General features: G+C 44.3%; 1 protein-coding gene across 4 annotated transcripts; it reads right to left on the bottom strand.

The window, feature by feature from the left end:
* Positions 1-33234: 33234 nt before the first annotated feature.
* FCRL5 (Fc receptor like 5) lies at positions 33235-69725 on the bottom strand. 4 transcript variants are annotated; one of them, XR_008383221.1, is made up of 18 exons: positions 69572-69725; positions 66662-66682; positions 65185-65433; positions 64040-64291; positions 61618-61896; positions 59066-59344; positions 54537-54815; positions 52583-52861; positions 50627-50905; positions 42724-43002; positions 38489-38767; positions 37944-38060; positions 37232-37259; positions 35972-36060; positions 35722-35790; positions 34046-34142; positions 33553-33932; positions 33360-33475 (listed from the first exon to the last, which is right to left on the bottom strand). XR_008383221.1 is itself a non-coding variant. In XM_053607353.1 (17 exons), exons 1-17 carry the CDS (start codon positions 69690-69692, stop codon positions 33377-33379), a joined length of 3030 nt encoding a protein of 1009 aa, XP_053463328.1. In that variant the 5' UTR covers positions 69693-69725; the 3' UTR covers positions 33235-33376. The 4 variants fall into 4 exon arrangements, 3 of the variants coding, with proteins under 3 accessions (XP_053463328.1, XP_053463329.1, XP_053463330.1); XM_053607353.1 differs by lacking the exon at positions 34046-34142 and having other exon boundaries at positions 33235-33475; positions 33553-33584; XM_053607354.1 differs by lacking the exon at positions 34046-34142 and having other exon boundaries at positions 33235-33475; positions 33553-33581.
* Positions 69726-72089: the final 2364 nt, after the last annotated feature.

The raw sequence follows: 72089 nt of genomic DNA, 5'->3' as shown, positions 1-72089 counted from the left end.
TCATGTCTTTTATCTATTGTGAACTAGTTTTTGTATATGATGTGAGAGCAGAGTCCAACTTCATTGTTTTGCGTGAGATTATGCAGTTGTTTCAGCACTGTTGGTTGAAAAGATTATTTACTTCCTGTTATATGACTTTGGCACCTTGTTTAAATTATTTTATTATAGGTATATGAATCAGCTTGTCAACTTCTGCAAAGAAATCAGCTGAGATTCTGACAGAAATTGCATTAAATCTGTTTATCAGTTTGGGGAGTATGGCCCTCATAACAATGTTGAGTCTTCCAATACCTAATATGGGATGTTTCCCCATTATTTAGATCTTCCTTAATCTTTCCAAAAATATTTTGTACTTTTCAGAATATAAGTTTTATATTTCTTTTGTTAAATTTATTCCTAAATATTATATTCTTTTTTATGCTATTGTGAATAAAATTTAGTTGCTTAATCTCATATTTGGATTGCTCATTGCAAGTATAGAAACAATTGATTTTTCTGTATTGGTATAGTATTTTATGATCTTTTGTGAACTAACCAATTAGTTCTAATACACACACACACACACACACACACACACACACACACACACACACATATATATATATATATATTTTTTTTTTTTTCAGTTTTTGGCCTGGGCTGGGTTTGAACCTGCCACCTCCGGCATATGGGGCTGGCGCCCTACTCCTTTGAGTCACAAGTGCCGCCCCTGTTCTAATATTTTTTAATGGATTCATTAGGCTTTACTAGACAGAAAATTTTGTTATTTGAAAACAGAGATAGTTTTACTTCTTCCTTTGCAATCTGGAGGACCTATTTTCCTTGCCTAATTATTCTGACTAGAACGTTTAGCACAATGCTGAAAAGAAGCAATGAAAGTGGACATTCCTAAGTTTTCCTGACCTTAGGAGGAAATCGTCCAGTCTTTCACCATTAAGTGTGATGCTAGCTATACACTTTTCTGAGTCACTCTTTATCAGGGGGATTTGATACGTTGCATTGTTTGGTTTTTGGATGTTAAATCAACATTGTATTCCTGGAATAAATTCCTCTTGGTCATGGTGTTTAACTACTTTGTATTTTTCTGAATTCAGTTTGCTTATATTGGTCTGTCCTTTACTGATGATGTCTTCTGGTTTTGTCATCAGGGTAATAATCATCTTGAAAAGTAAGTTGGGAAGTATTCTTTGTAAAGAATTGGTACTAATTCTTTGTTCAGTAGAATTCAGCAATGAAGCCATCTGGTCCTGGATTTTTCTTTGTGGTTAGGTTTTTGATTATTTATTCACTTTCGCCCCTTTTTATAGAGCTATTCAGATTGCTTATTTCTTTTTTGTCAGTTTTCATAGTTTGTGTCTTCTTAGAACTTTGCTCATTTCATCTATGTTGTCTAACTTGTTGGTGTTCACTTTTTTATAGTATCCCTTTTTAACCTTTCTTATTTCTGTAAGGTTGGTGGTAACGTCCCCTCTTTCTTTCTGATTCTAGTAATTTTAAGTTTTCTCTCTTCTCAAACCAGCTAGCTAATGGTTGGTCAATTTTGTTGATCTTTTCAAAGAATCAATTTTTGGCTTCATTGATTTTTATCTATTGTTTTTTTATTTTCTTTCACTAATTTCCACCTTAATTCTTAGTATTTCCTTCCTTTTATTTACTTTAGTCGTGTATTAGATTCATGGAGTGTTTTACTTTTAACATGGGTATGGGGACAATCTAGTCTGTCGTTTTCCTTAAAGCTATTACAACTAAGACCACGCCTCTCTGTTAGCATCTTTCCCACACACTTTCTGTTAGGCTACCCTGTTAGTGACACTGGTGGGTTTAGAGAGGACTGTGATAGATACCTGCTGAGAGCTGGGTCTCTATGACATTCTCTAAGTTTGTTGCAAACGCTTGCATCTCAGGGCAAGGCCCTGGGTGTGTGTGCATGTGTGTATGTGTGTGTGCGCACGTGTGTGCGTGTATGTGTGTTTATTTTCATTTCTGCAAAGTGCAAACACCTTGGTAACCAGTATCACTGGTGTTGCTATCTCTAGAAGTAGAGCCCAAAGAAGATAGAATAGTGGCAAACACTGCTCATTGCAGACCCTTCATTCTTGGGTGAGAATGAACAGCTCTGCAAAAGTTACAAAGTTTGTTTTACTGGAACAAAGGGCAGAGCTGGGTATCTTGGCTATTGGGGGCTGAGATTTGGTTTCACTTGAAATCAAGCCATTCTTCACTCTTGAGATGCTCATTCCATGCAGGTTAGCTCCCATTACGGAATGTTGGGATTACAGTGAATATTTGGGAATTTTCTTAACAGATGCCTGGCCATGTCTTCATATTTCTTGCTGCATGCAGCTGAAGGGTGAGAAAGACCTGGCAGCTTGGATAAACTGACGGCACCATCCTTCTGATACTTTTTCGGAGGTGAGGGGTGGATGGATCCCTGGCATGAATTCCCTGATTTCCAGTCGTGTTCCACAATATTATGCTGTTCTGCTTAAGACCCATTTCAGACCCTAAGGCCCAAAGGTGAGGGGCTGGCTTGGACTGAGCTGAATAGGAAGGGGAACTCACATATTTATCCTCACAGATGAGATGCAGCTCATGGCTCTGGGGTAAGTAGTTTCTGATGAGGACGCCAGTGGAGGCAGCTTTGGTCAGGCCTTTAGACAACGAAGATGTCCCTGGCAGGGGTGAAACAGTTGCACCTCTTGACTCGAGTCAAATCTGGCTGGGGTGTCAGGTGGTGAAGTGGACCTGATAGTTTTTGCTCCCCAAGATCTGAGTAGCTCTCATGGGCTGAAGGGCACAAGGGAAATATTAATATTTACTGCAATGGTTTGTATTTGTATATAAGCCTTTCAGGGAAGCATTTCAAAGGTAATTAGCATTCTAATGAATCAGTACAGCAAGAGGTTGTGTAAAATGCAGAATGAGTGAATCAAATTACTGGGGTTATATTCTTTCAGTGTATTGGCTCATCAAAACAATCTGTTGATAGTTTAAAATTAATTGATTTTTAAACCAGAATTTAAAAAGGACTCAAATGATGGCCCATCGTGTGTATTGTAAATAGACTTAAGTCCATAACCAGTGGACCAAAACATGGGAATGCACATTAGTTCTATCAAAACCCAAATCACCAATTTAGTTCCAGCAGAATAACACTACCCACCACATTAAGTTTACATTAACTTGAATTTTATTGCTTTGTTTCTATTTTTATACTTTTCAATTTTATCATTTTGAGATAAGCATAAAGTATATAGATTTTGTATTTGTGTACCCCTGAGTAATTTTATAATAAAAAAATTAAGTCAAAATTGCTGTCGACAGTGTGTAGGGTTTCAATTTTCAAAGGGACCTCACACAGGTGGCATCTGTCCTGCACGTCATGACACCCAGTGGTCTGAGGCAAGCTGCAGCTTCACCGTGCAGTTCTGCCTCACAGGTCCGAGTTTGATGACAAATAGGCACCCCCTAAGTAATGTCTGCATTCTTCTCTTCAGGTCCTGAAATGAGGGACCTCCAGTCCCTCAACTCCTCCATGTTTGTCTGTTCCACACTGTGGCTCTTTAGCTATTTGAGGGAACGATATGGAGGTGGGATTAAAACTTGTATACTGGGGACTGAACATGGGAACAAATGGTTGCTTTTAGAGTGAGAAAGTTTTGGGGGAAGGTGCTTCTAATAATTAGTGTGGTTCAACAGTGTCCACAGTGTAGCTATGGAATTTCCCTTTTTTTTTTTTTGTAGCGCTAACATTTCTTGACATTGTGCCCTGTGGATCATATGCTTTCTTCCACCAGCAGCGTTTAAACAGTAGCTGTGACCATAGTTATGGATACTATTGGAGGGTCTTCTGCATTTGGTGGGAGGTTGGATTAAAAGTCTTCCCAGCACCACTGCAGCCCTGTGACTTTATTGGCTCAGGGCTGTATACAAGCTCAGTGGCTTCATGTGGGTGGGAGGAAGAAGAAGAGGCTGCCCCAGATCAGGAGTTTCGTGCCCTTGATGCCAAGCTGTTGGGCTTGGACCTGCTCCATTTCAGCTCCTCCTGAAAAGTGTCCGTTTAGGTCCCCATCTTCACTGTCACTATGTCACTTGAGTTCTTGGTAGGGCCAATTGAATGAAACATCAATATTGCCCCCCTGCCCCTAAGGTGTCCTAGAAGTCACTTTCCTTACCAGGGGACAGAGAAACTTAATTTCTGGACTAATTATAGCCCAGGCTGCAGGAGGCATCTGTATGTCTTGTGGGGTCTTTTGCCAAATGAATGAGAAGATAATCATAATCTTTGTCCCGGTGGCTGAGTTGGCATGGCCCTCACCTGGGTGCAGAGCCATGTGTTAATAACTATGTTATTACCTATGTGTTAATAACTGAAAAATAAGACCCTTTATTTACGCAAGGAATCTTGATTATATGAAGTTGCAGAGCACAGCTGAGTAATTGCTTTAATTTTATATCTAGTATATAAGCTATTAAGCCAGTTAAAAATATGTATAAGAACTTCTCTAAAGAAGACAGGTGCATGGCCTACAGACATATGAAAACATGCTCATCATCTTTAATGATTAGAGAAATGCAAATCAAAACGACCTTGAGATACCATCTAACTCCAGTAGGATTAGCCCATATCACAAAATCCCAAGACCAGAGTTGTTGGCGTGGATGTGGAGAAAAGGGAACACTTCTACACTGCTGGTGAGAATGCAAATTAATACATTCCTTTTGGAAAGATGTTTGGAGAACATGTAGAGATCTAAAAATAGATCTGCCATTCAATCCTATAATTCCTCTACTAGGTATATACCCAGAAGAACAAAAATCACATTATAACAAAGATATTTGTACCAGAATGTTTATTGCAGCCCAATTCATAATTGCTAAGTCATGGAAAAAGCCCAAGTGCCCATCGATCCACTAATGGATTAATAAATTGTGGTATATGTACACCAGGAATATTATGGAGCCTTAAAGAAAGATGGAGACTTTACCTCTTTCATGTTTACATGATGGAGCTGGAACATATTCTTCTTAGTAAAGTATCTCAAGAATGGAAGAAAAAGTATCCAATGTACTCAGCCCTACTATGAAACTAATTTATGGCTTTCACATGAAAGCTATAACCCAGTTATAACCTAAGAATATGGGGAAGGGGGAGAGAGAGGGGAGGGAGGGGGGAGGTTGGGCAGAGGGAGGGTGATTGGTGGGATTATACCTGCGGTGCATCTTACAAGGGTACATGTGAAACTTAGTAAATGTAGAATATAATTGTCTTAATACAATAACTAAGAAAATGCCAGGAAGGCTATGTTAACCAGTGTGATGAAAATGTGTCAAACTTTATAAAACCAGTGTATGGTGCCCCATGATTGCATTAATGTACACAGCTATGATTTAATATTAATAAAAAAAAGAAAGGAAAAAATATGTATAAGATTAACCCACAACACTAGGGACATGACCTCTCAAATTAACTAGATGGGAGGATATAACCCCTAAGAGCTAAATAATCACCTGGGAGAGGAATATTGAAGATTGTCCTCAGAGACTACTCTGACTTCCTGGCTGTCACCTCTGCTTTCCATATGGGGCGTGACTCTTCTCTGCTCCCCTGGGTTGATGGTACCTTCTTGGGAAGCAGTGGGTTTCCCCTGCCCTGGAAGTAATCAAGCAGAAGCTGTGGGAACCCTCAGCAAAAAGATAAGATAGTTTTTGACTTACAGATACTAAGTACGTATTATACCCAGACCCTACAGCATGTGATAAACTCCTGTCATGTCTGTTCTCCTCTCTCCTCCTCTCTTCTCTCTTTTTTTCTCAGGAGGTGTGTCTTGGAAATCTGTGGTCCAACAGGGTTTCCAGGTAATTCTGATGCAGCCTAGAGTTTAAGAATCACCATTCCAGAGAAAAGAGCAGGTGTGCTTCAAATTAAGGACAGATGGGGGAAGAATGGTACCTTCGTCACTGGAAAGAACCGAAGGAGTCTGTACTTACAGTGTCACAGTATGCACTGCTGAGGAAGCAGGAGTCAGAGCTGCAGCTTTACAGAGCAGCGGATGTGAACAGCAAGTGCAAACAACAGGGCGAACAGCAGGTGTGACGCCCACAGACCCCTCACAAGATGAAGCCCAACAACCACAGGAGAAATCCACAGAGGTCAAGAAGAGGGGTGGTGACAGTGTGAGTTGTTTCAAACAAATATAATAAGATTAGGAAGGTCATGGGGTTAAAATATTTGCAGTTCATTACAAGTATTACCATGACCAAGGTCCTGTTGAGAAAAAAGAGATTTATGGGCTTCTGAGAGAAGAAGAATCTGTACTTTTAAAAAAAAAAAAAAGGCAACATTGAAAACAAAGCAAACTGCCATGGTTCCTGCAGACCTGGAGAATGGGAGCAGAACCAAAGAGTTCTTATTAAATGAAGAAGTCAGCCTAATAAATTAAGAGGGCTGTGAGGCCTCAGAGGTCCAGGCTGTCCAAAATCTGGAAGAAATCAGACACAAATGGTTTCTGTACAGCCCTTCTCAGCAATGCATTGAGGCCTTTCCTTGGAATCAGATTTCTGGCCACATGATCTCCATTCTGCATGGATGGGACCTGTGCATTGCAGGAAGGGCTGGGTGGCTTGGTCATCCTCTCCATGTTTATTTCCTGCTTGCAAATGACCAGATTGCACTGCAATCTCCAGTGGAGACAGTGTGTGACCCTCTTGGACTTGGCAAGGGTTTTCTTGGAATCAAGTGACACTGTCACCTTTTCTCCATAAAGTATTTAGACTTCTTCAGGGATTCTGAGTTTGGGGCCCATGTGCGGCATGGCAGAGCAATTGAGCACAATTCTCAGCATTCCATCTGGGGGCAGGGATGGTGCCTATGGAGACGCAGGGGTGTCTGATGTCCCAAAAAGATTGGAGGGGGTTTGTATGGCCTGGGATGAGGTACAGGTTGTGGGTCCCAACTGTGACCACAGAACTACTCTGAGAACAGAGGGTGTAGACAGATGCCCAGCTCTTCCACTTCCTACCAGAGTGAGCTTGGACAAGTTTCTGAGCTTTGTTCCCCTTCTTTCAAGAATGGGAGGATGATTACTGTATTGAGCAGCACAGTGCAGGGGGGTGTCTAGCTAAGGCCAAGGGACTTTGGCAAAGGTGAGCTAGATTTCCTTACCTGTGGGTAAGATGGACCAGACCCACAGTGGTCTGTGTGGTTATCCTGGAACTTCACAAGAGGGAGCTTGTGCTGTAAAATGTTAGATGACATGCGTTAGGTAGACTTTTTGGATTTACAAAATTTAGGAAGCCAACAACAACTAATCATGTGGCAATTCCTTGCCTCAGCATCTCCCCAACCCCTGGCTCAAAAGGACATTTATGAATATCCAGAGCTGTTTGGTGCCTCCACCATGCTGCAAACAACTTTTTAAGGAGGGCTTGTAACTTGAATGGCAAAGATTGTGAGGTAATGGGAGTAGATTCTGGCACAGGCTGCTGAGGAGGGATGATGATGACCTGTAGAATTCTGTAATCAGTGGATTTAACTATTTGTGAATGACCTAAATTTCTATAGCATATAGCCATTCATAAATTTGCAAATACAAAATTTGAATCATGTGTTCTGTGAGGTTGGCGTGTGTCCTAAGTTGCTTAGTTAATGAGTGAGCCTTGCAGACTGCCCAGCCATCCTGAAGCACAGCTTAGAGGTTCTCTACTGATCTTCACAAGTGTGTGTGGTGTGCACTTGTGTGTGTCTGTGCCTGTATGAAAAATGGCTTTCAAATTGGAGAAACACTTGGGTGGTGTCAGGGTCCCACCCTGAGAGACCTGTGGAAATTGGCGGCAATTTACTGAAGAAATATAGAGTTAGAAGTGACAGTAAAGAAAGACATGAGACATAGAGTAGAATAGAATTAAAAGTGGGAGCTCAGGGATCCATTGCCCATGTGTGGGATTCTGGCAATGGCACAGAGTGTTTGCTCCACACTGCTTTTATTGGAGTCTATTTGCCCAGAGAGTAAGATGAGGGAGGGAACAAAGAAGCCAGCAGTATCTCGGATTGATTGTATCAGCACCTATTGTTATTGTTAACCTTAAGGGTAGCCTTCAGAAATCTGAAATCTGAGCCTTGTATTTGAAGAGCCTCTTGCTTGAGATCACACACACAGATTTCTAGGGAGGTGTTAAACTACACTATTTCTCTGTGGAGTAAAACACCACCAGTGTTAATCTCCTCTGAGGAATCAGTGGGAGGGAGGCATGTTCCTCTCATCACCACCACAGAGGATTTTCCTCTGCAATAAGGGATATAAGCTCTTCTGTCCATATCTCAGGGTTCAAGCTATTCCCTTGGTCTCTGCCCCAGGCCAAAGCAAATCTCCACAATGGGCATCTGCTTTGCCTGTTTAATGAGCAAGAAACACCCTAGAAGATGTATCTTTTCCTAGGACAGCAGTTCTCAACCTGTAGGTCATGACCCCTTTGTACCAATGAAAATACATCCTATCAGATATTTACATTATGATTCATAACAATAGCAAAATTACAGTTATGAAGTAGCAACAAAAATAATTTTATGGTTGGGGGTCACCACAACATGAGGAACTGTATTAAAGGGTCATGGCATTAGGAAGATTGAGAACCACTGTCCTGGGACATTGTCATAGCTTCTTCTATGACCATTATTCTCCTCAGAGTGCTCACAGACCCAGCAGGGTGTTTGTAAGCTGTATCCTCAACAGGATAGAATTTCAGAAAAGGCAAGAAGCTTGCTAGCAATGGCTAGGTTAAATGTAAATCAGTTGAGTTTTCTTTGTTCCAACTCACTCAGCTTACTTTTTAGTCTTCCTCTTTTTCTGGGAACTTTCCTTGGCCAAGAATAGGATCTTCAGTCCCCATTCTCCCAGCAGGTGGAAGACAGCAAGTTTGCTGTCTTCCAGCTTGAGGATATTCCCAGGAAACAGCTGGCTGTAAGTGGGAGTGTGATTCTAGGGACAGGAGGAAGCCTGCCCCAAAGCTTCCCTTTATGTGAGTTTGGGGGTTTTCAAAGATGTCCAGACAGCTCCTAGAAAATACCTAAAGTTTCCTGGATGGTCCTTGTCCCCTGGAGTGAGTGAGCCTTTGTCTGCTCAGATTTTGAGTGTGCACCATCAAGCGGTAGCCAGAGCATGCAGAGGCTCCCTGCGCTTCCAGCATGGGTCTCTTTGTGCAGTGGGCTGTGGTCTACCAAGTGGTTATGACTGGGTGCTGGGGGCACCCCATGCTGTGGTGCTGTATCTGTGATTTGTGTTGACACTTTTGTGACCTTTCTTGTGATGAGATCTTAAGCCAACATGCTGATGCTATGGATGAAAATAACAAGACTTGGGCTGTGTTAAAGAAACTGCTGTTTGCCTCTGCTTTAAGGAAACCCTAATGTTTTATGATCACTTCCCCTTTCCACCCTTTCCAACCTCAGGGCTGGAAAAACAAGTGAAAAAAATGAAAGGACGTTGTCTCATCTACTGTTCTCACCACTTCACTCAGCTGGGAGGAGAGCACACAGGGCCTCCATGGAGGGCATCAGACACAAGTGGCCTCTGGCCAAGGACTTAGTTGTCATTTACCCCCTCTGGGTTTCCTTCAGTGAAACTGGTTATGTGGGGTTCTTATATCCCACTCTTTCTGTTCTTTTTTAAAAACTTATCTTGGACTAATAAGAGGCTACATACAATTAGGTTACATTGTTCGCGTTTGCAAGGTGAAGTCTGAGTTGTAGTTGTCTTACAAGCTTGTCATCAAAGGCTGCAGAGAGCCACCTCCCCTCTGCCTCAGACCTGCCTCCTGTGAACTGCCGAGCCTCGGCAAATGTGATGGATGGAGGAATAGGTGGGAATGGCAGGTGGCCACTGTCACCAGAGAGGGTGTGTGTACCCCAGCCTTGAGCACTTTCTCAGGGTCCTTGGACTGCCTTCAATCTGCGCCAGTGATCACTCAGCTTTTGGAATCTGATAAACTGTCACAGGAAAGATGTGACGTCTTGCTTCCTGAGCTACTGTAGACATGCCCCAAGATGTTGTAAAATTAGCACCCATCTATGCGACTTAACCATTGAGAACCTTAGTCCAGTGGGAAAGGGAAGGCATTAATTTCCTAAAGCTGCCATCTCAGAGTACCAAAAATTGAGTGGCTTAAAATAACAGAAATTTATTGCCTCATGGTTCTGGTAGCCGTAAGTTTAAAATCAAGATATCAGCAGAGTTGCTCCTTCTGTGGGCTGTGAGGCCCTCAGTCCCAGGCCTCCCCCAGCATTTGGTGGTTTTCTGGCAGTTTTTATCTTGTAAATGCATCACTCCACTCTTGGCCTTCATCTCCACAAGGCTTTCTCCTGGTGTTCTGTCTCTCTTTTTTAATTTTCTTTCTTTTTTTTTTGAGATAGAGTCTCACTATGTCACCCTCACTAGAGTGCGGTGGCATAGCAGCTCACAGCAACCTCAAACCCTTGGGCTTAAGCGACTCTCTTGCCTCAGCCTCCCAAGTAGTTGGGACTACAGGTGCCCACCACAATACCCAGCTATTTTTTGGTTATAGTTGTCATTAGTGTCACTGTTGTTTGGCAGGCCCTGGGCTGGGTTCAAACCCAGCTCTGGGGTATGTGGCTGGCGCGCTAGCTGCTGAGCTATAGGCGCTGAGCCTGGAGTTCTGTCTTTTTACATTGTCCTCTTTCTATCTACATCTGTGTCCAAATTTTCCTTTTTTTTTAGGACACCCACCATATCGGATTAGGGCCCACCCTAATGACCTCATCTTAACTTAATCGCCTCTATAAAGACTTTATTTCCAAACAAGGTCATATCCTGAGATACTGGGAGCTAGGACTTCACCATAGAATTTTAGGGGACACACTTCAACTCACAACAGGGGAGAAGGGAGGGAACCAGGTGAGGAACTCCCTTCCTTTTTCCTCCCTGTGGGATGCTCTGAGGGGAAATTTTCTTCTGGAGAAGTCCCAAGACTGAGCAAATGTAGCTGCCATACCCTTGAGGTGTCTCCTCACACTTGCTGTGACTCCCTGGCCGTGTAACTGGTGCCAATCATGTTGCTCCCACATCTTTCCCTGCCTCACTTCTCTCACCTCACTTCCTGGTCAGCAGATAGAGTGGTGGCACATGACCCTTGCCTCAGGCTCTGCTTTCTAGATGCTCTGAACTATGGAAGTAGAGCCAGGGCCTCCATTCACAGGAGCCAGCTGGGCAGTGGGAGTTGATGGGTCGGCTGAGGTCTGAGAGGAATGACAGCAGAGCTCTTGAAGGAGTGTGTCAGGACAAGCAGGGAGACTCAGGGAGCAAGTAGGCTGCAGAGCCCCACAGTGAGGGGAAGGTAGGGTTCACAGAGGAGGCAGGAGGGTCAGAGGGTAAGGGGGAGGGGAGCAAAGAAGGACAAGGGAGATGGAGAAGAATCGGGGGCAGGAGAACTTCAAGTCAGAGGAAAGAGAAGAAGCAAGAAAACCCAAGGACGGAGATAAAAGAGGACTATAAGCCAGAAACAGGTTTAGCAGACGCGGTGTTCATGATTAACACTGAACTGAAAATGTGCCAGTCATGGCTTTATGTGAGCCATGAGGTTTTTATTTTACCTTAAAATATTTAAGGAGAAGAGGCAGTACTTTCACTTAGGCCACCCTAGAGTTATAACTATTCATTTTCTCTGCATAATTTTTCAAAATATATGACTTTATTTAACTTGCTGATCTTAACATTAACCATGAAAAATAAACTGGGGTAATACATATATTTTTTGAGATAGAGTCTCACTATGTTGCCCTCAGTAGAGTGCTACAGCATCACAGCTCACAGCAACCTCAAACTCTTGGGCTTAAGCGATTCTCTTGCCTCAGCCAACCTCCTCACCTCCCACTACAGGTGCCTGCCACAACACCCGGCTATTTTTTGGTTGCAGTTGTCATTGTTGTTTGGCAGGCCTGGGCTGAATTCAAACCCACCAGCTCTGGTGCATGTGGCTGGCGCCCTAGCCTCTGAGCTACAGGTGCCGAGCCAATTGGGATAATTTTTAAAGAAATAGACACCTGGGTATTATAAATACTTAGGACTGGCCTTAAATATTATAAATACTTAAACTGGCCTCTGAGCAGAAGCTGTCCACACAAATTATCTGTGCATGAGTTCCCAGCTCATCCTGTGGCCAGTGCGGTTTGGTGTCAGACTCCTGCAGCCCAGTTTCCTTTATAGATATTAGCAGTCTGTGACCCAAAGGATCTTCAGTGAGCCAGTTCCCATCTTTTCAGATTAGTGCTCTCACTTGCTATGGGTGGTGTGTGGCAGGTGGGAGGATTGGTGCATAGAAGTTGAGGACAGAGAGAAAGAGCTCTGGGGCTCTTTTTGGTGTGGTCAAGGCAAGAGCTGATTGCAAAGAGCCAGGAGGTCTAATTGTCCCCCCCACCCCCCAAAATACCTCTGCTCCCCTTTCTACATGGCTGAATTCCTGGCACCCAGGAGAGGCAACTCATGGTGGTGATGGTGGTGGGCTGGCACAGGACAGCATGGTGGTCTGCATTGCACCACCCCACTTTGCTCCTGGGGTTTTGCAGCAAGTGTTCTATGGCTGGGTGGCCAGAAAAATAGGACCTGCCTCTGACTGAGCCTTTGCAGAGTGTATGGTCCTTTATTTGGAAAGGAAAAGACCTTATTTTCATCACCCTCAGTGTCATCTGTCATTCAGTAAAGGAGATGGACTGGACCCCTTAATAGCACCATAGTGACAAATATAATGACATACAGTGATATCCATAGCTAAGGGTCAAGGAGGTCGTTCCCTCAAGGATGGGAAGCATTTTATACATTCACACTCATAAAACACTCCATGCCAGCCTGCTGTGTGCCAGCTAGTATTGAGGGGACTATTAGAGGGCAGTGCAGATACAGTCCTGTGAAGCACCTTGGCATGGGTCAGATGTGGACAAAGATACACCTGTGTACTATGTATGAGGTCATGCAGTGACAAGTTCTACAAAGACACTAAGAGCAGGGTTAAGGGACACAAGAGTGAGGGCCCGTGTGTGACTGGGGCAGGGGACGCATGGCTGCAGGCAAGATGGTACAGGCTCTCTCTGGAAGGAGCCTCTGAGCAGAAGCTGAAATGCTTCAGGGATGAGCCTGCAGAGCTCTGGGGGAGGAATGTTCTGGCAGGGGGCGCAGCAAGGGCACAGGCTCCCAAGCAGGAATAAACTTGACTGAAAAACAGCTCCCTCCACACCATTTTAAGTTTACATTATTTTTAGTTCATGGTCTATGAGTTTTGACAAATAATCACCACCACAGTCAAGACAGAACATTCCATCACCCCCAAGACGACTTCTGTGTCCCTCGGTTCTGAATCTCTTCTCCTGCCTGAGTCTCTGGCAGCCACGGGTGTGTTTACTGTCCCTGTGGTTCTGCCTCGCAAGGCTGCCATGAAGTAGAACCCCACAGCTTTCAGTCTTTCAGGGTGATACATTTGAGATTTATCCATGTTGCTTGTGTATCAGGAGTTCTTTCTTTTTTATTTCTGAATAGAATTCCATTGTATGGAATTTGTCTGTTTTGTTATCCATTTCCCTGGTCAGGGATACCTGGCTGGTTTCCAGTTTGGGGCAACTATAAACAAAACTGCTAAAAGAAAATACATTTGTAGGTTTTCATGTAAATCTCCATTTTCTTTCTTTTTTTTTTTTTATTGTTGGGGATTCATTGAGGGTACAATAAGCCAGGTTACACTGATTGCAATTGTTAGGTAAAGTCCCTCTTGCAATCATGTCTTGCCCCCATAAAGTGTGACACACACCAAGGCCCCATCCCCCTCCCTCCGTCCCTCTTTCTGCTTCCCCCCCCAACCTTAATTGTCATTAATTGTCCTCATATCAAAATTTAAATCTCCATTTTCATTTCACTTGAGTAAAATACCCAGGGCAGAACTGCTGGGTTGTGCAGTAAGTGTATGTCCGACTCTGTAGGGAACTGCCAAACTGAGAAACATGTCTAAGAAGTTTATTACAGTTTTACCCTTCACAATAATTGTTTCCCACTCCAGGCAAACATGCTCGGCTCCCCTGGGCTCAGCAGCTTGCCTGAGGTCACAAAGCTGGCGTGGTTAGGGCTGGAGAACTTGGAGCTCCAGCACCCACATGTGATGCAGGTGCTTCTTGCTCCTTCAGTTCTGTCTTTGCTCTTAGGGATACTTCCTTTGCTTTCTCACAGTTGCTGCCCTTGTAACGCAGGCTGGCCCAGGCCTACCTTCTCTGTGCACCTCTTCATCAAGACGTTTTCTCTGTGGTGATGCCATCTAGGGCTGCCGGTGCCTGGGCTCTGTGACTGTGTGCAGAATGACAGCTGCAGGTGCTGGCAAAACCATTGGCTTCAAGCTGCTGTCTGCCTTTGGCTCAGCTCCCTGTTAAGGCCCAAAGAGATAGAAGGGGCTGGTCTCCCAGCTGGTCTGCTCCAGGCCTGGCACCTGTCAGGGCCCCCAGTGCCACTTCATGGATAATAGCAAGAACTGTGGCTGCACTTAAGTTCAATGCCCCAAAGCACTGCTCTGATGCTACTAAGTAGACACACCACACACACACACACACACGGCGTAAAGGATACATGCCCGTGTTTACAAAGCCAAACAGCAAAGACATAGTATGGTACCTCTGATGCTACAGTTTCACACCTATCATTAATAATTTCTCTTTTTTTTAGTTACCTGGTCGGCACAAAAATTAAAATAACAAGATAATATATGTAAATTCTTCATTTCTCAACTGTAGATAGAGTCTGTTAACTATTGGTAGAAAAGATAAAAAATTCAGGGTATTATATGGCTTTCTTTCTTCCTGTCCCCTTTAATTCCTGGGTTTGATTAGTAATATTACTAGGTTTCCCTAGTGCTTAGATTCATGCTCAGAAAGAAAGCACTTAAATCTCAATTTCTTGAAGTATCATCATCAGACAAAACTACCCTGTTTCCCCGAAAATAAGACAGTGTTTTATTTTAAGGTGTGCTCCCAAAGATGTGCTAGGTCTTATTTTCAGGGGACGTCTTATCTTTCCTATAAGTAGGTCTTATTTTCGGAGGATGTCTTATTTTCGGGAAAATGGGGTACCAATTTTCTACTCTACAAAACAAGGAAATTAGTGCACATAGATTTTGCTCTCCAGCTCCAGCTTTAAAATCTGTCAGCCATAGCCTCACCACACGCGATTGGCATCCACCCAGACCTCTGTAAGAGCTGCACTGGGACCTGCGATTGGCACCCGCCCGGACCTCCATAAGAGCTGTGCCCACCCGGACCCCAGTAAGAGATGCACCGGGCCCCACTACCCTGCCTGCTGAGCCTCCCCACGCCCTGACCAGGAACTCCAGGACCTGCGCAACTCTGCATCTACCCTCCTGTACCCGCCCTGCCTCCACACTGGCCTGTTCATCTGGCCAGGGACTCTGGGTAGCCGCGTGCCCTCTGGAGCACTCCCTGCCTCTGTGTGGAGCCCTTCTCCTGGCCAGAGAATGTTGGAGCTTGGGCCCTCTGTGCCAAAGTCACTGGGCACCAGGCACTTCCAGAACTGTGTGCACCATCCCCCACCCTGTAGCTGGAACCAGGGGTGTCACACTCTGGAGCTGCTCCCACAGCCAGAACTCCATGGCTGGGGCAGCCCCAGAAGGGCTACATAGGGTCACTCTCTACAAAGATCCAGCAAAAATAGAGTCATTCCCCCCGTGTCTAATCTCAGAGAGACACCACCCAACTCTGAGGACAGCCAGAGGCAACAATGAAAAACAATCATGAGTCAAAATCAAGGGAAAATCTCTGGCAATATGAATAATCAGAGTAGATCAACTCCCCCAAGGAATGGGGCAGACACAGCACAACATCCCATGCACAAACAAATAGCTGAAATGTCAGAAATTGAATTCAGAATCTGGATAGCAAATAAGATCGAATTAGAATTCCAAGCAGTAACCCAAAAGATGTCTCAAGAATTCAACGAATTCAAAGACCAAATGACCAATGATTTCCACACATTGAGTCAAGAAGTTGCAGCCATCAAATATCTGAGAAACACAGTAGAATCTCTCAGTAACAGAATGGAGCAAGCAGAAGAAAGGATTTCTGACATCGAAGACAAAGCTTTCAAACACTCCCAAACTCTCAAAGAGGAAGATAAATGCAGGGCAAAAACAGATCACTCTCTCAAAGAGCTCTGGGATAATTAAAAAAAAAAACCAATATTTGTCTTATAGGGATCCCCGAAAGTGATGAAATGGCTTCACAAGGCACAGAGTCTCTTCTCCATGAGATTATGAAAGAGAACTTTCCAGACATGCTAAGAGATTCTGAAATTCAGATAGCAGTTTCAGAACTCCAGCACGACTCAACCCGAATAAGACATCCCCCAGACACATCATAATCAATTTCACTAAAGTTAATATGAAGGAGAAAATTCTGAAAGCAGCCAGACGAAAGAAAACCATCACCTACAAGGGCAAGAATATTAGAAAAACCAAAGATCTCTCTACTGAAACCTTTCAAGCTAGAAGAGGGCAATGACCATCCGGTCATTGACTTTTAATCTCCTAAAACAAAATAACTTTCAACCCAGGATCCTGTACCCAGCTAAACTGAGTTTCATTTATGACAGAGAAATTAAATACTTTAATGACATTCAATGTTGAAGAAATTTGCCACAACTAAACCAGCTCTCCAGGATATTCTCAGACCTATCCTCCATAAAGACCAGCATAATCCTCCATGACAAAAGTAAACCCACCCAGAAAACTTTGATCAAATTCCAACTTCCACAGTTGCAAAAGGATTAAAAATGTCCACTGGACTCTCGAAAGACTTACCAATATTCTCAGTTAATGTAAATGGTTTAAATTGTCCTCTAAAGAGGCACAGGTTGGCTGACTGGATACAAAAACTCAAGCCAGTTATCTGCTGCATACAAAAATCTCATCTTACATTAAAAGACAAATATAGACTCAAGGTGAAGGGATGGTCATCTATACCCCAGGCAAATGGACAGCAGAAAAAAGCAGGCATTGCAATGCTATTCTCAGATGCAATAGGCTTTTAACCAACCAAAATGAGGAAGGATAAGGATGGGCACTTCATATTTGTTAAAGGTAATACTCAATATGATGAGATTTTAATTATTAATATTTATGCACCCAACTAGAATGCACCTGAATTTATAAGAGAAACTCTAACAGACATGAGCAACTTGATTTCCTCCAGTTCCATAGTAGTTGGAGATTTTAACACCCCTTTAGCAGTGCTGGATAGATCCTCCAAAAAGAAGCTAAGCAAAGAAATCTTAGATTTAAACTTAACCATTCAACATCTGGACTTAACAAACGTCTACAGAACATTTCATCCCAACAAAACTGAATACACATTCTTCTCATCAGCCAGTGGAACATACTCCAAAATCGACCACATCCTAGGCCACAAATCTAACCTCAGCAAATTAAAAAAAAATAGAAATTATTCCTTGCATCTTCTCAGACCATCATGGAATAAAAGTTGAACTCAATAACAACAGGAATCTGCATACCCATACAAAAACATGGAAGCTAAACAGCCTTATGCTGAAGTATAGATGGGTTATAGACAAGATTAAGAAGGAAATCACCAAATTTTTGGAAAAAAAAAAAAAAACAATGAAGACACGAATTATCAGAACCTCTGGGATACTGCAAAGGCGTTCCTAAGAGGGAAATTTATAGCACTGCAAGCCTTCCTCAAGAAAACGGAAAGAAAGGAAGTTAATAACTTTAATGGGACATTTCAAGTAACTGGAGAAGGAAGAACATTCCAACCCCAAACCCAGCAGAAGAAAAGAAATAACCAAAATCAGAGCAGAATTAAATGAAATTGAAAACAAAAGAATTACACAACAGATCAATAAATCCAAAAGTTGTTTTTTTGAAAAGTCTATAAAATAGATAAACCTTTGGCCAACCTAACCATGCAGAAAGAGTAAAATCCCTAATTTCATCAATCAGAAATGGTAAAGATGAAATAACAACAGACCCTTCAGAAATTCAAAAATCCTTAACGAATACTACAAGAAACTTCATTCTCAGAAATATGAAAATCTGAAAGAAATCGACCAATACTTGGAAGTACGCCTCCTACCAAAACTTAGCCAGAATGAAGTGGAAATGTTGAACAGGCCTATATCAAGTTCTGAAATAGCATCAACTATACAAAATCTCCCTAAAAAGAAAAGCCCAGGACCAGATGGCTTTACGTCAGAATTCTACCAAACCTTTAAAGAAGAACTAGTACCTATATTACTAAACCTCTTCCAAAATATAGAAAAAGAAGGAATACTACTCAACACATTCTACGAAGCAAATATCACCTTGATCCCTAAACCAGGGATAGACCCAATAAGAAAAGAAAATTATAGACCAATATCACTAATGACTATTGATGCAAAAATACTCAATAAGATGCTAACAAACACATAAAAAAAACTTATACACCATGACCAAGTGGGATTTATACCAGGGTCTCAAGGCTGGTTCAATATACATAAATCTATAAATGTAATTCAGCACATAAACAAATTAAAAAATAAAGAACATATAATTTTTTCAATTGATGCAGAAAAAGTTTTTGATAATATCCAGCATCACTTCATGATCAGAACACTTAAGAAAATTAGTATAGAAGGGACATTTCTTAAACTAATAGAGGCCATCTACAGCAAACCCACAGCCAATATTGTATTAAATGGAGTTAAATTGAAATCATTTCCACTTAGATCAGGAATCAGGCAAGGTTGCCCATTGTCTCCATTGCTCTTTAACATTGTAATGGAAGTTTTAGCCATTGCAATTAGGGAAGAAAAGGTGATCAAGGGTATCCACATAGGGTCAGAAGAGATCAAATTTTCACTCTTCGCAGATGACATGATCGTATATCTGGAAAACACTAGGGATTCTACTACAAAACTTTTAGAAGTGATCAAGGAATATAGCAATGTTTCAGGCTACAAAATCAACACCCATAAAACAATAACCAAGCTGAACAAACAGTCAAGGACTCTATTCCTTTCACAGTAGTGCCAAAGAAGATGAAATATTTGGGAGTATACCTAACGAAGGATGTGTAAAATCTCTATAAAGAGAACTATGAAACTTTAAGAAAAGGAATAGCTGAAGATGTTAACAAATGGAAAAACATACCATGCTCATGGCTGGGAAGAATCAACATTGTTAAAATGTCTATACTACCCAAAGCAATATATAATTTTAATACAATTCCTATCAAAGCTCCATTGTCATATTTTAAAGATCTTGATAAAATAATACTTTGTTTTATATGGAATCAGAAAAAACCTTGAATAGCCCAAACATTACTCAACAATAAAAACAAAGCAGGAGGAATCATGCTACCAGACCTGAGACTGTACTATAAATCAATAGTGATCAAAACACCATGGTACTGGCACAAAAACAGAGAAGTAGATGTCTGGAACAGAAGAGAGAACCAAGAGATGAATCCAGCTACTCACCATTATTTGTTCTTTGACAAGGCAATTAAAATCATTCAGTGGGGAAAAATTCCCTATTTAACAAATGGTGCTGGGTGAACTGGCTGGCGATCTGTAAAAGTCTGGAACTGGACCCACACCATTCACTATTAACTAAGATAGACTCTCACTGGATTAAATATTTAAACTTAAGACATGAAACTATAACAATACTTGAAGAAAGTGCAGGGAAAACTCTTGAAGGAATTGGCCTGGGTGAATATTTTATGAGGAGGACTCCCCATGCAATTGAAGCACTATCAAAAATACATTACTGGGACCTGATCAAACTAAAAAGCTTCTGCACAGCCAAGAACATAATAAGTAAAGCAAGCAGACAGCCCTCAGAGTGGGAGAAAATATTTACAGATTATACCTCCGATAAAAGTTTAATAACCAGAATCCACAGAGAACTTAAACATATTAGCAAGAAAAGAACAAGTGATCCCATCTCAGGGTGGGCAAAGGACTTCAAGAGAAACTTCTCTAAAGAAGATAGACGCACGATCTACAGACACATGAAAAAAAACCTCATCATCCTTAATCATCAGAGAAATGCAAATCAAAATTACTTTGAGGTATCACCTAACCCCAGTAAGAGTAGCCCACATAACAAAATCCCAAAACCAGAGATGTTGGCGTGGATGTGGGGAAAAGGGCACACTTCTACACTGCTGGTGGGAATGCACACTAATACGTTCCTTTTGGAAGGATGTTTGGAGAATACTGAGAGATCTAAAAATAGACCTGCCATTCGATCCTATAATTCCTTTACTAGGTTGATACCCAGAAGACCAAAAATCACAATATAACAAAGACATCTGTACCAGAATGTTTATTGCAGCCCAATTCATAATTGCTAAGTCATGGAAGAAGCACAAGTGCCCATCAACCCACGAATGGACTAGCAAATTGTGGTACATGTACACCATGGAATACTATGCAGTCTTAAAGAAAGACGGAGACTTTACCTCTTTCATGTTTACATGGATGGAGCTGGAACGTATTCTTAGCAAAGTAAGTATCTCAAGAATGGAAGAAAAAGTATCCAATGTACTCAGCCCTACTATGAAGCTAATTTATAGCTTTCATGCGAAGGCTATAACCCAACTATAGCACAAGAATATGGGGAAAGGGCCAAGGGAGGGGAAGGGAGAGGGGAGGTTAGTGTGGAGGGATAGTAATGGGTGGGGCCACACCTACGGTGCATCTTAGAATGGGAACAGGCGAAACCTACTGAATGCAGAATACATGTTTACACACAATAACTAAGAAAATGCCATGAAGGCTACATTGAACAGTTTAATGAGAATATTTCAGATTGTATATGAAACCAGCACATCGTACCCCTTGATTGCACAAATGTACACAGCTATGATTTAACAATAAAAAAATTAATGTAATGATAAAAAAATTAACCGAGCTTTCAAGAACAATCTCCACTAAAATGAGGTATGTGATGTTTATACTATGTATTGTTAATTTCTTAAAGTTTTATTAAGATACTTTCATTTATGTACATATATGAGAGATTAACTTGGAAATTTCTGTTCTTTCAATATCTTTAATTTTGGTATAAAGACTTCATATAATAAACACATAGATCAAGAAACACACACACAAAAATAAAAAAATAAAATCTGTCAGCTGTAAAATCACTTTTATATTGAATATGTTTATAGTATTACTGAGAGTTTGGGGTCACCAGATGAGGGGGTCTTGGCATGAGGAATGAAGAGGCTTGACACAAAGTCTGTGTTGGGGGACTAAGAAACTCTGGGAGGAGCCCTCCCGAGTAAACCTCGGGTCCGTATTTATTATCATAAAATGGGAAGAAGTAGACAAAAGCTGTTTGCCTGACATTAGCACTGATTGGGGAGGACACGGAGAAGGTCAGATAGAATGTCTCCATCTTTGCTTTTGCAAAACCACAGACCTTGAGCACAACCTCTGCCTCCAGCATCAAGAGACCTCTGAAATCTAGAGAACCTTTACCGTAATTGTTATTGCCACACCTCACATAGACATTTTCTTTTGGAGGCCAGTTTTCTGATCTCCTGCACATGTACAACTCACGTGCCATTCTCTAGGTGTCTTAAGCAGGACTCGAGTCTTATCCTAAAGATCACGGCTCAATTTCCCCTACATATTACTGCAGTTAAATGCTCTATGCTTGGGGTTCATTCAGAAAACTGAAAACCCTTCAAGGCATTATGGTTCTGTAAACACAATCTACTATAGAACCAAATGCTGTGATTAGGCCCCCAGAAAAGGAAATGAGATAGTGTGTAATTCAACCTTGGGACTCAAAGGAGAATGTTCTATGAGTGAAGGTCTCTGTTCTCTACCCCAGCGATTATCTAAAATTACCCATGCTTCAGCGTGCATCAAATTTGAATCATGACTTTGTTAGGCTGTCTTGCTTTTCCCAGGGTTTCTAATTGTCTTCCATTTGTTGTAGTTGTTATCGAAGGATCATGTAGCTTCATCATTTAAATCTTTCTACACCCTGCTTAGGATCCTTATTTTGAGTTCTTATTCTTAAAGTTTCTGTAGTGGAAGTGACTTGCTTTCTGAACGCAATCTTCACAAAGTCCTCTGACTTTCTTTGGACAGCTTGGAATTTTTTTGTTACATACCTGAGTCCCACATTCTTATGGGCCTTGTATGACTTTCTTTCTTTTTTTTTTTTTAATTTTTATTTGTATTACCAAAGTATAGATTTCCTGGAGCATGTGCTCCATCAGTACAACATAGCTGTTAGAAGCTGGCCTCCTGAGTTGGAAACCCGGCTTCACTTAGTTACTCTGTGGTTTCCAGCAGCTGTGTGACCTCAGCCCATGCATCTTCATCTGTAGAATGGGCATAACACAGCCCCCCTCATGGGTTATTTTAGGATGGGATGGGGTAATATAAGTAGTACAGTCAGGTCGGTGACCAAGAAATGATAAAACTTAATGTTCTGGTGGATTTGGGGTGGATGAGGTGTAGATCGCTGAGCTCATCTGACTATTTTGAATTGGCAGCCAAAACCTATTTCTGAAGTAGTCTCAAGAGCCTTCCCCTCCACTGTACATTCCCTCAATGATCTCACAGCATATTTTATGTCAATGACTGTCACATAGGTCTCCAGACCTCTCTCCTAAACCATCTCCTTGATGTTCCAACTTGTGTGTCCAATGCACATCTCAAATGTAACTTGCTCAAAACTAAACTCCTGATTGTCTCCCCCGAATTTGCTCCACTTACACAGTTTTCCACCTGAGGATGGGGCTGCCACCCTTCCAGACACCCAGGCCAAGTATTTTTGAGTCAAGTTGGTTCTTTTCTTTCTCTCATACTCCACATCTAACCCATCAGGAAATTCTGGGTATTCAAAATACACCATGTGTCCCACCACTCCTGAACCCCCTTCACCTCCACCCTCATCTGAACCATCATTGCACAGTGGCCTAACTGGCTCCCTACCTCCACGTTGCTCCCTGTCATCTAGCCTCAACCTTGTCAGCCGTGGTCCTGCCTCATGGCTTATGTCTTCCCATTCCTGGAGCATTCTTCCCTCTGACACCTGCTGGCCATCCAAGGGTCCTGGGACCTTTCATGACAATGCTCGGGTCACCTTCTTCCTGAGGACTTCCCCTGGTATCCTGATCCCCTTATTCAGCTCTATTTCTTCTTCTTTTTCATCGCACATGCCACCTTCTAAAACAAATTATGACACATGTTACTCATTTATCATGTTTATTTTCCAATATCTGTTTCCCCTGCCAGAATGTCAGCTTCTGGTGCAGGTATATTTTTTAAAAAATTGCTTTGTTTATCAACATATTCTGAGTGCCAAATATAGTGCCTGGCTCAGCTATAGGCCCTGAATACATATCTGGTGAAGGATTAGTGAAAGGTGATGAGGTGAACAGAGTTTCTCCCACAAGGATTTGCTCTGCCACCCACCTATTTGAAGGCCACATCTGAAGGAGGTAATTTGGTTGAGAAGTACAGAGACTCTCCTTAAAGGGTGCGAATTATGGGGAGGCAGCTTTCAGAGTTAGGAGGAACATGCACTGGACCAGCTGGTCTTAAGGGTTTCTTCAAGCCATGTGAGGTGCTGAGCTCCCCAGCCCTGGAGGTAACCCAGTGTAGGCTGGGTGATGTCTCAGCAGGAGTTCTGTGGAAGGATTCAAAGATGAGAAAAATACAGAGTGGATAACCTTCAAGGCCTTCTCTAATGACGAGACTTTGTTAATTAGATAACTGACCTCTCTCTGACCACTCCCATACCCCAAACCTGAGTCACAGACCTGGAGTCCCTGGCACTGCTGGGTGGGGTGGCTCAGAGCGATTCCCACACCCCTGTGAGAGCATGGTTATGGCCATAGCACCTCTTCTCCTTCCTCTCCCTGCCCCAGAACTTATTCTGTTTTTGGCAACTTGAGATAACAGTGACCTTGACTGAAAGAGGGGAGCTTGGGCAGATGGAAAGAAGGGGAGAGAGGGGTGGCTGCCTCTTAGCTTTACTCTGTCATCTCTTTTCTCAACTCTTCTCCTGGCTCACTGACATGACCACAGGCCAGCTCCAGACCAGACCTGTCTGCTGGGTTTGCTCTGCTTATCCATTGGGAGACACAGGTGGATGTGGCATCCTGAGATGTGGAGCAATCAGGAGAAATGGGGAAGTGCATGATGGAGAGATGGAAAGGGAGGCTGACACTGGCCATGACAGAAGCAAAACGAGCCACCCCCAGCCTGAGCACTCTCACCGACTTCTCTTCTCATCTGAAACCTTAATCTCTGAAGCTACCTGATGCCATGAAAGCTAGAGCCCCAGGACCTGCTGGGTCCCACCCAAGGAATTAGTATTTACTCAAAGAGTAATATGTTCTTTTGTCGATAAGAGACCCAGATGAGTGTCTCTAGGAAAATTACCCCTTTGCTTATATTTCTTAAAGAAATGATCAAATAACACCTGAATCAGACAGGTCAGTCTCTAAATGCTGAATGTGTATTCCCACGCCTCCCTTTCTAATTATCACATTCCCCTCATGTTGAAAAGATGCCAGATTATTTTCCATCATTTTCTTTAGAAGTTCTTTTGGCAATTTAGCAGATGTTTTGCTGTGGTGGTAGGGGAGGGACCTACGAGGCAAACAAACTGCTGTGGGCTTTGTAATGAACACAGGTGCCTCACCACCTGCTTCCGTGTACATCTTGCAGTGTTTACACAGCTCTTACCTCCTTCCAGGTAATCCAACCAAGCAGCTGTTATTAATATTCCTGTTTTACAGCCAAGATAACCAGAGCTCAGGGAGGTGAACTAGTGTGTGTTGGAGACCTGCACAGGGTCAGGCCTTCTGACTCCAAGCCCTACCTGCTCTTCTCCTTTTTCCGGATACCCCTGCCCAAATAGGGCTCTGAGACCCCAACACCCACCAAGTACATTTGGTGAAGTGACTAAGAGCATGGGTCACGGGGCTGGACAGTCCTTGCTCATGTGTGGTGCTGGATTATGCTAATTTACTTCAGCTTCAGCTTTCTCATCTGTAAATAGAGACAGTAATAGGTACTTGTGGCATAGACTACACTTGAACATATTAAGTAAGATGATTTATGCAAAACTTTTAAGCATGGTGTTTAATGCTTGTTAATTCTTGAATAAATAGTAGCTATGCTTATGAGCTAGGTCTCTTTTAAAAAAGGGGTAGTATCTATCAGAGGGGATTCGAGGAAGACAAAGACAACAAGGTTGGCTAGTTGAGATAAAATTAGACAAGGAGACCCTCTTGTCAATCAGACAGGTCAGCCATATGTCAAAGAGAAAGATGAACTTGGAGGAGGATCAAAGGACAAATCAAAGAGAGAAAGCAAACATAATCTTGGAATGGTTGGCATTTTTTAACCACAAAAATGAGGGAAGCTGAATCCCCAACAATGAAAAATAAATAAATGAGGGAAGCTGAGGCCCTCTCCTTTTTGTGGAGACCCACAAACTAACATTTTAGAGTTCTGAACCAACTAAGAAGCATGCCAAAAATTTTAATGGGACCATAGACTACCTTTCCAATTGTGATGGTTAAGTTTATACGTCAACTTGGCTGGGCCATGGCATACCCAGACATTTGGCCAAATATTATTCTGGGTGTTTCTGTGAGGGTGTTATCTGGAGGAGATGAATATTTGAATCAATAGACTGAATAAAGCAGATTGCCTTCCTGGGGGTGGGGGTAGGGGTGGGGTGTCACATCCAGTCAGTTGAAGGCCTGAATAGAACAAAAGGGCTAACTCCCCCTCAGGTAACAGGGAATCCTTCCTTGCTTGGGCTGAAACATGGAGCAACTTTTATAGGAGATGAAATTCAAAGTTTAAAAGCACCTTTACCATTATGTTGTTATGCCCAGTTCCAATAGATCTGTGTTACCCCAAAACCCTACAATGGTATTGGGATAAAGTATAAAATCATCTAGAAATACAGTCTCATCATAATAATAGTCTTGATGTGGTAAAAGTTCACCAAGAAATTCAAACCATGTGTGAGTCTCATTTGAATATTTATAGTTTTGCCCAATTAGCTAAACACATTTTTTATAAATTACAATCATTCCATCCTTTAAAAAATCTTACACATATAATAATAGTATTATGTATATTGGGAATATTATTATTAATTTTATTTTGTATTTTCCCAGTCTTCTGCAGAGCTGGAGTCAAGCAACTTCTCCACCTAAAATCATCTATCCATGAATTAAAATTAAGTAATAAAAAAGGGGAATGCGGACTGTGAGGCAGTAGAACCCCCACAGCCCAGGAGAAGCGTCAACTGCTTTTCCTCCCTTCCTAAAACAAGAATAGCCCTTTCTCCTTGCTCCCTCTGCCAGAAGTCATGCAGCTTCTGTATACTTTCCTATCCCATCCCTAAAAGCACATAACCTTCTCTCCCTAAAGTTAGTCTTTACCCCATGCACTAAGATTCATGTCATTTACTTATCCAGTTACTTCTCCTCAAACTTGTAAGATGAAAATATTCCCGCTCGCTTTTCTTGCTGATTTGCAATATTGTTAGTATAAGCAACCTTCTTTAGGTACTATATAAATGAAGCTGTTCACAGGGTTTGGTGCTGGCTGCAGTCATCAGCTGCACCAGACCTGCCGACCCCATCTCTATCTTTTATGTAATCGATGTCTCCTGTGTGATTTATTTTCTCAATTTTCTGACATTCCCTCTCTGGTTCCTTTACTCTTCACCCTGGTTTGTGAAACATGTTCTGGATTTGTCTCCTTTTGTAGGTCCTGGGTAAGTTTTTTTTGACAAGAGAACTCCATGAGTGAGATTACACTTCCCCTGCATCACATCAGAAAGCATGTAGGGTCAGTGACTCCCGCTATTAATGATGCTATATTTGATCACTTGATTAAGATTAGCTCTGCCAGATGTCCCCATTGTTAAGATATATTTCTTTTCTTCCTTTTTTTTAAATTTTTGAGACAGGGAAAAAAAAATGGGTAGAGTGGCATGGTGTCATAACTCATAGCAACCACAAAGTCCTGGGCTCAAGTGATCCTTCTGCCTCAACCTCCCGAGGAGCTGGGACTACAGGTGCCCACCATGATGCCCAGCTAGTTTTTCCACATTTAGAAGAGACAGGGTCTCACTCTTGCTCAGGCTGGGTAAAGTTATGTTTATCCCCTTTAATTAATCAGAATTGGGGTGGTGATGCATTAAGATTATGAGGATGTTCTGTCACTCTCATTATCTGGTTTTTTTTTGGAGACAGAGTCTCACTATGTTGCCCTCAGTAGAGTGCTGTGGTGTCACAGCTCACAGTGACCTCAAACTCTTGGGCTTAAGCAATTCTCTTGCCTCAGCCTCCCAAGTAGCTGGCACTACAGGCGCCTGCCACAATGCCTGGCTAATTTTTTGTTGTTGTTGTCATTGTTGTTTAGCAGGCCCATGCCAGATTTGAACCCGCCAGCCCTGATGTATGTGGCTGGCACTCTAACCACTGAGCTACAGGCACCAAGCCTCATTATTTGGTTTTAACACCCACTGGTGATCCCGAATTAGTCATTACCATGGGGTTGCAACATGGAGATTCCCAGGGGTCCACATTCCTCCTGCACTGATCATCAATTATCTTTTATAAGGAAGAGCTTTCCCCTGCTCCTTTTTTTTTTTTTGAGAATATTTGTCCCACAAATTTTTTTCAAAATTTAATGTTTCATAGCTTATTACTATCATTATTCTTTTTTATGCTCAAATAATCCCAAGTTTAACTGGTAGGTGTTGTGTCTTATACTTTAAAAAGCCTAGAAAAACAAGAGCCTAGACTGAGAATAGAACACATCAAACTATCTCAGCACCGGCCCTAGACTGACTTACTTTAGTAAACAAACCAATTTGAAGCTCTTAAAATAGTTCTTTCAATAAAATCATGTCTACAGAGTGCTGTACTTAGCGCTGCCTAAGAGACTTGTGTCTGACTCATGGAAGGTGAATGGAAGAGATTTTTAGTATTAGTTTCACCACAATGACATCAACCTATTATAACTGCTCAGAGTCAGGACTGTAACTTTAGCTCAAGTGGTAGAAATCTTCCAGTGAGAGATTTGTTTTTATTATTCTGGGATAGGGGTGCCTTTCCCACTGAGAATTTTTTTTCTTTTTTTTTAGAGACAGAGTCTCACTTTGTCACCCTTGGTAGAGTGCTGTGACATCACAGCTCACAGCAACCTCCAGCTCTTGGGCTTAGCTGGTTCTCTTGCCTCAGCCTCCCGATTAGCTGGGACTATAGGTGCCCACCACAATGCCCAGCTATTTTTTTTGTTGCAGTTTGGCCGGGACCGGGTTTGAACCCACCACCCGCAGTATATGAGGCTGACGCCCTACTCACTGAGCTACAGGCAACACTCCCCACTGAGAAATTTTAAACTTTCCTCTTGTGAGTCTTCTCAAAGCAGCCTATGAGCTTTGTTTGGTAGTGTGGCCTCCAGAATACATGTGAGCAGATTTTTCTTTTTTAATCCTTAGTTATTCTTGCCACTGTCTTCCCTTAATGTTCAATTCCACTGGTTCTCAACCTTCCTAATGCCACGCTGTATTTTCATTGTTACAAAGGGGTCATGACCCAGAGGTTGAGAACTGCCGAATTAGGCCTAAGCCACCTGCCTTGGGAACTTGGAAATGCTTTCCCACCTTCTGCCATTATGCCAGGTGTGTGTCTGCAGTGGAGACAGCTGCCTGTGCTTGGCGCTCTGCTCCGGGCCACAGCACAGCCTGTCTCTATGTCTACTGCCCCCACGAAAGGCTCAGCTGAGGCTGGGTCCACAGCCCCAGCCCTGCCTGTCTAGGCAAGACCCTGGCAGCTGGAAGCTTGAAAAACTGTGGGCACACATGGAGCTCAGCTGCCATGCGTGAGTGTGGAGAAAATTGCTCTGGCTCCCAACAAAGGCTTGACTAAGAAGATTCTTTTTTTATGGTTGAATCTTAGCTATTCAGGAAAGCTACATCTGTTCAAGGAAAAGTGGGCACCTGTTCAAGGCTCTTGGCCTTGCCAAGGCCCTCACCAGTCTCTCCCACTGGCGGAGGCCACATGCCTGATGTCTGATTGCTCAGCCCCACATGACTGCCATTTGGCCAGAACTCTCAGTAGCTTGGGGCCTATGGAACACGCTGTCTTGGCCTTGGTTCTGTAGAAAACAGCCTGAAGCAGAGGCCATGTGCTAACACATGATGTACAAGTCTGGTCCCAGGAGGCAGGCATGAGAATGGGAGCCAGCAAGGAAGGCAGGAAAACACACGCTGGGGTGTGTGTTCCCAGTGTGGCCACAGCTTTGCAAGGGGTTGATTTCTTGGTCTTTCAGGATGTCCTCATATCAAGCTTTTGCATCTCTGAACAGCGCCTTTGTGCAGGGGGAGGAGAAAGGGAGAAAAACCTATCCACCAGCTCTAATATCTCACTGTCAGTGTCACCTCCCTGCACATCTATACTCAGCCCTGTAGGGCTGCCCAGGATGGAAGGGGAGGTGCATGGTTTGCATGACAGGGGTACTGTTAGGTCATGCCCCTAAGTGCCCAGGGGAGCTGGGTCCCCTGCCTTGCAGACACAGCCACGGTCTGAATCCACACTCGTAGAAGCACAGCAGCCATGACCTTGGCCTTTCCAGCCTGAAAAGTCCAGCACACCTGCTCACTGCTGCATAAAGGCCAGAATGTGCCTTTCTAGTTCGATAGCCATGGGACAAAGCCTTGTCCACGCTCCAGCGACCTGCCACAAAACACCACAGACGAAGAGCTCCTCTCCCACATGCAGCAGCCAAACGCCAAGTCAACTCCAAACAAACTGACAGCTCTTAATAAATTGCTGTAAACAGAGATGGTAAAATCCCACCAGGCCTGTGTTGGCTAAGTGCCACCAAAGCATGCAGCCATCTGCCCCAGCTGTGGCAGAAGCCCCAATACTTGCTGTGCACTTGCTGTTCCCTGAATTCATTTCTGTTATATTTCTCAAGGTTTAAAGCCTCATGGGCAGACACTGGGGTTGGGGTTATGTCCCTGAAACTGGGGGCATTCTGCTGGAGAGGCAGATCCTTTTCAAAGTTAGAGCAGAGGAGAACACAAGCTCCTGTAGGCTGCTCTGAACCACGAGAAAGGGAGATAAAGGGGCTAGTCTCCCATGGCCATGCTCTGCTTCCAACTCACTGGGCAGGTAAGTAGCTGTCCCTCCCCTGGGAAGCGGTGATGAGGGCAGAGAGAGGCCGAGTACCATGCTAAGGGGGCTCCTTCTATGTGGAAGGAGTGACGGGAGGACAGGAAATGCTCCTCCCTAATGTCTCTAAAGTATAGGGCACTTGTGTCAAGATCTCCTAAATGCCTTCTCCCTGGGCTCTGCCCTGGGAGCGGGGCACCCTCTAAGAAGATACTGTGAATCCCTGAGCTCAGCAAATCTTACCGAGGGGTAGGTGGCAAGGACTGTCTGCCATTCTCTAAGCCATTGTCTAGGAGTCCTATCTCCCCTGGCTGTGTCAGGAAGGGACAGACAAGGCCCAGTGCCTGTCGCTGGGTCATTAGTGAACTCTGGACTAATGTGTTAGTGTGTGAGCAGGAAGCTTCAGAGGGTGGGCCCTGCCAGGTGTCTAGAAGCTTCTCTCTGGAACATGGGTGCTGTGGGTGTCAGTCTGAGAAAGCAGGTGATGGCCCGGCTCAGGATGCTGCGTGTCTACTTAGTCACCCCAAACTGTGCTGTGTCCGGGTGATGTGAGGGTGGGAGGGTAACCAGCTAGGATGAGTCATAATGAGAGAAGGGCTGTGAGGGACACATATGCCAGGTCCCAGAGAATGGAGGGAGGGAAGAGAGAGGCTGCACTGAGAGGCCATGTTGGGTCTTGGAGGACGAGTGAGTTTCACAGACAGGACGTGCAGGGGTAGTTCCCAGGAAAACGCAGTGGGCACAAAGCCATGGCTGTGTGAAAGGAGGTGGCATGTACAGCAAGAGGGGGGTTTGCATGGTGGGAGTGTGCTGTGCGTGTTCACGTGGGCTGGGGTGGTGACAGAGATGGAGCTGGAGACGGGGGCTCGAGCCCAACCGTGAAGAGCCTCATGCCCCACAGTGAGCCTGGATTCTGCAAAATAGAGACTTTCACACAGAGGAATAAATGGGGTTGGGTTTTAGGAAAGCTACTGCAAGGGTCCTGGGGTCAGGTGGCCAGGGCTATCTAGGGCAGTGGTAGGGATTGAAGGGAGGCCTGTGGGGACAGCAATACACCTGTGTTTCAGGTACCTGCCAGCCACGCAGCTTTTAAGTAAGACATGACACCTCAAGCTAAGGGTAGACCTGGTAGAAATCATTTTACTGGTATCCTTAAAAAATGAGGGCTAAGGACATGGACTGAATTTCCCTGGATTAAGAGTGAGTAGGTTGAGACAAGTTTGTGGACCCATCAGGGGAACTTAACCAACATCCAACTTGACAGCTAACTACTGAGTGCCTGCTATGTGCCAGGCACTGTGCTGGACTCTGTGTACACGTGAATTGGCCTCGGGCCATGCTTTTAAGGATCTCTCCCCCATGTTGGGGAAATAGAGGAATTCATAAGTCCCTGTAACAGGAGAGCCATGCAGAGGAAAGAACAGCATCCTAGGCGTCAGGTCCTGGCTGTGTCACTAGCTGGTTGTGTGACTTTCAGCCATTTGCTTCTCCTATCTGGGTCCCCATTTTCAATTACAAAATTAGAGAGTTGGCCTAATAAGCTCTAAGTTCCACCACAACAGTAACTGATGGTGATGCCAAGTCTTCCTGTGCAGAAACACGATGGAGCCCTGAGAGATGGCTGGAGTGGGGGTGTAGGTGTGGGAGCTTTGAAGAAAAGCCCTCCAGGAGAAGGAAGTGCAGAGGGTGGCCTTAGGGAAGGAGAAGGGCAGGCCAGGCCTGGGGGCAGGGTTTGAGGGCAACAGCTGTGGGAGAGGCTGGGAGGCAGGTGCTGACAGATGCTGCCAAGCAGAGGGGCCTTAGGAAGGATTTTATTTCAGGGCAACAGGGCTAAGAAATGACCCCTACTATGGAATCCACTGGGGGCAGAGATCAAGGTAAGGTGTGATGGCCAAACTAAACATCTCAGGCTTGGAGGTGAGAGAGCAGCACTTTGCCTGGAGTTGGAGGGCTGCATCTATTTACTCTCCCTGGGAACATAAAGAGGTGGCGGCTGTGTCCCCTGCCCAAGGTGACTGAAGAAATTTTCTCAGCAACAGCAGCTGGTGGTGCTCTGCCTGAAGGATGCTCAGGGGCAGGCGACCCGTGCATGGAGGTAGGCCACGGGCAGCCAGAGCACACGCGGCTTCTCCACTGATCTCAGCACCAGTAATGTCCCAGGACCATGCGTCACCTGGCAGCTTGGGAGAAAAGGTAACTCTCAGGCTCCACCGAGACTTGCTGAGTCAGAGCTGCATTTGTATGAGACCCCCAGGGAATCCATGAGTGCATTAAGGTCCCTCCCTTTTCCTGACAGAGTTTCCCTCGCCCAGACTCATTCTCGTGGTTTATTTCTGACTAGGGAAGACAAGATACCTCCTGGATTTCCTCCTGGAGCACAGTGGACAGGATCTCAGGTTGATCACCGTAGTTTCTTCCTTATGCATTCATACATTCGTTCATTCAGCCAGGTGGTCACTGAGCGCCTCCTGTATTCCGATATGCCTTCTGTCTGTGTGCTGGTCTTCCTGGCCTTGCCTTCGCTGGCTACTCTGGCGGGTGTGAGGGGCCTGGGATGTGACATCCACTTACTTGGGCAGGTGGACATTGGCCCATGAGCAGGGAGAGGTTATCCTGGCATCAGGCGCTGGCCTTGGAGGTGTGAAATGTGGTCCTTGAAGAGACACATTTATTATAACATGCCTGGTGTCTGTGGGTCTGGGGCTGCCCTGCCTGGCAAAGCATCACAGTGGTCCCACTAGGCTGATGGCAACTGAAGCTGCCCCACTGGGAGCAGGGCCTCGTGCTGGAGTTCAGGAGCAGCCTGTCCCCGTCGAGGAGCAGTGGGGCTGTGTGTTGGAGCAGGGCTGGAGACAGTGGCCGAGGCTGAAGACCACTAAGAAAGGCAGGAGACATGGTGGGCCCGGACGTGGTTGGAAGCAACTTGTCACTAGATAAAAACTTCTAGGGCAGGACTGTCACCCAGGCAGCTGAGGGGAGTCCAGCCAGGCTCTGTGTTCTGGTCAGACTGAGAATGTGGCACATGGCATGAAGGCCACTGGATGTCTTTCCACTTCAATTCTCCCTCATCCCTCAGGGAATTTTGGGGTGCAGAGGCTGAGACAGCTGTTGGGGAAATGGGTGGACTCATCTGTGAGGAGCTGAGGAAGCCGAGGAAGCCGAGAGCTGGGACGTGGAGGCTGGGGCGGATGCCACCTTCACCTGGGAGTAGATGACGGAGGTGGCCTAGGAGGTGGGAGCACACAGGTGAGCACCAGGGCTGGCGGACCCTCAGGGGAGACCACACATGTCCTCAGACTCACCTTGTTTCTGGAGTGCCCAGGTGCAGAGGCTGCTATGGAAAGAGGAAAGTAGTTAGCCATGGAAGGCCTGCTGGAGTACCCTCCCTGCACCTGTGCTGCCAGGCCAGCTGCCTTTCCACCTCGGTGGCCTTGGACAAGTCACTCAACATCTTCCCTGTATGATGGGGATAGTATATATGCCCACAGGATCATGGAGAAGTTATATGCGTTTATAATGTGCATACACACACGTGTGGGCTACGTACACGTTTGTGCAGGGGTACCTTCTGTCTTCTACCATGTGGTGGGCAGTTTGTATGTGGCAGGTACAGTCCTGAGTGCTACAAATAGGCAAGTTCTCTCTCTCTCTGTTGATGATGTCTCTGTGCACAGCTCCAGGGCTGTGTATGTAAATACAGCGTATTAATTACAGCACTTAGACCTGGACCCAACACGTAAGAACAGTTCAACATGTGGTAGGCAAGAGAAGTTGTTAATGCTATTGTTGCGTTACCTTCAAACTAGTGAAAGTGGATATTCTCCAGACAGGGCTCACTCTTTCTGGCTCCCTGGATTCACAATGAGCAGCAGTTTGGTCCAGAGCTTGAACTCTGGAGACAGGCAGGTGATTTACTGGCTATATGACTTCAGACAGGTCATTTAAGGTCTCTGTGCCTCAGTTGCCACATCTTGAAAATGGGGGTATGCTTTCCTCAAAGGGGATTGTAAATGTGAATAACTTCAATTCTTAGAGGGGTGCTACAGAACCAACATTTCTGTTAACTTTATACAAGAGAAATCGCAAAACCAGAGAGAGAAGCACATTGGCTAAAATCACATAACAATTTTCCCAAGCAGAGTTAGAGAAGGACGCCCCCAAGGACTTTGGTCCCATTTCTTGCTCTGAGCAGGAGGAAGCCAGACTGGGATTCCCTCAGTGCAAAGCACCTGCTGAGAGAGCTGATGACGTGTGCGGCCACGGTCATCCCTCTCTGCTGTCTCAGTGGTGCTGCCACAGCTGCTTTCTCATGGAATCCTCACAGTGATCCTGGGAGATCCTGTGGTAGCCAGAAAAACATCTCCTCAAAGAGATCCATGTCCTAATCCCTGAATATGTCACTGTAGCTGGAAAAGGGGACTTTTCAGATGTAATTAAAATGACAGACACTGAGATGGGGAGATTATTCTGGACTGTCCAGGTGGGCCCAATATAACTGCATGGCTTCTTAAAGGCAGGGGACTCTCGCCAGTTTTGAAAGGTCAGAGGGAGCCTGACCATCAAAGAATGTTTAGAGAGATGCAACATCTCTGGATTCAAAGATGGAAGAGGGCAGGAAGGAGCCCAGGAGGTGGGTGGCCTCTAGAAACTAGACAGGTGTGGACATATCCACACATAGCACCCCCAAAACGGCACACAGCCCTGCCAGCAGCTTGATTACAGTCCAGGGAGACTCGGGTCTGATTCTAAGACATGTAAGGCTGTGAGATAACAAAATTACACTGTTTGGTGCTGCTGAGTGTAGGGTAATGTGTCACAGCAGCAACAGAAAAGTAATGCCAGGAGGCAGGTGCATCATACTGAATATTCATGTCCTCTCCAAGTTTACGTGTCAAAAGTCAGTTAGGAAGGTGGAGGTATTCGGAGGTGGGGTGCCTGGGCGGTATTAGGTTGGATGAAATTAGTGTTCTTATGAGATATGAGACATGGTCTCTCTCTCTGCCATGTGAGAATCTGTCTGCAAGAAGGCATCTGTCTGCAAATCAGAATGAGGCTCGCTCTGGGAACCTGACCAGGCTGCTCCTTGATCTTGGATTTCCAGCCCTCTGGACTGCAAGAAATAAATGTCTGGGCCACACAGTCCATAGCAGCCCAACCTGCCTAACACAGTAGTAAATGATGGTCCAATTGTCTTTTATAGATGAGGACACAAGAGCTCTGAGAGGTTAAGTGACTGTCCAAGGTGATGGTTTTGTTATTCAGGTTATACTGAGGACATCTGTAGAGAATGGAGAAAGCGGCACCTTGTGGTAGGCTTGGGTGTGCGCTGAGCACCATAGGTAGAGTTAGGAAGCCCCATGACCCCAGCCCTCTGCCCAGCTGGCCCAGACTTGGTACCGGGTGCAGACCAAGCTACCCAGCAACAGGCTGGGCTGAGCACCAACCGGAACAGTGGCCTCCCCAGGTCTTACCTGCACGTCTTTTTTTCTTTTGGATGCTCTGTACTTCGCTGTAAACCACGTCCCCTCCGCTAGGATTTACTTAGAAACAGGTTGAAATTTCAGAGGATGCTGAGGTTCTTGCCTCTTGTCTGAGCTACTTCTTCCTCCCCCGCCCACAGTTTGTCCTCAGGCAGGACCAGATCCCTCCAGCCTCCACACAGCCCCTCATCAGCTCCTGCCCCAGAACCCTGCCACCCACTCCTAGCCTCAGGGTCCTCACTGTTGCTGTACACCGGCTGCAGTTCTATCCAGCCTGGCACATTGTGGTAGGTGGGCTCTTGTGGTAGGGGGTCCATGTCTGAAGGGCTCCTGTGAGACACAGAAATGCTGGTGTTTACCAGGAATACCAACAACATTACTATAATGGCTGCTCCTGGCTAGTGAGTTTTCAGCACAGGGAGGCTGCAAAGCCTGGAAGCCCAGATGGGCACATAATAGGTGGCCTATGAGCATCATATTATTGATCATGACAGACTAGGGTTGCCTTTGCTTCCAGGCTTTATGCCCCCCTGGCATGTAGCACACACTATGCTGATGCTTATAACAATATTAAGTTTGTTCTTTTTTTCTTTTTTAGATAAGAGTCTCACTTTGTCACCCTGGTTAGAGTGCCGTGGTGTTAGCCCCGCTCATAGCAACCTCAACCTCAGAAGGATCGCTTGGGTTCAAGTGATCCTTCTGCCTCAGCCTCCTGTGTAGCTGTGACTACAGGTGCCCACTACAACGCCTAGCAAGTTTTTCTATTTTTAGTAGAAATTTTATTCTTATTTTATAGATGAGAAAGTTTCCGTGAGGTGAAGTGACTTACCAGGACCATGTAACCTGCAAATGGAAGAGCAAAGATTCATGCCTGATTGCAGAGCCTCCACTCCCAGAATCATTAGGGTCTCAGAGAAATCAGTAATCAGAGAGGCTCAGAGGAACTCTGGATGGTTTGGATACTGCTGCTGTGGGCTTACAGCATAGTTTGTGAGCCATGGTGCGGCTCCTAAAGTCAGCGTTTGGGTACCAGATGCTGGTCCCTTCTCTATTGGCACTACCTTCTGCTGCCACAGTGACCACGCTGGTGGCCAGGTTGTATGGTCTCATCTGGACATCATCACAACAGGTGTTGATTAGATTGGCCATCTCCGGAGATTTCCAAGCCGATTAAGGAAGATCCTCGCAAGATAGGTATAGATTCAGTGATCATAGTGGTCACTTAGATAACCAAGCTAGCAATGGTCCAAGGATGTGAGTTAATAAATGAAAATCCATTTGCATTTGATGGGAGAAGAAGGCCCTCATAGCTAAGGTGGTGGGTGAGAAAATCCTAGCAATTGCCTTGAACTATCCCTAGAGAGGTAACAACAGGAAGTGGGTAGAATCCTTCTTTGCAACACTCAGCAGAACCTGTGCTTTTGTCAATAACCAGATCCAATTCCACGTGTTTACCTGTGAGCATTTTATTAATCACAGGGGAGTACAGCACAGTTCTTACCTGGAGGGGTCACAGGCGAGCCTTCCCCCTGTGAAGGAAAGCAAAGGGGCAATGGATTCAGGAAGAGGAGACCTTCCGAGGGGCACGGCCTGGCAGGGGTAGGGGGGTTACCTAGAAGTTTGAACCCTTCTTTGCTATGCTGAAGGGAGGTAGCAGACTGAGCAGAAGTTCTGACCCTGGGCTTACAGTGATAAAGGGAAGTACACAGTCCATAATACTTCAGCCTGGAGTTTTGTAAAATTTTGTAATGAATATTTTATAAATAAGGGTACATTTAGTTACAATTTCCAATTTTCCTTATGTGTGTATGTATGGCAACCTTTGGGACACCCTGTCAGCCTGATCAGCTATAAAAATAGTGTACATTTAAAAAATCAGTAAGTTACCAAGTCCTATTTGGTTTCTGACTTCACCTCTATTTCTCAGAGTCTTTCTCCTCTTCCCATTCCTTGGGGGTCTTGTGAGGATAGAGAGGGAAGTACCCTGCAGGTGACCATGCTGGACAAACTGCCTTTCATCTGGGCATCTTCCACATAGCAAGGCTGTTCTGGGAGCTTTGCATGTGGTAAAAGGGACTTGGGGAGGACCTGGAGGTTAAGGGGAGGGACTGAGGGATGGGAGAGGAGGGGCTCATGAGAGCCTATGGGTAGTCAATAAAGGGAATGGACTGGTGGGGCATGGTAGGGCACAGGTGCACCCAAGGGCCACCCACCTGCTTTCCTTGAGAGCCAGCAGTAGAGCAGCAGTGCCCCGGCAGCAAGGCCCATCATGCTGAACAGCCCCCCTGTGACTCCCGTGGCAACAAGACCCTTTCTGTTGTCAGGCAGCCCTGAGGAGAGACCACGTGCATGAACCAGAGGAAGGGGCTTGTGGTCTCCAGCTGCTCCGACCCTGAAGCTGGTGCCTGGGCTTGGGACAGAGGGTGAACCTGGGTGACCAGGATCCCTGCGGCTCAGCAGGTGCTGCTAGGAAGCTAATGTCTGGGCCTATAGCCAGGGTGGAGGCCTGGACAGGCGTTGGCCAGGGAGTGAAGAGGCAGCCAGTTGATGGGCTATAAATTCCGAGAGTTCAGCAATGCTTGTGACCTGCTCTCCCTGCACCACCCCTTGAACTGATGCTTCAGAGACACATCAGAAAATAACAATTAAGAGGAGTACAGCTCTGGGGACTTGCCCTGGGCAAGCATCTGAGGATTGTCAGAGTGTCCCTCCAGGACATAATGTGTCCGTATCTGTGGCCTGAGCATAAGATACTTACCTGTGAAGATGAGTGTCACCACCTCACTGCGCTGAGCTCCCAGGCCATTGTTGGCCTCACAGGAGTAGTTTCCAGAATGTTCTGCAGTCAGAGAGAGGTTGATGGATGCTCCTCCTCCAGAGGGGGCTGAGCTGTTCCCCAGGGTGAAATTCTCATGATAAAACTGGTACAGGACAGGGGGAGAGCCTTTCAGGGCCTCACAGCGAAGTTCCACCATGTCCCCCACGACAGTCTGGGCCCGGGGCATCCTGACGGTGAGGATGGGGCGAGATGCTGGAACTGAGGGAGACAAAAAGCCAGTAGCAGTTTCTGCTTCTCACATATGGGTGAGAAACAAAAATTAGGATAAACAAATCAACATACAAAGTCAGATCTCGGTTGTGGAAAACAGATTGAAACACATATGATAGACAAAACTAATTACTTTGACGTACAAACAACTTTCAGTGTCAACAAAATCCAAAAGAAAATTGTAAAAAGTGTATAAATCACTGAAAAATTGAAATAGCCAATAAATAGATAAAAAGATTCTCATTTTCAGTACTAATTAAATATGTACAAATAAAAACGGCCATAAGGTACTATTATTTTCCTCATTCATTAAAGTGGCAAAGCTTAAATGGACTAATACTTCTGATGAGCTTCTGGATAAACAGGCACCTTCGTGTTCCCTGGTTGGGAATACAAACTCAAGGCACTTTCCTGAATAGCAATTTGGCAGTATCTGCCAAATTTAAATTTTATTTATTTATTTTTTAGAGACAGAGTCTCACTCTATTGCACTCAGTAGAGTGCTGTGGCATCACAGCTCACAGCAACCTCCAGCTCTTGGGCTTAGGCGATTCTCTTGTCTCATCCTCCCGAGTAGCTGGGACTACAGGCACCTGCTACAACGCCCGGCTATTTTTTTTGTTTGCAGTTTGGCCAGGGCTGGGTTTAGACCCGCCACCCTCGGTATATGGGGCTGGCGCCCTATTCACTGAGCCACAGGCACCACCCCAGTATCTGCCAAATTTAAAGTGCATGTAAACTTTGACCAGCAAATCTACTTCTAGGACCATCTCCTCTATGGATACTGATAGGTACTATGCCAAGTTACCTGCACAAGAATTTCTATTGTAGCATTTCTGTAATAACTAAAAACTGTAGCAGCCCATATAGCCATATAGCCTATGGCTAGGAGGAGTGAGAGTTATAAGAAATACCTGTATGGCTCAATAATTGAACACCTTGGTGAAAAGGGCATAGGGAGGGATTTAGCTCTCCTAACAAGCATGAGAGCTCACGAGATGAGAGCAGTGGTGAATTGGCAGTCTCTATACCTGTTGTATTGAGAGGCACGAGATCAGCCTTATATTAGGCTGGAGGAGAAGGCAGTCGGGAGTGTGCACGTTCTATCACAGACACGCTTAATCTCACTGTCTCCTTTCCTACCTGGAGAATGCCAGCACAGCGTCTCTCTGCTGAAGATCACTAAGCTCTGCTAAAGACTAAGATCTACTCTAAGACTACTTCACCCTCGAAGACTCTCTCTCTCTCCCTTCTGCTAAGGTAAATAGCTCTCAGCCACCTAAGAGCAATTGTTCCTGAGCCAGATAACAGCATAGCAGTCCGTGTCCGGAACACAGCTAGATAGGCTGGCACTGGAGACCAACCAGTCCTGTGTCCTGAAAAGTGGTGTCCACGAAGGGAACTCAACAAGAAACTAGAGACAACCCAGCACGCTGGGTAATAAAAAATGATAGATACCCAATATGTCATTCTTAAATAAGTCAATGTGTATTTTTAAGTAAAAAAAAAAAAATGTAAGTTGCTATGTGCAATACAAATTTTTTTTTTTTTTTTGCAGTTTTTGGCCGGGGCTGGGTTTGAACCCGCCACCTCTGGCATATGGGGCCAGTGCCCTACTCCTTTGAGCCACAGGCGCCACCCTACAATTGTGTTTTTATAAAACAAGTTCCATGCTTTTATCTTTATAGAATATTTCTAGAATGTACACAGGGTGGTTAACTAAGGTTATGTCTGGGCCAAGAACTCTGTGGATGTGAAAGTCTGTGGGAACAGGCCTTCACTTTGCCATATTGGCCCTTTGGTATCGTTGGGATTTTTATCATGAAGATTTACATATTCTGTCGGAATGATGAATTATTAAAAACTAAAAAGGTGTATTGAAATGTGACCATGATGGCTGCAGAAAGGTCATTAATGTAGAGTAAGGTAAAGAGTTGGACAGGGCCATGCTTTGGCCTGGCTTTGGCCCAGCCAGCCAGGGGAGCTGCTGATTCCACCTCTCTGAGCCTCAGTTTTCTCTCCTATCAACTGGGGATAACAGTGGTTTGATTTTCATCCTCACAGGTTTCTCTCAGTGACATTGCTTGTTGGGCACTGGCACATGGTGAGGGTTCAGTGACTGCTGCTGATGATAATGAAAAACATTCCTTTTCATGGCAGTTCCATTTCATGGCCTCTCTATGACCTGTGCTTGGTCCTATGACCCAGACACAACCTATCCAGGCTGGACAAGAAGCCCCGTTGCTGTGACAGCAGCAGCAGAAAACACACATATTTACACACAGGGATTGTAGAAATGGGTAGGGTGAGCAGGGAGCTAGTTCACTGTGCTGTAAAGTGGGAGGGGTAGCACCTGTCCGTGGCTCATGACTGTGTGGTGCGTCTGAGGGTGAGAGTACAAATTGTGTGGCAACAGTCCCTGCCAATCTCAGCAGGAAACTGGCTGAGGATGGTGCTGCTCCGAGGGGGAAGAAGAGTGAGCTGGCTGAAAGGGAAAATCTGGGGTGGCACCTGTGGCTCAGTGAGTAGGGTGCTGGCCCCATATACTGAGGGTGGCGGGTTTGAACTGGGCCCTAGCCAAACTGCAACAAAAAAATAGCCGGGCGTTGTAGCAGGCACCTGTAGTCCCAGCTACTTGGGAGGCTGAGGCAAGAGAATTGCCTAAGCCCAAGAGCTCGAGGTTGCTGTGAGCTGTGATGCCACAGCACTCTACTGAGGGCTACAAAATGAGACCCTGTCTTTAAAAAAAAAAAAAAAGAAAAGAAAAGAAAAAGAAAGGGAAAATCTGAAGTTGTCACTTCCTAGATGCCAAAGAGATGGCAGCATTGGCCACCTTGATGAGATTCTGGATCCTGGGCTAGCATCGCCCCATCAAACAGCTGGTCTGGCTTTGTCTCTATTCTTTACAATACGCAGAGGCGCAGCCAGGAGGAACTTACAGCGCTGATCTACGTTTTGCTTTACATGACTAAGAGGATGTTTGCATATAATTGCACAGTCTCCCATTCCTCTGAGGTGTATCCCAGTAGTAGGAAGCACCAGCTTTACCTCCCGCACATCTCCTGGGAGCCTCTGGTCTGCGTACTCTGCATTGTCTGTCCACCCATCATAGGATTCTAGGGTGGGGCATGACTGTAATTTTCATCTAGTCTGATTTTCCCACTTTGTGGGAAAGGAAATTGAGGTCAATACAGGGGAAGATGCTTGGCCAAAGTCATGCGGCTTTTTATCTTCAAGCAAGTCTAGAACATTCATCCTAACAGCCGTGAGCATATTGTTATCCTCTAACCCTCTCTAAATTGGGAGTTAGAGATTTGGTTTGTAGGGGCAGCTCACCAGGTTGGAGCACACAGGAGGGAGCTTTCCTTGGGTTTAACATTAAATGGCAAGAGGTCAAAGGAAGGTTAGAGAATGGAGCAGTTGGTTGATGGGGAGCCCTTTCCAATCTGTGTCATCTTGCTCTACCTTGCCTGTCCTGATGCCCTGAACACAGGGATATGCCCACAGCTTGTTTTTACACAGGATTTTTAATGTGGAAATGGAAGGAACATTTATATCTCTGGTAATGAAAGAAACTCAAGAGCAGATAAGAAGAAACTTAATCTTTTGGGGGGTAGAAAAACCTATACTCAAAATTCTTTGGTTTCTCCTTTGTATCATTAATTTCAGGTCAGAATCTAGTCTATGTTCTAAATGTCTTCCTTGCATTTTTAGTGAGCAGGTTTGATCACTTTCAAGACAACTGTTTGTCCTGTGCTGCTGGCAGAATCCAGGCTTCAGAGACAGCACCACAGGGCAGACTCCACACCTTCCCAGGGAGGGTGCGGACAGGCAGTGTGCTGGGATGGGACAGCCGGAAGGGCCCCAAGAGCACAGCAGCATCCTGTCGGCAGGGAGAGAAGGCAGGGCAGCAGTGGTGTCACTGGTGGGCAGGGACAACTCACCTGTGACTTCGAGTGTCACCACCTCACTGCGCTGGGCCCCCAGGCCATTGTCAGCCTCACAGAAGTAGTTTCCAGAATGTTCTGCAGTCACAGAAAGGTTGGTAGACGCCTCTCCTCCATAGGGGGCTGAGCTGCTCCCCAGAGTGAAATTCTCACGATAAAACCGGTACACGATTGGGGGAGAACCACTCTGGGCCTCACAGCAAAGCTTCACCACATCCCCCACCACAGCCTGGCCTCGAGGAGTCCTGAATGTGAGGATGGGCTGGGATGCTGGAACTGAGAGAGACAAAACAGTTACCCATCAGCCACTTCTGTTCAGTTACATCCCTGCACAGTAAGGACATTTCAAATGGGAAAATGTTTTTGTCAGTGTCACATGAGCTGTGACACCACTCAGACTCAGCCACATGATAGCTTCAGGCCTTCAGAAACAGTAGCATGTGTGCAGTGCCTGAAACTGTGCAGAGTATTTGAAGAAACAAACTCAGTGTGCTTGAATAACTTGGAAACAAAGACTAAAATGAAACCAAAGCGTCTTCTCAGTGAATGGACAATCAGGGAAAAGGAGAAATCAGTTGAGCAGTAAACCAGGAGCAGAGGAGACCTATTGCTTACACACTAGGGACATAAGGGGGTCTGGGCTGTACCAGAAATGGGCCCATAAGAGAATGAGTACTAATCAAATTATTTGCTTATTTTTATATTCATTCATCAAAAACTAATCAAGCAACAATTTTTGTGTGTGTGTGTTTTGTGTTTTTTGGCCGGGGCTGGGTTTGAACCCGCCACCTCCGGCATATGGGACCGGCGCCCTACTCACTGAGCCACAGGCACTGCCCTCAAGCAACAATTTTTAAAAAGTCATTTGATACAAAAGAACAGAGAGAGTCAGTGATTGATCAGGTGTTCAACTGGAGTGCTGACTCACAATCGGTTTGAGAAGAAGTTTTGTGCTGTTTGGTCACAAACTCCAGCTTCTTGGATCCCAGGGGTTCAAAGTTTCATTGTATGCCTGTGGTTTCCTGGTTGAAAATAAGGCATCTAGAGAGCTGCACCACAACCGCGATCAGCACCTGCCCGGATCTCGGTAAGAGCTACGCCGCAAACCCCGATCTGTGCCCGCTGGGCCTCCGCATGCCCTGACCAGGAACTGCAGGAGCCGCGCAACCATGTGTCCTCCCTCCTGTACCCTCCCTGCCTCCACACTGGCCCACTCATCTGGACAGGGACTCTGGTAGCCAAGTGCCCTCTGGAGCCCTCCCTGCCTCTAAGCGCAGTCCTTCTCCTGGCCAGAGACTGCTGGAACCTTGGGCTCTCTGTGCCAAAGTCACTGGACGCCAGGCACTCACAGAACCGTGAGTACCACCCTTCTGCCCTGTTGCTGGATCAGGGTGTGTCACACTCCAGAGCTGCTTCCAAAACCAGAACTCTCAGGCTGGCGCAGCCCCCTAGGAACTACACAGGGTCATTCTCTACAACGATCCAGCAACAATAGAGTGATCCCACTGGGGTCTAATCTTGGAGATACACCTCCCCAACTCTGAGGATGGCCAGAGGCAACAGTGAAAAACAATCATGAGGCAAAATCAACAGAAAAACTCTGGCAATTTGAATAATCACAGTAGATCAAATCCCCCAAGGATCAATGGGGCAGACACACCACAAGATCCCATGTACAAACAAATAGCTGAGATGTCAGAAATGAAATTCAGAATCAGGATAGCAAATAAGATTGAATTAAAATTCCAAGCAGTAACCCAAAAGATATCACAAAAATTCAACAAATTCAAAGACCAAATGACCAAAGATTTTGATACATTGAGACAAGAAGTTGCAGCCCTCAAAGATCTGAGAAACACAGTAGAATCCCTCAGTAACAGAATGGAGCAAGCAGAAGAAAGGATTTTGGACATTGAAGACAAAGCTTTCCAATGCTCCCAAACTCTCAAAGAGGAAGAGAAATGGAGGGCAAAAACAGATCACTCTCTCAGAGAGCTCTGGGATAATTAGAAGAAAACCAATATTCGTCTTGTAGGGATCCCCAAAAGTGATGAAATGGCTTCACAAGGCACAGAGTCTCTTCTCCATGAGATTATGAAGGAGAACTTTCCAGACCTGCCAAGAGATTATGAAATTCAGATAGCAGACAATTTCAGAACTCCAGCACGTCTCAACCCAAATAAGACATCCCCCAGACACATCATAATCAATTTCACTAAAGTTAATATGAAGGAGAAAATTCTGAAAGCTGCCAGACGAAAGAAAACCATCACCTACAAGGGCAAGAATATTAGAATAACTGAAGATCTCTCTGCTGAAACCTTTCAAGCTAGAAGAGGATGGTCATCGACTTTTAATCTCCTAAAACAAAATAACTTTCTACCCAGGATTCTGTACCCAGCTAAACTGAGTTTCATTTATGACAGAGAAATTAAATACTTTAATGACATTCAATGTTGAAGAAATTTTCCATAACTAAACCAGCTATCCAGGATATTCTCAGACCTATCCTCCATAAAGACCAGAATAATCCTCCACGACAAAAGTAAACCCACCCAGAAAATTTTGATCAAATTCCAACTTCCACAATCGCAAAAGGATTAAAAATGTTCACTGGATGCTCGAAAGGCTTATCAATATTCTCCATTAATGTGAATGGTTTAAATTGTCCTCTAAAGAGGCACAGGTTGGCTGACTGGATACAAAAACTCAAGCCAGTTATCTGCTGCATACAAAAATCTCATCTTACATTAAAAGACAAATATAGACTCAAGGTGAAGGGATGGTCATCTATACCCCAGGCAAATGGACAGTAGAAAAAAGCAGGCATTGCAATCCCATTTGCAGATGCAATAGGCTTTAAATCAACCAAAATAAGGAAGGATAAGGATGGACACTTCATATTTGTTAAAGGTAATACTCAATATGATGAGATTTCAATTATTAATATTTATGCACCCAACTAGAATGCACCTGAATTTATAAGAGAAACTCTAACAGACATGAGCAACTTGATTTCCTCTAGTTCCATAGTAGTTGGAGATTTTAATACCCCTTTAGCAGTGCTGGATAGATCCTCCAAAAAGAAGCTAAGCAAAGAAATCTTAGATTTAAACTTAACCATTCAACATCTGGACTTAACAAACGTCTACAGAACATTTCATCCCAACAGAACTGAATACACATTCTTCTCATCAGCCCATGGAACATACTCCAAAATCGACCACATCCTAGGCCACAAATCTAACCTCAGCAAATTAAAAAAAAATAGAAATTATTCCTTGCATCTTCTCAGACCATCATGGAATAAAAGTTGAACTCAATAACAACAGGAATCTGCATACCCATACAAAAACATGGAAGCTAAACAACTCATGCTGAAGAATAGATGGGTTATAAAAGCGATTAGGAAGGAAATCACCAAATTTTTGGAACAAAACAACAATGAAGACACGAATTAGCATAACCTCTGAGATACTGCAAAGGCAGTCCTAAGAGGGAAATTTATAGCACTACAAACCTTCCTCAAGAAAATGGAAGGAAAGGAAGTTCATAACTTAATGGGACATCTTGAGCAACTGGAGAAGGAAGAACATTCTAACCCCAAACCCAGCAGAAGAAAAGAAATAACCTAAATCAGAGCAGAATTAAATGAAATTGAAAACAAAAGAATTATACAACAGATCAATAAATCCAAAAGTTGGTTTTTTGAAAAGATCAATAAAATAGATAAACCTTTGGCCAACCTAATCAGGAAAAAAAGAGTAAAATCTCTAATTTCATCAATCAGAAATGGTAACAATGAAATAACAACAGACCCTTCAGAATTTCAAAAAATCCTTAATGAATACTACAAGAAACTCTACTCGCAGAAATATGAAAATCTGAAAGAAATCGACCAATACCTGGAAGTATGCCACCTACCGAACTTAGCCAGAATGAAGTGGAAATGTTGAACAGGCCTATATCAAGTTCTGAAATAGCATCAACTATACAAAATCTCCCTAAAAAGAAAAGCCCAGGACCAGATGGCTTTATGTCAGAATTCTACCAAACCTTTAAAGAAGAACTAGTACATATATTACTAAACCTCTTCCAAAATATAGAAAAAGAAGGAATATTACCCAACACATTCTATGAAGCAAACATCACCTTGATCCCCAAACCAGGGAAAGACCAAACAAGAAAAGAAAATTATAGACCAATATCACTAATGAATATTGATGCAAAAATACTCAATAAGATCCTAACAAACAGAATCCAACAACATACCAAAAAAATTATACGCCATGACCAAGTGGGATTTATCCCAGGGTCTCAAGGCTGGTTCAATATATGTAAATCTATAAATGTAATTCAGCACATAAACAAACTAAAAAATAAAGACCATATGATTCTCTCAATTGATGCAGAAAAAGCTTTTGATAATATCCAGCATCCCTTCATGATCAGAACACTTAAGAAAATTGGAATAGAAGGGACATTTCTTAAACTAATAGAGGCCATTTACAGCAAACACACAGCCAATATTGTATGGAATGGAGTTAAATTGAAATCATTTCTACTTAGATCAGGAACCAAGCAAGGTTGCCTATTGTCTCCATTGCTCTTTAACATTGTAATGGAAGTTTTAGCCATTGTACTTAGGGAAGAAAAAGCGATCAAGGGTATTCACATAGGGTCAGAAGAGATCAAACTTTCACTCTTCGCAGATGATATTATCGTATATCTGGAAAACACCAGGGATTCTACTACAAAACTCTTAGAAGTGATCAAGGAATATAGCAATGTCTCAGGCTACAAAATCAACACCCATAAATCTGTAGCCTTTATATATACCAACAATAATCAAGCTGAAAAAAACAGTCAAGGACTCTATTCCTTTCACAGTAGTGCCAAAGAAGATGAAATATTTGGGAGTATACCTAACAAAGGACGTGAAAGATCTCTACAAAGGGAACTATGAAACTTTAAGAAAAGAAATAGCTGAAGATGTTAACAAATGGAAAAACATACCATGCTCCATGGCTGGGAAGAATCAACATTGTTAAAATGTCTATACTAACCAAAGCAATATATAATTTTAATGTAATTCCTATTGAAGCTCCATTGTCATATTTTAAGGATCTTGAAAAAATAATATTTCATTTTATATGGAATCAGAAAATACCTCGAATAGCCAGAACATTACTCAGCAATAAAAACAAAGCAGGAGGAATCATGCTACCAGACTTGAGACTGTACTATAAATTGATAGTTATCAAAAACAGCATGTTACTGGCACAAAAACAGAGAAGTAGATGTCTGGAACAGAATAGAGAACCAAAAGATGAATCCAGCTACTTACCATTATTTGATCTTTGACAAGCCAATTAAAAACATTCAGTGGGGAAAAGATTCCCTGTTTAACAAATGGTGCTGGGTGAACTGGCTGGTGATCTATAAAAGACTGAAACTGGACCCAAACCTTTCACCATTAACTAAGATAGACTCTCACTGGATAAAAGATTTAAACTTAATACATGAAACTATAAAAATACTTGAAGAAAGTGCAGGGAAAACTCTTGAAAGAATTGGTCTGGGTGAATATTTTATGAGGAGGACTCCCCAGGCAATTGAAGCAGTATCAAAAATATATTACTGGGACCTGATCAAACTAAAAAGCTTCTGCACAGCCAAGAACATAGTAAGTAAAGCAAGTAAAGCTCTCAGAATGGGAGAAGATATTTGCAGGTTATGTCTCCAACAAAGGTTTAATAACCAGAATCCACAGAGAAATCAAATGTATAAGCAAGAAAAGAACAAGTGATCCCATCTCAGGCTGGGCAAGGGACTTGAAGAGAAACTTCTCTAAAGAAGACGGATGCACGATCTACAAACACATGAAAAAAAGCTCATCATCCTTAATCATCAGAGAAATGGAAATCTAAACTACTTTGAAATATCACCTAACCCCAGTAAGAGTAGCCCACATAACAAAATCCCCAAACCAGAGATGTTGGCGTGGATGTGGAGAAAAGGGCACACTTCTACCCTGCTGGTGGGAATGCACACTAATATGTTCCTTCTGGAAGGATGTTTGGAGAATACTTAGAGACCTAAAAATAGACCTGCCATTCGATCCTATAATTACTTTACTAGGTTTATACCCAGAAGACCAAAAATCACAATATAACAAAGACATCTGTACCAGAATGTTTATTGCAGCCCAATTCATAATTGCTAAGTCATGGAAGAAGCCCAAGTGCCCATCGACCCATGAATGAACTAGCAAATTGTGGTACTTGTATACCATGGAATATTATGCAGCCTTAAAGAAAGATGGAGACTTTACCACTTTCATGTTTACATGGATGGAGCTGGAACATATTCTTCTTAGCAAAGTATCTCAGGAATGGAAGAAAAAGTATCCAATGTACTCAGCCCTACTATGAAGCTAATTTATAGCTTTCACATGAAGGCTATAACCCAACTTTAGCACAAGAATATGGGGAAAGGGCCAAGGAAGGGGAAGGGAGGGGGGAGGCTAGGTTGGAGGGAGGGTAATGGGTGGGGTCACACCTACAGTGCATCTTAGAATGGGTAGAGGCGAAACTTACTAAATGCAGAATATAAATGTCTGCATATAATAACTAAGAAAATGCCATGAAGGCTACATTGAACAGTTTGATGAGAATATTTCAGATTGTATATGAAACCAGCACATTGTACCCCTTGACTGCACCAATGTACACAGCTATGATTTAACAATTAAAAAATACAAAAAAAGAACAGTTTAATGAGAATATTTCAGATTGTATATGAAACCAGCACATTTACCCTTGATTGCACTAATGTACTCAGCTATAATTTAATAATAAAAAAAAAGTCATTTGAGCCCTCAGTAAGTCTCAGGCATCGTATAACAGGGGCTCAGTGTTGTGAGGGAGACATGGTCCCTGGTCTCACGGCCTTAGTCTGAAGAGTGAAGGGGCATGCGGGCCTCTCCCCCATATCTTAGAGGACAGACCATTTATTAGATGGGTGTAGAGACCCCATTTGGGGCATCACTGCTGGCGGATTAGGGAGGCAGCAGAGCTGGTAATGAACAGGCCTTCCATGGAGGTCTGAGAACCACAGTGACAGGAAGAGGGGAAGCAAGCAGCAGCATAGCAGGTGGCTGTCAGACACCAGGTGCTGAAATTGTCATTTCAGAGATGGAATAATGTGTGTGGGGGGGAGGGGGTGACTCATGTGGAGAGGAAGTCAGGCTGAGGTGCTGAGTGGGCCACACAGTGGACATCAGAATCATGATGTGATGGCAGAGTGTGGGGTTGAGATGGGGACACCAGGAGCAAGCCCAGGATGGGGGATGTGGGGGGCAGCGACAGTGCTGGGTGGAGCAGGGCAAGGCAGAAGCCAGGAGAGAGACACTGGGATGTCCTCTACAAGGGTCTCAGGTGACAACTCAGGAAGATGTGGGATGGGGGCAGGAGAAGCTAGAGAGAAATTTATGAGCCACTAACAGAAGTGTTGGCCATTTTACAGATTGACAGAGAAAACCGCAACTAAATATCTTCTGAGGTGAGACCCAGGGACTCCCAGAACTTCTTTCATACTCATCAGTGTTGATCAGGATACACTTTGTGTTTTGAAAGCCTTTACTCCTGGGTAGGAGAGCTTTGGTCACAGTGGCTATGGACCCCTGCTACCTGGAAAGGCGTGGCAGGGCGGGGAAGGTGAGAGCTCCTGAGCATGGGGAATGCAAAGCTCTCACAGAGAGGCTGTGAGGGCAGCAGGACTGACAGACAGCACACAGCAAGTGGCTCTGTGCACACCGCAGTGCCCAGTACTGGCTGCTGGGAATGGTGGGGTGGGTTGTCTGCTCCTTTCTATGCTGCTGGTTGAAGAGTCGACTTACTGGTAACACTGAGTGACACAGCATCACTGCGCTGGGCTCCCAGGCCATTGTCAGCCTCACAGAAGTAGTTTCCAGAATGTTCTGCAGTTAGATAGAGGTTGATGGATGCCTCTTCTCCATAGAAGGATGAGCTGCTCCCCAGGGTGACATCATTGTGATAAAACCGGTACAGGATTGGGGGAGAGCCTCTCTGGGCCTCACAGGAAAGCTTTACCATGTCTCCCACCACAGCCTGGGCCCGAGGAGTCCTGAGGGTAAGGACTGGCTGGGACGCTGGAACTGAGGGAGACAAAACAGTTAACCATTAGCCGCTTCTGTTCAGTTACATCCCTGCACAGTAAGGACATTTCAAATGGGAAAATGTTTTTCTCCTGTCAGATAACCTGTAACACCACTCAGATTCAGCCACATGACAGCTTCAGGCCTTCAGAAACAGTAGCATGTGTGCAGTGCCTGTGAGGAGCATTTGAAGAAACAAACTCAAGTGTGCTTGAGTAACTTGGAAACAAAGACTAAAATGAAACTGAAGCATCTTCTAAGTGAATGGACAATCGGGGAAAAGGAAAAATCAGCTGAGCATTAAGCCAAGCGCAGAGGAGACCTGTTGTTTACACAACCAGGGACGTAATACGGTCTGGGCTGCACCAGAAATGGGGCCTGTAAGAAAACGAGTACTGGTGAATTTAGTTGCTCATTTTTATATTCATTCATCAAAATTAATTGAGCAACAATTTTTAAGAACTATGAGCACTCTCACTGAATGGGCATGGAGTGGGGTGTTTGGCATACCTTTTGTGTGGACATAACCACAAGAGGGACTGTACCTAACAAAGTCAAATCTTTTGACTTGGTTGTTTGTACTCTCACATTAACCTGAAATAAATTTATTTTTCAAAACTAATAACAATAAAAAAATTAATTGAGCACTCAGTCTCAGGAGTGGCAACGTACAGCAGGGGTTCAGTGTTGTGAGGGAGACATGGTCTCTGGCCTCGCCCTGGTCTGAAGGGTGAAGGGGAACGTGGGCCTCTCCCCTATATCTTAGAGGACAGACCAGTTATTAGATGGGTGTAGAGACCCCATCTGGGGCATCACTGCTGGCGGATTAGGGAGGCAGCAGAGCTGGTAATGAACAGGCCTTCCATGGAGGTCTGAGAACCACAGTGACAGGAAGAGGGGAAGCAAGCAGCAGCATAGCAGGTGGCTGTCAGACACCAGGTGCTTAAATTGTCATTTCAGAGATGGAATAATGTGTGTGTGTGGGAGGGGGTGACTCATGTGGAGAGGAAGTCTCCACTCATGTGGCTGAGGTGCTGAGTGTGCCACACAGTGGACATCAGAATCATGATGTGATGGCAGAGTGTGGGGTTGAGATGGGGACACCAGGAACAAGCCCAGGATGGGGGATCTGGGGGGCAGCAACAGTGCTGGGTGGAGCAGGGCAAGGCAGAAGCCAGGAGAGAGACACTGGGATGTCCTCTACAAGGGTCTCAGGTGACAACTGAGACAGATCTGGGACAGGGTCAGGAGAAGCTAGAGAGAAATTTATGAGCCACTAACAGAAGTGTTGGCCATTTTACAGATTGACAGAGAAAACCGCAACTAAATATCTTCTGAGGTGAGACTCAGGGACTCCCAGAACTTCTTTCATACTCATCAGTGTTGATCAGGATACACTTGGTCTTTTCAAAGCCTTTACTTCTGGGTAGGAGAGCTTTGGTCACAGTGGCTATGGACCTCTGCTACCTGGAAAGGCGTGGCACGGCGGGGAAGGTGAGAGCTCCTGAGCATGGGGAATGCAAAGCTCTCACAGAGAGGCTGTGAGGGCAGCAGGACTGACAGACAGCACACAGCAAGTGGCTCTGTGCACACCGCAGTGCCCAGTACTGGCTGCTGGGAATGGTGGGGTGGGTTGTCTGCTCCTTTCTATGCTGCTGGTTGGAAGAGTCGACTTACTGGTAACACTGAGTGACACAGCATCACTGCGCTGGGCTCCCAGGCCATTGTCAGCCTCACAGAAGTAGTTTCCAGAATGTTCTGCAGTTAGATAGAGGTTGATGGATGCCTCTTCTCCATAGAAAGATGAGCTGCTCCCCAGGGTGACATCATTGTGATAAAACCGGTACAGGATTGGGGGAGAGCCTCTCTGGGCCTCACAGGAAAGCTTTACCATGTCTCCCACCACAGCCTGGGCCCGAGGAGTCCTGAGGGTAAGGACTGGCTGGGACGCTGGAACTGAGGGAGACAAAACAGTTAACCATTAGCCGCTTCTGTTCAGTTACATCCCTGCACAGTAAGGACATTTCAAATGGGAAAATGTTTTTCTCCTGTCAGATAACCTGTAACACCACTCAGATTCAGCCACATGACAGCTTCAGGCCTTCAGAAACAGTAGCATGTGTGCAGTGCCTGTGAGGAGCATTTGAAGAAACAAACTCAAGTGTGCTTGAGTAACTTGGAAACAAAGACTAAAATGAAACTGAAGCATCTTCTAAGTGAATGGACAATCGGGGAAAAGGAAAAATCAGCTGAGCATTAAGCCAAGCGCAGAGGAGACCTGTTGTTTACACAACCAGGGACGTAATACGGTCTGGGCTGCACCAGAAATGGGGCCTGTAAGAAAACGAGTACTGGTGAATTTAGTTGCTCATTTTTATATTCATTCATCAAAATTAATTGAGCAACAATTTTTAAGAACTATGAGCACTCTCACTGAATGGGCATGGAGTGGGGTGTTTGGCATACCTTTTGTGTGGACATAACCACAAGAGGGACTGTACCTAACAAAGTCAAATCTTTTGACTTGGTTGTTTGTACTCTCACATTAACCTGAAATAAATTTATTTTTCAAAACTAATAACAATAAAAAAATTAATTGAGCACTCAGTCTCAGGAGTGGCAACGTACAGCAGGGGTTCAGTGTTGTGAGGGAGACATGGTCTCTGGTCTCACGGCCTTAGTCTGAAGAGTGAAGGGGCATGCGGGCCTCTCCCCCATATCTTAGAGGACAGACCATTTATTAGATGGGTGTAGAGACCCCATTTGGGGCATCACTGCTGGCGGATTAGGGAGGCAGCAGAGCTGGTAATGAACAGGCCTTCCATGGAGGTCTGAGAACCACAGTGACAGGAAGAGGGGAAGCAAGCAGCAGCATAGCAGGTGGCTGTCAGACACCAGGTGCTTAAATTGTCATTTCAGAGATGGAATAATGTGTGTGTGTGGGAGGGGGTGACTCATGTGGAGAGGAAGTCTCCACTCATGTGGCTGAGGTGCTGAGTGTGCCACACAGTGGACATTAGAATCATGATGTGATGGCAGAGTGTGGGGTTGAGATGGGGACACCAGGAACAAGCCCAGGATGGGGGATGTGGGGGGCAGCGACAGTGCTGGGTGGAGCAGGGCAAGGCAGAAGCCAGGAGAGAGACACTGGGATGTCCTCTACGAGGGTCTCAGGTGAGAACTCAGGAAGATGTGGGACGGGGACAGGAGAAGCTAGAGAGAAATTTATGAGCCACTAACAGAAGTGTTGGCTGTTTTATGGATTGACAGAGAAAACCACAACTAAATATCTCTGAGGTGAGACTCAAGGACTCCCAGAACTCCCAGATCCAGTGTTGATCAGGATACACTTTGTGTTTTGAAAAGCCTTTACTTCTGGGTAGGAGAGCTTTGGTCACAGTGGCTATGGACCTCTGCTACCTGGAAAGGGCGTGGCAGGGCGGGGAAGGTGAGAGCTCCTGAGCATGGGGAATGCAAAGCTCTCACAGAGAGGCTGTGAGGGCAGCAGGACTGACAGACAGCACACAGCAAGTGGCTCTGTGCACACCACAGTGCCCAGTACTGGCTGCTGGGAATGGTGGGGTGGGTTGTCTGCTCCTTTCTATGCTGCTGGTTGGAAGAGTCGACTTACTGGTAACACTGAGTGACACAGCATCACTGCGCTGGGCTCCCAGGCCATTGTCAGCCTCACAGAAGTAGTTTCCAGAATGTTCTGCAGTCAGATAGAGGTTGATCGATGCCTCTCCTCTATAGGGGACTATGGTGCTCCCCAGGGTGACATCATCATGATAAAACCAGTACAGGATTGGGGAAGAGCCTCTCTGGGCCTCACAGCAAAGCTTCACCATGTCCCCGAGCACAGCCTGGGTCCGGGGAGTCTTGAAGGTGAGGATGGGGCGAGACACTGGAACTAAGGGAGGAAAAGAGGTAGTGGACAGGCATGAGGCACCATGTCTGGCCTGTGCATTTATTTCCTAAGATAAATTCTTAGAGGAATTTCTGGGATGAAGTAAATGAACATTTTTAATAATGAAATGTGATATCAAATTTTTCTTCAACATGTTCCACCATTTTAAATTAGATCTCAAAAGTTCAGGTAACATAATTTAAAAAAAAAATAAACAAATGGATTTACGTGAACCTTAATAGCTTTTGCACAGCAGAGGAACCAACTAACAAAGTGATGGGAAAACACACAGAAAATATTCAAACTTTCCATCAGACAAAGGTGTAATATCCAGAAAATATGAAGAACTTAACAGCAAAATAATCAATGGGTAAAAGACCTTAATAAACATTTATCAAAAGAATTCATACCAACAGGTACATGAAAAATGTTCAGCATCTGTAATCAGGGAAATGCCAGTGAAAACCATGATAAAATACTACCTCACTCCAGTTAAAGTGACTGTCATCAAAATAAAACACACTCTGGTGAGGACATGGAGAAAGGGAGACACTTACACACCACTGCACCAATGTAAGTGGATTGTAAATTAGTACAGCCATTGTGGAAAACACTATGGACATTCCTAAAAAAAAAAAAAAAAAAAAAAAATAGGATGGCCTTGTGATTCAGCAATTGGATTACTAGGTGTTTATTCAAAGGAAATGAAACTACGATGTTAAAGAGACATCTGCACCCCATGTTCATTGCAGTGTGGTTTATAACAGTTTGATGTGGGATCAACCCAAGTGTCCAAAGACAGATAAAGAAACATGCTCTGTCTGCACCATGGAATACTATTCAGCCATGAAAAAGAATAAAGTACTGTCAATTGTCTGCAATAACACTGGCAGACTTGGAAGACATCATGTTAAGTGAAATAAGTCAGGTACAGAAAGACAAATACTACATGATCTCACTTATATGTAGACTCTAAGAAAACAAACAAAGATGGCAAAGTGTATTGGCATTATAGAAGCTGGGAGTAGAGCAGTGGTTATCCCAAACTGGGAAGGGGAAAGGGTACAAAGTTGCAATTAGACAGGGGACTAACTCTGGTGTTCTACTGCACACAGGTGCCCATGGCTACCAGTAAGATAGAGCATGTTACACAACAGCTAGAAGAGAGGTTTTGAGTATTTTTACAACAAAGAAATGATAAATACATGAGGCAATGAATATGCTAAAGACCACAATTTACTCATTATGCAAAATATGTATGTATAAAGACATCAAATTGTACCCATAAATATGTACCATTACAGTGTCGATTAATAAAACGATTGAACCTAGCCGGGCGTTGGGGCGGGCGCCTGTAGTCCCAGCTACTTGGGAGGCTGAGGCAAGAGAATCGCTTAAGCCCAGGAGTTGGAGGTTGCTGTGAGCTGTGTGAGGCCACGGCACTCTACCGAGGGCCATAAAGTGAGACTCTGTCTCTACAAAAAAAAATAAATAATAAATAAATAAATAAAACGATTGAACCAATCTACATTTGCATGGATGGTGTATAAGAGTTTCCATTTCCCCACTCCCTGATCAGTTAGGATCATGTCAGCACAGAGGTTCATTTTTACTGTTTAGTCACTTTCTGGTCTTGGCATCTATAGCTGCTTTACCTGAATAGTTCTCTCACTCTAATCCTTTGTGACCCTCCTGGCTACTGGTTGATTTTTCAGGGAATTTTAAGAAAGTATAAGCCATTTATGATGAGTTATTGTTTATAAAGCATTCAGAAATGGCTCATAAAATGGAAATTTTGAAATCTGTCACTAATTTTAAAAAATTGTCAATTATTTTTTGAATTGTGAAATAATTCACAATTTACTGTTAAGTAATAATAATCATGAGGAAATATTTGATCTTTTACCTCTTCTATTACAATTGATTTTTCTTACATTTTTTTTTTACATTTTCAGTGTTTGTAATAGTCACTTGTTCTAATTCTCATAGTTGATTAGCCTTTGCTTCTATATCTAAGTAGGTGGTCTTCAACCCTGTCCATACAATATTGTTGCCTCAGGATGTGTTAAAAAAAAAAAAAAACATTGATTCTAAGTCCCTTTCTGAGAGAATTAGAATTTAATTGGTGTAGGAAGGACTTGGTAATAGGCCTTTTTACAAAGTTTCCAGGCTACTCTAATGTACAGCCAGGGTTGAGAACCACCAATGTACTCATATTTGGTGCTCACTTTTCATATCACAGTTCCCTCAGTATGAGTCCTTTTCATTCATTCTCATCTTGGTGGGCTGGAGTTTGTCATCAAGCAATTTTTTAAAGAAGAGTTAACGGGTGCTAAGTTCCCTGAGTCCTTGCATTTTTGGCAATGCCTTTTTGATTCGATATAAAATTCTCATTTCTTATTTCCCCTGGAAGTCCAAGTCTGGACACCACTCCTCTCTCTTTGGGCATTGACTTCTGTGCAAATCTAAGATCATCTTGATATTTTTCTTTCTGAGATGACTGCCTTCCCTCTCTCCCCACAATGATCTCACACACGCATACACACAAACTTATTGAAGTTCAATAATCACATCAAGATCTATCTTCTAATCTACATATTCAAGTTTTATTGGCTTTAGGACAATTTTTAAATTACCTCTTTGAGTTTTGTTTTCTTTCTTTCTTTTTTTTTTTTTTTTTAGAAATACTTAATTATCCACATTTTGGGAGTCTCCCTAGTCTGATCTCCCTATCATAATCTTTTGCCTTTATTTCTTTGTCTTTGTACTTTTCCTTCTGTGTTATTTTCTCAAACTATTCTTTATTTAATGAACAGTTTTCAGAGGTATCCATTCTATTCTTATTGCTCCACATTTGGATTTCCTTTCTAAATAGCTTTGGTATTTTCTCTGTCCTCCTGAGCTCTGCTACATCAGTTTTTGATCTTTTCTTACCATCTTTTCATCTGTTCATTGAGTTACAACTGGTGATCAAGGACCTACTAGGTGCTGGACACCAAAGACGTCCTCAGTCTTAGAGACTAGGACTCAGGAGGTTCTGTTCTCATCAAGCTCATCTGCTGTTGGCATTGAAGGAGACAGACAAGAAACAGGCAAGAAAGAGGTTTTAGGTGTTGCTAAAAATAAGAAGGAAAAAACCCTAATAATGGGATAGAAGATGCAAGAAGTCAGGAAGCATCTCTAGATAGATCGGGCTCTGACTTTAAGGTCTAGGTCTCAGAACATTTATATTTATATTTTTTAATTTTAATGTTTTTCAGGGTCACAGATATATTGTATTCAGGAATAACAAAGAGAAAGTTTAGAGCACTTCCAAAGAGAGTTGGAAGTGGGTCCCTCTCATGAAGGAGAAAGAATGAGAGAGACTGAACATTATATTTTTAAAATCATAATCTCTTTGCCCAATAATTTATATTAGGGGCATGTCTGACAAACCAGGCTCAAGATTTTTCTATCTTACTGTTTTGCTTCTCTGAGAAGAAAACTGAACTTTCTCTCTCTACCAAGGAGTGAAACAAATGCAATTTTACTCCTAAAATAACACCTTTTAATGGTGACACAAGTAACCAAGGAGAGTTATGCACCTAATGATTTGTCTATGTTTCCTGAATGTATGTCATATTGCAACAAAGATTTATTATATAATACTTATTATTATTATTTTTTGCAGTTTTTGGCCAGGGCTGGGTTTGAACCCGCCATCTTCAGCATATGGGGCCAGTGCCCTACCCCTTTGAGCCACAGGCACCGCCCAATATAATACTTATTTTAATGAATTAGAAGACGTGGGATCATGAAAACCCCAGAAGAGGTTCCCAGGGAGCAATTTCTCCTTTTCCATTCACAACCTGCCTTCTCCAGACCTCCTACACGAGAGCTTGAACTGCTTGGGAATTTCTGAGGAAATTAAGGTCTTGCTCAATGTTTGTCCATATGTCTGTGCTTATAGCTAAGTTAACATGTAAGCTTTAGTAAAGAAACAGGAGATGCTTCTGTGTATCAGATTAAGAACAAGTCAAGGGACTGAACATGCAAATCATAAAAAGACAATTAAAAGAATGAACTCAACTGGTAAAAGCTACGATCTACTGAGTTTTCTCAGGGGCTGGCCAAGCCAGGGTTGGATGGGGACCCCAGCTGGCTGGCTCACTGAGAAGGGGGACAAGAAGGGGATTTTTTCAAATGGGGTAGGAAGGCACATGCTGACTTCTGAAGGGGTGGGAGGGGACTCTCAGCAAGAGCCCAGGGCTTACCAGAGATAGGCAGTTTCACCAGCTCACTGCGCTGGGGGCCGAGGCCATTGTCAGCTGTGCAGTAGTAGTTTCCAGAATTCTCTATGGTCAAGGAGAGGTTGAAGGATGCTCTCCCTGTGGGCAGGATTAAGCGGCTCCCCCGGCGGGCGTCCTCACGATAAAATTGGTACAGGATGGGTAGAGAACCTCTCTGGGCTTCACAGCGAAGTGTCACCAGGGCTCCCTCAAAAGTCCCGGCCCCAGCAGAGCTGATGGTGAGGACAGGATGAGATACAGGGACTGAGGGAGAGAAAAAATTAGTCAGAAATGGATTCTGGCTCTAACAGCAGGTTTTGATGCATGACTGATGTGCCTGCCTTGTCTCTGCTGTCCATGGGCCCACAGGGTGGCCTGGCAGCATCCTGGGCTTCTCCACCAGCTCTCTCCTGTCCCTCATGCTGGCTGTCTCCAGTCTGTTCCTTCCTCACTAGACCTCTAGTCTCTTCTCTTCCCCTGACTCCCTTTTGCGGAAGTAAAGACACTTTCAAGAAGAAATCCTTATCTTGCTGCCCCCAGACCCGCACTTTTACCCGCACCAGCTCCTTGATGTTTCCCTCCACCTGCAACCTTGGAAGAGCTGTCTGTCACTGCCTAAGTCACTTGAGTCTTCTCAGCCCCTGTCTCTATTTCTTCCTTCACTCGGGTGGGCCCTGGGGCTTTGCCTTTGACCCTTTTTCCTTCCAGATTGACATACATTTCCAGCTGTACCCAGACTGACCCTCTCGATTTGCTGGGGGAAAACTGAGTCAGCAGCAGGCTAGGAGACTTGTCTGCAGGCTGTCTCCAAGGCCAGCCAGGACCTGCGCTCTCCTGACCCCTGACCAGTGATGAATAACACTGTCTCCTTAACAGCAAGCCTGGAATTACCATGAGTGGAGGGAATGACACAGAGCCCCACAGATGCCATTCTCCTCACTGCCACAACTACTAACAGCTTTGAGGGCATGACGGTGGCGTGACCTGGTAAAGAAGGTGATGTAGTGTGGGGTTCATAGTTACATCCATCACTACACCTCCAGAGTTACATTTCTGGAGTAACTGTGATGTTGCTACCTGTCTCTACATCCCACGTGGATTTGCACATTGGTTCTTGTCAATGACTAACTCTTAAGTGGCATAACAGATACTTCTATATCCCTGGGAAACAGAATTGATTTGGAAGCTACTGAGAATAATAGGTCGATTGGCACATCAAGTATCTGAGGATCCAGAGGAAAGAGAGGAAAATAATAATTATTAAGTTCTACAGAAGCTGGAGACAGGGTGGGGAGGAGGAGAGACAGAGAGAGAAAAAGAGAGAGAGAGGTATGCTTCAGAGACATTCAGAGTGTGATGGCATCTGGCTGGTAGAAGTATGAGAGATGTCATTTGCTCACATTGTGGGAGGTCAACAGGGACATGGAGATGGTCTGAGGAAGAAACAGGAAGCAGGTGAGAGGGCAAAGATTTGTCGAGTGCCAGCAAGAAAAAGACCCAATCCAGGAATGGCTGGGTTTCTGGTGATTATCAGAATGAAGAACTGAGTGTTGTCTAACTACGTAACGCTGAGCTCCAGCATTACTTTTTGGCCAGAGATTGCTGATTTTCACAGCATTTAGACCCTGAAAAGTTTTCATAGCTACATTATGAGAGTTTTGGTTAGACTGTGTATTTTCTTATTAATGATTCACTCTAAGGGACTCCTGTGTTCCTGAGAGTAGTCACAGAAAAGAGTTCAGAGCTGTGAGGCTGAAGCAATGAGCCTGTCAGGAGGCCACATGAGCCCAGAGTCTGTAGTTCCTGCAGATGGAGTCTCTAGGTGGGGAAGGACAGAAGGACACTATCTGACCTGGCTATGAGCTCACTTCTATTGGAAAGTGTCCTCTCTTTGCCGACCAGGTCCCCAGTCCATTTTCTCAATGCAGGAGTCATTTCCAGAATGCTGTGTGGGCAGAGAGAGGATGAGGGGTGCTCCCCCTCTCTAGGGACCCTAGGTCTTCAGCATTTCAGCCTCACGATAAAACTGATATGGGATTGGGGGAGAAGGTCCCCAGTATCACAATGAAGTTCTTCTACCTTGTTCTCCACAGTGTCCTGTGCCCTGAAAGCCTGATTGTGAGGAAGAGAAAAGTGGGTGGCCAAGGAGTGCCCCTATACATCGTAAAATTAAAGGGGCTTGTCAGGAAACATGGCAGGTCAGCCCCTGTTATAACATCCTACTACTTGTTCTGGCTTTATTCCCAAGAGATATTTCACTTAACGTGAGATGACATTTGTAAATATGAAGAGTGTGGACATGGGCCAAATCTCAGAGTTTTTTTGCATCTCCACTTCTATGCATTTCCAAGAGGCCCCACTGCCATAGCCCCTTCTGTTCCTAACTCCTTCCTGCTGGCCTCTGGTAGGCTTTTCAGAGCACTGGACCATTGGTAATTGTCAGTCTTGGCTCCCGCCCAAGGACTGCGTGGTCTTCACTAAAGACCACTACATGCAGCGAGACAACCCACTCCCCAGGAGACCCCGACAGAGTGCACCTTTCACCTCGATGGCCACTGGGTTGCTGCGGAGAATGGAGGTGCGTTTGTTCTTTGCTTCACAGAAATACTCCCCAGCATGGCTGCTTTTCACCAAGATCTGGAACTCTGCTCTTGAGTACATCCAAATCCTTTCCTTACCCAGGTTTTTAAATCTTCTATACCAGGAGAATGTGGCCCCTGGGACTCCATCTGCTGAGCAGGTGAACAATAGATCCTGACCTTCAAATACGGACTTGGAAGCTGGGAGAGGGTGTGTTTGGAAGTTGGCAAAAACTCCTGAATGAGTAAAAATGACAGATGAGACGCTTGGTAGAGGGGGGTTTATGGATGGAGAAGAGTCACTGGACAGGCAGGGCTAAATCTGCTGCTCTCATATAGAAAGTTGGACCAGCTTGGAACTGGTTTGTCCTTAGGAATAGAGAGGAAGGTGTGGGGAGGCTCTGGGGTACCCCTCCCCCAGGGAACTCCCTGGTCAGGGAAGCCCTCTACTCCCCAGTGTCTCATGGAGTGTCTGGGACAAGGCACAGAGGCAGCCCTTCCTGGCCTCCCCTCAGGGCTGCCCATCCACTGATGGAACAGGGGCAGTCATTCCAGATGATGTTCAGTGTTCAGCGGTTGGAGAAAGTGGAGGGAGGGAGTGGTGATGGGGACAGGGAGCCTTGGCATCAAAGGTGATTGTCCTGGGGCCACAGGGATTGCAGGGGCTATTTGGAAATGAACTTAGCATGTGCAGTAAACTTGCCCTTGAGTGGGAACTTCTTAACCCCTCTAGTGTGTTAAATAGTCAAAGGAGATGGAGCCAGGACAGTCCCACCAGTCTGTGATGAAAGCATCCCATACCCTGCAAGGGCGTGGTTTTTCACAATGATGTTGGCCTAGGGCAGTGTCTTTCTGAGTCATCCTTAGGTCTTGAAGGAGAACAGAAGATAATTGAACAGAGGGCAGAAGGGCCTGAGGTTGAGCTTTTACCAGTTGTGCTGAAGGACAGACCATGCTAGAAATGATTGTGTTGCAACTGTGGTAACACTCTCTCCACCTTCTCTGAATTGTCCTTCCTTAAACCAATGATCTACGAAATACCTGTTACCTGTAACTGTAGAACGTAAGATTAATAAAACTTAGTCAATTTAGAAGAAATAGAGTCATAGAATCTTTCTTGCTTTATGGTTTTTTTGTGTTTTTTTTTTTTTTTTGGCCCAGGAATGGGAGTAAATTTAAGGAGAATGCTCCCAATTTTACTCTCTCTTCACAGAGAAAGGTATGCATCACAGACTATGTCCCTTCCTAATGGAAAAATAAAATTCCTATGAGGCTGACCAAATTTAATCAGGGGGAGCAATTGGTCATAGGTTAGCACTCATGCTTGAGGACATATAAAATTTTAGAAACTTAGGAAAAAGTGATAGAAGGTACACCACCACCCCTAATGACATCAACTTGGAATGATTCGTTCCCCATGCTACTATTCCTTGGCTTCTTGTTCTTAGGCACTGTGCTCTGATGCTTGGCATTCCAGGAGCTGACCATCTGGCCAAGCAGGAGCCCGCCCAGTCAGAGGGCTCTGCCACAGCCCACACCTATGCCTATGGGCCTAGCAGAGAAAAAACGGTATCTGGGAAGAGAGCCTTCTGAGAGACAAGAAGGCTCTAATGGTATTGTGAGAAAAAACAAACTCATCTCTCTTTTCTTGTACTTTCCTGGCTCTACTCTCTTTTAGATGTCCCCCAAAGTTGGGGTCTCCTGTCTCACAGCTCCCATTCTCACAGGTCTTAGAAGCTCTTGGCATGTGGGGCGGCAGCCCCCACTGAAAGGCAGATCTGCCTAGCTTGTCAACCCCAGCCCTGACAGACCTCAGAGCCCACTGACACTCTGCATGTGTATCTGGGTCTCCAGCTCTCTATTATGATGCCAGGCTTCTTTTCCCTGCCGTGTACCAGTAGGACCCTGAATCTTCAACCCATAGGGCAGGAATCATGATCTCTGAGGAGCTGCACCAGCCAGATCCCAGTGTCCAGTTATCTCTGAAGAAGCAGAAACAGAGCTGGACCTCTGACCTCTGACCTCTGTGGGTCTGCCATCTGGGTCTCACGGGTCAGGATCCCTGGGCTCCTGTCTGTGGGCCAAGAGGGGCTGACTGTCAGCACAGGACAAGGAAATAGTTCTAGAGAGAAGAATTGCAATAGTTTCAGAGCAATAGGGGACCCTTGCCTCAGCACCAACAAGCGAGCTCACGGAGGCAGGCACAGGAAGGTTCCCATGACTCCCGACACCCTTCCGCCCATGGCACTGGTACACCTCCTGTGGCCCTTGCAGGAATGCACCCTGAGTGATCCAATCCACCTCTTTCTTCCTGTTCTGCCTCTGTGACCCAGGAGCCCTCCTTTTACCAACCCACTTCAAAAAATAATGAAGCCTTTACTTTTGACTCGAACTTGGATTTTGACTGTGTTGGAAGAAAGGTAGAGATCTTCCGTATATCCATTGCAGTGATAGTCACCATTGTCCTCCAGACGCGCATGACCAATAGTAAAGGAAGAGCTTCTCTCAAGGTGTTGCAGGCATTGACCATCCTTGTAAATAGTGTACAGCGATCCTTTGGCCCTTGTCTGGCACCTCAGGACCACTTTGTCTCCTTCAGACACAGAGAGGGGAGCCTGTAGGATCAGCGGGTCTATGGGAAACACAAGCCCAGTTAATTTGGTTCACCCCATGGGTCCCACTTACACTTTTGTTATATTCCAAGTAGCTTTTGTAGGAGAGGGGGCGGTAAAAATCATTGTTAAAATAAGCTCATTTTTTTCTCTAATATTTAAAGGAACACGTGTGCCTTGAGAAAAGTAGAAACCTAGGTAAAACCCATCTATCATCCCACCACCCATATTTTGACAATGTTTTCTCTTCCATGTTCATGTATTTGAGAGTCTGTATTTTTTTCTTTTTATGGGATTTGGATACTATTTATAGATTTGACAATTTGCTTTTCATTTACTATGCTATGAACAATTTCATATGTCATTAATTGTATCATTGAATCTGATTTTCAATGGCTGCTAAATTTTCTTTCAATGTCAGTAATGTTATTTATTTACTGAGTCTTCTCTTCTTGGTCCTTTCGGGCCTTCCTTTTTAGGTGACATATTTCTATGATTGTTTCAGCAGGTAAATTCTTAAGAGAGGAATTGTTAAGTCAAAGAGCACAAGCATTTTATTTGTTCCTTGCTACTCCACATCTTCCTTATTCACAAAATTAGAGGGCTTTAAAACTAGGTGGTTGACAATCACGTCCCTGTCGATATGCTACTTCAAATCACTTCTCATTGGGCTGAATGAATTTTATCCAGATAAGTTAAATCTTCTTAAATGTTACGTTCAAACTTAAGAAGCTAATTCTGTTCCCTATCTGGTGGTATCCAGAGCTTTTCCATTCTCTCCTTGTCTGTCTGACCACAGTGTGGAATAAAATTATTCACTCAAGAGTTGACAGCAGTGAATGAAAGACACAGCTGGAGGAGACCACGAATAGGAATGGTTTCTAAAGTTTCCATTCCCTTCACTCGCTCTCACCTGAGGAAAAGACCAGGTGCACAGGGTTACTTGGGGGTGAGCCTCTGATCTGGCAACTGTACTCTCCAGATTCACGGACCTTAAGGGTGTTTCCTGGGGTTTCTATTTCTTTCCCAGAATAGCGATGTTCCCATTTTGTTTTCTGTGGTGGGTAGAGGCGAAACCCATTGCAAGTCAGAGTCACTGTGTCCCCTTGGAAGACAGTGGTCCATGGAGGTTGGAGGGAAATCACAGGTTTGCGTGCAGTTTCTGAGAAGAGAAATGGGTCAGAGGAGGGGCCTGCAGGCCCAGCCACAGGGGTCAGCATGGGACAGACTGGAGGACCTGGCTTTGGAGACCCTAGCTCATGCTGTGAGTCAGCCAGGGCACTCACTTCACCTGAGGGGGTGGCGGAGGGTAATACCAGCAGGGATTCACTGTCAGACATCACTGGCTACTTGGCCTGCCATAGAAGTGGATCCATCCTAGAAAAAACTGCCCCTGTCCTGCCCCTCTGTCATGCTCTCAAATTCATAAGAACTTCCAAAGGTGTTGTTAAAATCACAAGTTTGCACTTTTCCTGAAAGAATAAACCATACGGTTTCAAAGGTATTGAGCTATCTCAGTCATTCACAGATTGAACTTCTTGTTCTACTCTCTTCCTTCTCATTATGGCACTTGACTAGTCTAAATAAAAAAGAATAAATTATATTGTCATACATTTGGCACTGAGCAATTTATCTAATACCTTCGATTTTTAAATGAAGATTCAAATGCCCGGGAAAATCCCATCATAGCTAACTGTGGTAGAGCAAGGAATGAACACGTCATTCACCAGCATCTAGAGGTGACCTAGACAAAGGTCAGCTGGGGATGCTGATTTTGGACAAAGAGAGGGGATGTGGGAAATTGCTCTTCATAGGTCCTCAAGTATCCACTCTGACCCAGAAGACTGGCACCAAGAGCTAGGACGGCCTACCTGTGTGCTAACTAACCTTTTCCCATCTCCCCGTCTGCGTTTCTCCCTTGTAAGGGCCCAGGTGTTGGGTGGTCCTCTGCTCCCTACAGCTTCCCAGGGATTTCACTCCACAGCTGTAGACAATGCAGCATTCCTGCTGGCACCACCACAGGAGGGGTTCCTGGCTTACTGACTGGGGAAGGATGTTGTCCTGAGCACAGCATGTTTGCCATGGAGGTAAGGATGTCATGCTTGGCTCAGGGGGGTCTATTTGCAATAGAGGGAAATGCAGGGCCTCACAAAGGCCAGGAGCTGTTTGAGCATTCTCTCCTCACCCAGTGAGGATCAGAGGACAACCAGGAGGCTCTCCTGGCCTTTGGGCAATGCTGATAAACCAGGTGACACTTTCACACCTCTGCTGGCCTTGGCAAGAAAGCAGGAGATATTAGAGACTCCAGGTGGCCATCATGAATATTCCCTAGTTATTATGGAGATGCTTTTATCCAGAAACAAGGGGGAACAAAAGAAAGGAGAACTCACCCAACTGTCCAATGACAGGAGCTGCAAAAAAATTAACAGCCAGAGATGAGCACAGATTACAAATGTTGTGACTTTTCAAAGTTAATGTCTATTTTTTTCCCATCTATTTATTGCTTCTTCCATTAAAAATTCAGTAAAAATCTAATAATTATTTAATATCTATCATCTATCTATCTATCTATCTATCTATCTATCTATCTATCTATCTATCTATCTATCTATCTATCTAAATATATGTACTAAGACATTGTGATTGGGCTTCTAAGATGTATTTGAGAAATGGTCTCTGCTGTCAGGGAGTTGACTGGTGGAGGAGACAGGCACACCACACAAAGTGATGTAATCATAACACAAGGAGCACAGTAAAGGACACACACAGGGTATCTTGGTGCAGAAGGGCCACCAAGGGTGTGAGGGTGTGTGTTGAAGGTGGGGGGGACATGGAAGGTGATGCTTGAGAAAACTGTGAGACACAGGAACCGGCAGGTGAAAGTTAGTGTTTGTGTGAGGCAAGAGGTGATGGGGAGGGCAGTCAAGGCAGAGAGGCACAGAGTGAGAAAATGACACTGGTGTTCAGGAGTTGGGGAGTCTGGAAGATAGGGAACGGTGGGAGAAATAGATTAGAGGGGCTGGTGGGGCCCAAGTGAGTGGCTCTGAGTTTACTGTAAAAGCCACTGGGAGCTATGGAAAGATTTCAAGGAGAGTGACGACAAGACTGAAACATAGGTGGAGCTCTCTGTCAGTGGGCCCAGGTGTGGGGAGCAGGCTGTGGGCGGCAGGGCCCCTACAGCCTGGGAAATGCTCAGGGAGCAACCCCCAACCACTTCTCCTCAAACAACATTCTTTCCACTTGTCAGAAGTTCCGTAGCCCATGCACACTTGTTATCAGCAAGCACAGTTTTTCGTCTTTAAGGATGATCTCTCCACCATGTATTAAGATGTATGCAACCTTGTTAAGATAGTGTATAAAGCTGTTCAGGTGCTGGCTACAGCCATCAGCTGCGTCAGTCCTCCCGACACCATCCTATCTCTCGTCTCTGGTGTGTTTTGTTCTCGTGTTTGTCCCTCTTCTACATTTCCCACCTTTCCACTCAGGTTAACTCTCCCTCCTCACACATGGTCTCAAGAGGTTTTTCTCTAGTGTCAGTACACCACACCCAGGTGTGAAACCAATAGGCTGGTTAGCAAATGGGGCCAAGGTGGTGATGTTTAATCTCTCTCAGGGTGTTTGTCCCAAACTATTAATCTCATCATCTGTTTGTTTGCCTGCTTCCTTTCTCCTCTCTAGAACACAATCCCTACGAGAACTGAGACTGCTCTTATATTCACCAGATACCCTCCAGGATCTAGAGCAGTGCCTGGCATGCAAAAGATATTCCATTCATTTTTATTTATTTGTTGGACAGTCAATTACTTAAAGAGCTAGGTTAGTAATAGTAGAGATAGAAAGATACAGATTTGAGAAATGGGTAATGAGAGTGATGAGGCAACATTGGCAGGTTTATAAACTGAGTACATCTAAGGGACAGATTCAATTTATTCATTCAACAGAGATGTGTGGAATGCCAGCTGTGTGCCAGTGCAAGGCAGCTGACATCTGGCAGTGAGTAAGTAGCACATCACCCATGTCTGTGTACATGGGGTTGAGGGAGGAGTTGTCCAAACCTGACTGTGTTCTCACCACCACCTGAATATCTTGGCCACCTTGGCTGTTGCATTGTATTAAATGGAGCTAACATTTACACATGTTATTTCACGTAATCTTTCAAAAGCCCTAGGTAGGCAAGTGTAGGATTAGTCCTATTTCACAGCCAGAATACTGGTTAAGTAGTTGGGTAGGGACAGGGATGACATTTTGAACCTGCTTGACCCTTCAGGTACTCTCCGGGCCACCCTCTGTCTTCCCCCTCTAATGGGGCCACAGTGGGATGAGCTTCTTATCTCTGAAATGACAGTCCACATACCTTCCAGCTGCGGTGCCTCTTCTCTTAGACCTCACCCCTATGCCCGCCCCTCCAGCTTCACTCCTAAGTTTCACAAAGTCTTTACCAGCTATTTGACATATGGTTTACTATCTGCCTGCACCATCTGCTGCTACCTTTGCCTGGACAGTTATTTAACTGGAATCTTGGTATCTAGCTGTTTTTTGTACATCAGCCTTGCTGGGAGCCCTTCTACATTATGAACTTCCTGAAGACAAAAATAATGTCCTCCATGGATCCCCATCATTCTCAGCACCTGGCATAGTGTGGTATGCATAGATAGCACTAAAAATATTTGCTTGACAAATGCATAAATGTATTACATTCTGATATTTAGATCTTGGTAAAAACCAGCCAGTTCGTAGGTATGCACTGATAGACACTTATGCATGCCCGCAGACACAGTGAGAATGTCATCTGCCCTGGCCTTTTCCTCGCCGTATCCTGCTGTCTCTCTGTGTCTACCCCATCCCATGATCTTAATCTGCCAGTCACTGCTGTGATTCGTATCTGAGTACAGAAAGAAGAGCAAATTTCTTGGTTCCTCCTGCCCGGGACTAGCATATGAGGAATAAATGCATCTCCTTTACAGAAAGGAGAGTGGGTTTGTCTCTGGATAAGACAATATGAATAAGCCACCTCAGCACATTTCCTGGACTTCATGAAGTGTTTGTTGAACAAAATAAATGAACAAAGCATTAGTTGTTGTGGTCACTATGGTTTCCATTTCTGTATGGTTGAAGGATTTTTCCAGCTGTGACTACTTCCCTCAGGCTCAAGAGAACACCCCCTGAGCACTGCAGTAACGCCTGTGTGCAGGGCTGGATCTCAAGAAAAGGCCTCAGAAAGGGCCAGACTTGTGGCAGAGAGAGAAGCTGTCCCAACCCCACCCACCCACCCAGGGCCTGTGTTGAGCCATTGTACTCACCCAGGGTCAGTAGTGTCATCCACAGGAACATGAAGACCTGGACCTCCCTGGGCTGAAACCAAAAGGGGTCTTTTTTCAGGAAGAGCAGGCTTGGTTTGATCTTGCTGTGGTTATAGCACATACTGGTTCCCGGGGGCAGATCTGAGAAGATGCTCTGTCACAAAGAGCAGAATGCATCTGTGAGTTAGAAAAAGGAAGTGGGTGTACCCATCTTTAACTACTAATTAAAAAATTTTAAAAATACAAGCCCTTGACCCCACATTTCTGCTGTTGGGAAATTCCCTTGAGATAAGTATGAGGATGTATTTCCACAAGAACATTGATTGCAGCATTCATTATCGCCTAAATGCTGGAAGCAACATCAAAGACTGTGGATATGAGACGGTTTAAAATATCCTAATTCATCTGCACAGCAAGCAGGGAAGCCATCAAAGAAGGTGGGGAATCTGTGCAGGTGACAAGGCAAGACCACTTTGTTTAATCTTAAGGAAAAAGTGAGGGCCAGACTGGTATTTGTAGCATTATTCGCTTGGGTGGATATTAAAAAATAGAATAAATGCATTTATAAACTCTTATAAGCATACGTTTTTCTCCCTGGAAAGTACACACACAAAAATAGTGACTTCACTTGAGGAACTGTAAGTGGGAAGGAGAGATTTCAAGTTATTCTGTATTACTTTTTAAATTACCATGTGACTGTGTTGTTTTTATATGTTTTTAAAAGTCAAAGAAAGAAGGTGGCCCTCCTCACAGCAGCTCATGTCTTAGGGACCTGGCATCCTAGTCAACAAAGGTCCCTAAGACAGCTGCTGCGAGGAGGGCCACCTTCTTTCTTTCAAATAATTATTCCCACCCTCTCCCTTTGGGCCCATACCTTGGCCTTCTTAAGGGGGTATTTAATTTCATGGGTACAAATGTACATTGCCCTGAGTATATTATGTCACATCCAACCTGAGACCAGAAAAACCTGACTCCAGCTCAGTCCAACAGGACCACTCCGAAAGGGAGCAAAGGGTCTCTACACGCTTTTGGAGGGAAAACAAACAGCGTTGCCAGGAACACGCTTGTGGTGCGCATGCGCACATGTTTCCGTTGGGTTTGTACCTGGGAATGGAATCCCCGGCTCATAACGTGCACCTAGGTTCAGGTTAGAGAGTGCTACCACATCATTTTCCACAGTGCTGGTGCCAATTCAATGCTGCCAACCAATGCTGATGTTGGTATTGACGTCCTGTAAATTTGGGCCATTCTGCTAGGATTATCTCAGTGTGGTTCTGATTTTTTTTTATCACTGGTGAATTATGAGATTGAGCAGCTTTTCATAGTTCAGTTGGTGATTGAGATATCCATTTTTATGTGAAAAGTCTGTTCAAATCTCTCCCCATTTCTCTATTGGTTTTCAGTTTTTCTCCTCCTCTTTCATATTGTTAAACCCTGAATATAAATCCACAGCTGGACATGGGTACTGCAAAGGTCTGCCCTCAATCTGTGGCTTGTCCTTGGTAGTGCCTTTGATGAACAACCATTCCAACCCTGATATAGTCCAGTTCATCAATCTTTTCCTTTATGGTTAAAGATATTTGTATCCCTTCTAAGAAATTTTGTCTGCTCCAAGGTCATGAAGATACTCTCCTAGGTCATCTTCCAGAAACTTTATTTATTTTACTCTTCATTGTATATGTATAATATCATTGCAACTAATTTCTGTGTATAGTATAAGTGGTTGTTTATATTCCCTTTTAATCTAAATATAGATAGCCAATTTACCCAGCCCTATTTGAGAATAGAGTTTTTCCACAATACAGTGCAATTTCACCTTTGTTGTAAATCAAGAAACCATGTGGGTCTGTTTCTAGAAACTCTTTTCCAGTCCATTAGCCTATTTTGTCTATCTTCAGGCCGATGCCATACTGTCCCAATTATTGTTGCTTTATAATAAATCTTATTATCTGATAGTTTTATGTCATAACATGTTGGCCTTCTTCAAAATTGTTTCAGCAATTTTTGGCTCTTTGCATTTTTCTATACATTTAAAGATCAACTTGTCAATTGCCTCTCTCCCCTAAAAACTGCTGGATGTTTAATAACTAGATTTCATTAGATCTATAAATTAATTTGTATGAATTAATAAGGGTCCTCTTCGAATCCATACACATCACCCCAGTTATTTAGATTGGTCTGAATGTTTCTCAGTAATTTTCTGTAGCTTTCTCTGGAGAAGACACATCTTTTTTAGGTTTATTTCTAGGTATTTGATTTGGTTTTGAAAAATATTATTTTGTTTTATATAAAAAACATATAAAAATATTACAATAATATTATAAGTGACATTAAATTTTTTTCTATGTCTAGAAATATATAAAATAGTTTTTTGTATATTGATCTTTTATCTACTAAAATTGCTGAATTTATTGATCAGTTCTAATAGGTTATTTAAGTTCTTTTAGATTTTATGCACACACAGTCATATTATCTATGAATAATAATAGTTTTGTTCACTACTTTATAATACTTAAGC

The sequence above is a fragment of the Nycticebus coucang genome, chromosome 10, assembly GCF_027406575.1.
Source record: "Nycticebus coucang isolate mNycCou1 chromosome 10, mNycCou1.pri, whole genome shotgun sequence".
Lineage (NCBI taxonomy): Eukaryota > Metazoa > Chordata > Mammalia > Primates > Lorisidae > Nycticebus > Nycticebus coucang.
Note: the sequence above shows the minus strand (reverse complement) of the source record. Positions and strands in the feature narration are given on the sequence as shown.

Bases quoted from the DNA above. Each gene is read 5' to 3' on its own strand.
- FCRL5 (XM_053607353.1), bottom strand. From the start codon at position 69,692: ATGTGCTATAACCACAGCAAGATCAAACCAAGCCTGCTCTTCCTGAAA. The intron at 54,816-59,065 runs GTAAGCCCTGGG...TTCCTCCCTTAG, and splicing joins GGTGAAACTGCCTATCTCTG to TTCCAGTGTCTCGCCCCATC. The intron at 38,768-42,723 runs GTGAGTTGTCCC...TGTCTCCCTCAG, and splicing joins GGTGACACTCGAAGTCACAG to TTCCAGCATCTCGCCCCATC.